This window comes from Electrophorus electricus, chromosome 8 (genome assembly GCF_013358815.1).
Source record: "Electrophorus electricus isolate fEleEle1 chromosome 8, fEleEle1.pri, whole genome shotgun sequence".
Taxonomy (NCBI): domain Eukaryota; kingdom Metazoa; phylum Chordata; class Actinopteri; order Gymnotiformes; family Gymnotidae; genus Electrophorus; species Electrophorus electricus.
The window spans coordinates 21,813,441-21,882,876 of record NC_049542.1 but is presented as its reverse complement, the minus strand read 5'-3'; the positions used below and the strand labels follow the sequence as shown (position 1 = coordinate 21,882,876).

Below are 69,436 nucleotides of genomic sequence, written 5' to 3'. Positions count from 1 at the left end.
TGAGATTCCTGAAATCAATCAAACCAAAAAAAACAACACCCCCCCAACAAAACAAACAAGCAAACAAACAAACAAACAAACCCATCAAAAACCAAATGGTAATCTTTCAGCTTTGACAACCCCTTAATGTAATGAAAATTCTGAGCTGGACCAGCCTCCTTTCACTCTGAAGTTATTTTCTATAGCTGTAATGATTTGTCTGTGTTTTTATGCTAATTATAGGCTTTGTTTTAAATGCTTCCACTAGCTTTCTCACATCCTGGAAGAAGTGCAGGAGCACTGAGAACACTGAGAACTAGAAGTGCATCCAGAGCCATTTCCTCAGACCCTCTCCTACTCACACATCCAATCTCAATCACCTGATACCACCCATATTTACAAATTGTCTGGCTCTTCCACTGTATTTATTCAACACTGTAAGGGAACCGACATATTTCACTTGATTCCCGTTTAATTACACAGGTGCTAAATACATATTTACAGATGGTCTCTGTCTCTTTGAGAAAGTAGAATTCAGGGTGTGGAAGTGGAGAGCTGTTGCCTTTTCTGGGCTGACAATAGAACAAGGTTGAGTACGAAAGTATGGTGGAGCAATCTGATGTGGAGTCCGTTCTCCCTTGATGCCACTCCTCTGCAGAGGATGGACATGGACATCTGCACTACTTCCAGGATGGTGACCTGTTTTTTTCCACAAATAGTCCTCTGATGTTAAGATTATGTAAAGAGTGTGCAAAGGTTAGGAAGAAAATGCAAAGAATAGAATGAAAATTGTGTTCTGTAACTGCAATAAGTAATCAGTAGAGAGCAATCTAATATATAATCTATAATATAGAAAGAACCCTCTCTCACTACAATACAATACAACCAGAGAGAATTAAGAGCATGTTCCTCTCCAAAAAGTCAGTGATATGCCCTGGAGACAAGAATGTTTTTGTTGTTATTATTGTTGTTGTTGGGCTGTTTTTTTTTTGGGGGGGGGGGGGGGGGGTTGAGCAAATTTCCTCTGACTTGGCAATACAGTTTAGTTGTATGTGAAAAAAACCTCAAATATATTATCTTCTACAACTTCTACAACTCATCATTTAATATAGTGCATTTGTGTATACCAGAACAGTTTTATAAATCACTGACTTCCTTTCCCTTTGAGGAAAAAGCTAATGTGACTATAGAAAGACCCAGAAAATAAGACCCTAAGGCACTGAACATCCTAGATCATTAAAATCGGTGGTTGTCTCACTTATACTCAGTTACATCAGTTACGACCTCATTCAATCAGGCAGTGGTGTTGTTTTACAAATGAAGAGAGAAGCCAAACTCTTCTGCTGCCTTTATGGGTTGAGCTGGACACCAGTTCTCACAAGACCAATCACAAGTTTGTTCAGTTGAGGTGCTGACTCTTGATATGAGACATTCTCATTTATACATTTTATCTTCTGATTAATGTGACAAACTAGATTTTTTTTCCCCAGGTGCATCTTTTCAGGTCGTGGAGGATGATGTTATTCCTCTGACACTTTGAGGGTGAATAAGAAAGCACTGTGGTCTGAGGTACAACCTTTGTCTCAGGACATTAGATGCAAAGCTGCAGATATTAAATTCATTGTGTTTGTGGGTATGAATAGGCAGATGATGTGCTAACCTTGACAAGCCTTGCTTCTGGTCTTTCAGTGAAGCTGAATTGGTTAATATGCTTTGGGAGGGAACAAAGCATGGATATGTGTTTCAGTGTGATTCCGAAGCATCTGGCAAGCCTTCATGTGATTCTGGTGTGATGATAAAGGTGCATTTTAAATATCAGCAATAAACACTTCAGAAATGCTGGTGACAAACCATTTTCACATTTCATGCATGTTATCTACAGATTGTCATTCCAGTAGGGATTACTTTTATCATGCTGTACATATGTCATTTAGATAAGTGGTTTATTTGCTCTATGAAACAATATAATTTCCCAAGACAAAACTTTGACAGAATGAAATATGATTTTGTGGACTGAAATGGACTCATTTGAAAATGTAGGAGGTATTTAAAGTAAGCAGCAGCATGAACCAAGGTTGTGTTTCCATTCCTCTTACCTCCAGAGAGCCCCTGCCGATAACTCCTCCCCCTCTCCTCCCTGGTGCCCTGGGAGAGATGGATCACACGTCTGTCTCCTGGGCCCATGTCCAGGTGTGGAACAGCTGGGAAAGACCGTAGTGGGGGACAGCAGGGAGGACTGGAGGAGGGAGGCACTCTGCAGGAGCTATAAATTGTACCGGAGCTCTGGGTACTTAACACCGCCACATCTCCGCGCTGATATTAATCATACACGGGTGCTCAGGTGTGTCCTGCCACTCCTCTGGCCATCAGCTGCACTTATTCACCTCCTCCCTGCCCCTCTCCTTCTCTCTCTCTCTCTCTCTCTCCTACTCTCCTTCCATAATTCTGCTGTGGAGAGGAGCACAGGGCAGACCTGGCTGAATCCTGCTGATTTATGACCTCTCTCAGGTCATTTATTTGGTGGGATGAGAGCTACATCACTTGTCTCTCCACATGAAATTTCTCTCTTCGTGCACCCTCTTAGTAGAATCATGGGCTCCATGTCCTGGAATATGGAAGATCTAAAAGAGGCTTTTTTTACTGAATATCTGAATAGGATGAATATCCCCATTTTTTCATGTGGATAAAAAGTTACTGTTCAGGTCTTCATTGAAAAATCTAAACTGTATATAAATCTTAACGTGATTCTTTGCTTATGATCCATGCAGTTAAGCCTATTTTGATAGCAATGCATACTGCATAAAGCCTCAGAATGATGGAGAGTGTGCAGCCCCCCTCTGTGATTAATGCTAGATTGCTTTTGGTTCTGAGACTTGTGTGGTTTTAGATTTTAAACACACTGGGTCTCAAACAGGCCTGTGATGAGAGGAAATGTAATTGTTTTCTGCCTGTTTTAGAGGCACAAGGAACCACATAAACCATAGGATTGTCATGTCTCACAAGAAGGAGAGATCAAGTCAGGTTTCTGTTCAGTAAGAGTGACATCATTCTATCTCCATGGAGAAGGTATTCCGTTTACAGTCGACAAGCTTGAAGGTTCAGATGCAAGGCCAAAGGTTCTCTGCATGTTAAACCTTTACTGTACATTGCGCACACTCTCGTAAATACACACTCTCGTTGCATTTGAGTCAGCAAGAGCAGCGCCCGCTTGTGCGTGGCACGTGCTGTGCATCTGAGAAGGGGGCAATTCTCGCAAAGCATCAATCACGCCTTAAACACACAGTGGGTACCATGCGGCCTACTCCTCACTCAGCTCTCACCAGCCATCAATCAACCCAGGCATCCAGGCCCACGAACTGTGCACACATTGGCACAGTTCACATGAGCTTCTGGGAGAGCCCAAATGGGCCCAAACCAGATTGGAGGAGAGAGATGTGATTCCCCCACTGCTACTGAAACTCTGTAAGGACAAGCCCCTGATTGCAGGAAAGATATTTAGTTCATATAGGATTTTGCTTCAAAACTGCTTTCTCTTCTCAAAAAAGCTTTAGCTCAGCACTTAAGATCATACCTGAATGAGAAACAGATACATGAAGTCTTTCAGTCAGGGTTTAGGCCTAATCAGAGTACAGAGACAGCACTGATTAAAGTAGTTAATGACCTGTTGTTGGCTTCTGACCAGGGTTATGTCTCTGCTTATATTGCTTGATTTGAATGCAGTATTTGACACTATAGATCACAACATTTTACTAGATAGACTTGAAACTGTTGTTGGGATTAGAGGAATAACCCTTTATATAAACACTGTGCTAGTTTCCACTGCTACACTGATGATACTGAGTTATATGTCTCATACAAAGCAGAGGACATATATCATCTTAGTATTATTGAGGAATGCATAAAGCACATCAGACACTAAATGTTGAGAAACATTCTCTCACTTAATCTTGACAAAGCAGAGGTGCTTCTATTAGGCCCAGAGACAGCTAGATCCTCACTCTCTAATTACTCAGTGAGCCTCAAAGTTCACAGTTAAAGATCATGGAGTGATTATGGATCCCAGTCTCTTGTTTGAAACTCAAGTAAATAATATTTCTATGACCATTTTTCTCCAACTCAGGAACATTGCAAAGATTAGGAACATACTCTCCTCACATGATGCAGAAAAGCTAGTCTGTGCTTTTATCACTTAAAGATTGGACTACTGTAATGCCTTACTATCTGGCTGTACCACTAAGTGCCTAAACAAGATCCAGCTAGTTCAAAATGCAGCAGCCAGTGTTCTTACAAGAACTAGAAAATGTCATCACATTGGCTCTCAGTAAAATTTTATATTGATTATAAAATACTTATAATGACCGACAAAGCACTGAATGGTCTTGCCCCACAGTACCTTAGAGAACTCCTAGTGCATTGCGACCCACCATGTTTGCTTAAGGTACAGACTCATTACAAGTACCAAGAATATGAAAATCTACCTCAGGGGCCACAGTTTTTTCCTATAAAGTTCCCAAACTATGGAATTACTTTGCTGTAAATGGTTAAGACTCAGACACAGTGTCAATATTTAAGGCTAGGCTGAAAACCTGTACAGTCAGGTATTTTATTAACTACTTCCCATCTTAAGTAAAGGTATAGATCTGGGGGTCTATGGACATTTAGAGTTATGGTAAACTGGGATGTTATGATGCTGTCACTTCACTTCATTTTTACCTCTCAAGTTTGTTGACTGAGATTGGCAGAGTACTGATATTCCAGGGTGCCTGATATTCCTGTGGTTCCATCTGGCTCTATCCTTTTATCTATACTGTCATAGATGGACCTGCTAGAGTCCATCTTTGCACATTATAGTTCCCTAATTTACACACCCTCATACCTGGACATGCCTAATAATCTATTCTCTCTTTCTGCCGAAGTACACCTACACCTGATGTCATGATGTTACTGAACCTCAACCCGTCTCAGCTGCCATGCCTACTCCCACCACCCCCTGATGTCCCCTGCTGTGGCCCACCACACCTCCACCCCAGCAAACTACTTCTCCATTGCTCTTGATGGACATTCTCTTGCAGGATGGGTTTCGGACACTCGCACACTATCGGGACCAGACTAGGACTTTTAGAAAACCGGACTAGACATTAATAGCTTATTTTTTGCATTTTATTTTATTTATTTTTTCTCTTTCACTATGTATTCTGCTCCATATTGCTTACATTGTTACTATTGTAGTGTCCGTTGTCAACCAGAGGAGGATGGGCCCCCCCCTTTGAGTCTTGGTTCCTCTCAAGGTTTCTTTCTCATGCTCTAGTTTTTCCTTGCCACTGTTGCCCTTGGCTTGCTCACTGGGGGCTTGGAATTGGACATTTGTAAAGCTGCTTTGTGACAACGGCTGTTGTAAAAAGTGCTTTATAAATAAATTTGACTTTACTCTTCAGGAAATGTATTTGATAATAAAATAAGTAAATGAAGAAATGCTGTTGACTTAGAAAAAAAGGGCAATATTTTATAAACTGGAAGTTTGCAATAATGCACAGTTTTATAATGTATGCTCCAGGACTGCATGTAATGTATCCTATATTTTTAATTGCAGTTTTACATGAGGTTTAATTTCACTTATTTACATATCTGTGAAAGCAGCGCATCAGCTACTGCCAACAGCCTTAGTGGATTACATGTTTCTACAGTGCAACAATGCCCAGAGGACAGGAGTATGAGAAAGGAGTCATTCTTTTTCACAGTATAAATCTAGGCTTGAGTTCTGCTGGCCACTAGAGATAAAGAGCTGCTCTCTGTTTCTTTTTTCCTCCATGCCCTGTTCATCTGCAGGGCTGCATGAGACCATTAGCTGACATTTAAGCAAAGCTTTTGTCCTTGCCAAGCAGACACACTATCTCCCTTCTTTTTGTCCACCCCCCCTCCTCCTCCACTGTCTGTCTTGCTCTCTTGTGTGGCCTACATCCATTCTGAACAGCTCTGTCTGGGATGATGGAGCACTAGCCACGTGCATCATTCAGGTCCTGTGCAGAGGTACTGCCTCACTTCCTTAATAATGTCATTTTAGCTGAACGGTATTAACAGATTACCCAGGCCCAGGGCAGCGCAGCATGTGCTGGAGAAAGATAACCTTGTGTTCCGTAATTTAATAGGAAATGTTTTCTCCATAGCGCTGCTTTTCCCACCACCTCATTGGAGTAGTACAGGCGCAGACTCTGCCCCCCTTATCCCTCTGTGGCTGGGGGCAGTGGGGAGGGGGTGAGGGCACATTACACGATAGTGAGTTCCTCAAGATTTCCGAATGAGGTGTTACGAATCACTCCGCATCTTGTCCATGGACAGGGAAATATAAACAGGCTTAGCTTCCATAGATTTAATACCTCAAACATTGCTCCAGTGCACATCAAAGAGGCACTCTCACTTAACTCCCAGAGGGAGGATGGGTTTTTTTCCCTCTCCCATTTCTCTCCTCTGCCGAAGGTCTACAGTAATGTTCCTGGCCACATATCTGGTTCAGTGAAATTCCATGACATAGGTTGATTTAGTAGGGAGGTGGGGGATGTAAACCATTCAGAGGCAAAACCTTTATGGAGTTTAATCCTGCATTCCATCCCTAGAAGCTGAATTTATATCCTGCGTTAGCTATCATCACATTGGAGGATTGCTCTTCTCCCTCTGTGAGCCTTCCTATCACTCCCGCGCACTTGCACACGCAAGCCTTGCAGCTTTATCTCATCTCACACAGTGTGTGCTGGCCGTGCCCCAGTGCTCCAGGCTACTTTACTAATAACGCATTTCTTATCAGGCACTGCGCACCTCTGCCTGTGATCAAAGACCCAATTAATGGAGCGGGGAAAAGGTGAAGCATTCAAATAATGGAGACAGCTGTTTTTCTCTGTTTGAGAAAATCCATTTGTATTGTTATCGGGGGAGAGCAGTTCTCCAGACTGTGCTTATTTCAGACCTTGTCTATTTTGGTGGTTAAAAAAAAGGCTGAGAAAAAAAGAGGTCATAATGTGACTAGATGGTGAAAGGCAGAAATATCTCAGTGCTTGAACTCATTTCAAGCTTTATCAACTCCAAAGTGGTATTAGAGTAAGATAAGCAGTTGATGTGGTTTACAATAGGTTTCTTTTTTATGAACAGGCCTATCTAAAGGCTTTTTGTGATTCTTTCTGAAGGACTGTAAGGTTGAGCGATTTTGAAATATGAGGGTTGTAGCGGTGTCCAGACTGTATCGACATCTGACGTTCACAAAGCCCTGCACCAGGCCTTGCCTAATTGCCATGTTAAATGTGTTTTCCTCTCAGTGATGTTGCCTTTGAGAGGAAATAGGGCTGATGACCGGGCATATTAAAATTTCACACGTTACATAAAACATGAAGGGGAAATGGAATTAAATGACAATTTTAGATCTAGCCCTTCCTTTCTAATAGCCTGCTCTCAGGGAGGATACTTGCGGTTAATTACCCAAGGCCATTATGAGAGGCAGGCCAAAGGCTGCAGTGGCTGTTATGACCATCCACAGAGGATATACATTTGTTCATTATTGGTAGGTTAAAGTTTAAATGCAGTAATATTACAGTAAAGTATGGATTACAAATGGGAGGGGTATTTAATGTCACACCTGCCTTTAATGAGCATTTCCCAGCTTCCTTTCAGTTCAAAGTTTAATGTCCTAACCTCGTCTGAGGCCAGATTGTAAATACAATGCATTCATGGTGTCTACAACGTGGGTCAGCTTTTGCTGCCTTTGCCTTATTATCACCATGACAATGGAATGCCCACCTATATTGTGATTACTGTTTCCTAGCCGACTGGACTGCAGTAACACTGCAGTGTACCATTTATTAGGCATACAATATAAACAGCTCTGCATTGAATTTGGATTCTTGGTCTTCCATGAGGAAGTGAGACAAACAGAACTCTCTAGAGCAGATATTAACATATTTATTACACAGTAGAGAGTACAACAATACCAGAATCATACTGCAAAGATTCACAGACTGACAGACCATTGATTATAGCCCCCAAAATACAAAAGAAGAAAACACAAAAGAAACAGAATAAACAAGAAACCACAGTTTTGACATAGTAGACTCAAAAGCTCAAGAATATACTGACAAAGTGTGATGAAAGAGCACACCCCCAGTGACAGTCTACCATTAACCTGTGGTTCATGTTTCAATTAAGTATTGCACAATGACTTTCATTTCAGTTTTTTTCCACATTTTAAATTTCTTCACACCCTATGTCTGCCCCTCCGCCCTTCAATAAGCCAAACGTTTATTTGCTTTACAAAAAAATACGAAAATAAAAACAATAAAAATAAAGCATGTACATCTCCCTTACAAATTGGTGAAACAGGCATGCGAAAAATCACCACCCTTTTTTCACACCTCGTGTTTAGTATGACTTAATAACATGACCCTAGACGACACTGACAAGCGGCCTAGCATTTCTTACAACAAAGGAAAAAAACAGCAGGGGAGGGGAGAGAAGGTGGGGTGTAAGGAGGAAGGGAAATATCACATTTCTCACTCGACCACTTCTTGAATTACACTGTATATCAAATGGAGTCAAAACTCTGAAATCATTTTTTTTTTTTTCACTTTAGTTTCTTACCTACAAACCAAACTCAGTGTGATCTGTATGTGTGACAAGTGTAAAGGAACATAAAAAGTTTTTTTTTTTTTTTTTTCAGCATATTTATTCTATTCATTAGGTTTTCTCTTTTATGAGGTCTGCATTGTTACCAAGTAGTGATATGGTTTTGCAGCTGTATGAGCTTTTAACTTTGGGTTTTAGTCCTGTTCTCATGTGCCCATTTGGTTTGACTAGACCAGTGTCTGCTCAGCAACTGGTGCTTGTAACATGCTGTCAGAGGTAGAGTGAGACTTTTTGCCACAGAGGAAAAAGGTTGTAGCAAAACAGACATATCCGAGAGGGGGGAGGGGAGAGAGCTTTCTAGATGTTCCTTAACACTTCCAAAAGTACTTAGCATGTTTTTTCAAATACACAACTACTTGAAGGCAGCTCGGCTGCCACACAGCATCTGCTATGTAAATGGGTGTCACACACCGTTTTTTTTTTTCTAGATCATTTTACCTCAGCAAGTCTAGAAAACGACAGAGAACAAGGCAGAGAGAGGAAGAGAGAAAAAGGGGAGAGTGGAGGGAGCAAGAGGAAGTGCAGAGCCAGCTCAGAGCCAGCCCTCCTCCGAGACGTTTAGCACCATGGTGTCGGGGAGAGCGTTCCCAGCGGTGCGGGAGATAAGTGCTCATTCAGTCCCCTCTTCTTTCTAAGCCAACAACGAGGTTTTAGTTTGTTTCGTTTGTTTCATGTAGGTTTAGGCATATAGTTTCAAAATTAATCAATGGTCTATTTCTATATTACATGGCTTCACTGTTTATGCACTGATACACTTTAATGTTTGGATATGTAATTTATGCATGTGTGCTGCTTATGTTGGACTTTTCCAATACCTCTTTGCCATATTACCCTTCTGGGTTGATATTCCATCCAGTTAAAGCTGATGAAGCAAAACCTTCAATGTGCACTTCAGTGTGTCTGTATATTAATACACTGCAAACATTGTTGAAGGAAAAGCAAATTAAGGGGGTTTATCGGAAGTAACGTATATGAGCCACCATTTCTATTATTGCTAATTAGCCTGGACCATGCGAAGAAACTTTCACCTCTTCCAGTGCTGGATGCAGTGCCTCTGTTCAGGCAGAGCAGGGCTGGTCTTGGCTCTAGATGGGAGAGTGGTAAAGGTTTAGAAAATGGAAAGGTTACTAAAGGTTACTGGTTTCCCCTGATGAACACATGGATAAAACAAAGAATAAGATGTGGTGCATTTTAGTGAATCTCTCTTTTTCATGTTTAAAAATTGGATAAATCAGGTTTTGGTCCTTCATGTCTGTCTTTGGCTGTCTTCCATGTTAATTCTTTTGTAATACTGTGTAACCTGGTGCTCTGCATTGTTAAAGCTGTCTGTTTACACCTCTGCATTTGGAAAGTTAGTTTCTTAATGTATGTTTTTTACATTTTTTCTTTTTTTGTATAAAACAAACAAACAACGTTCAGTAATGTGCATGCACTGTTCTTAACTATTCAAAGCAAAGTTATGACTTTTTGCTATTATGTCAGGACAAAGTAACATTACTAACAAAAGCAGGTTGTGATACTATTTTCCCTTTTTTTTTTTTTTACAGAAAATAAAAATCACAGATACATAAAGAAACACTACAGAGAAAACCTGTGACATAGGGCTTTCTACTGAGAAACTCCAACCGAAGCATGCTGAGAGCAACTCTGTGACAGTGCAAATACATTTATGTAACGCCCCATGTACAAAACATTTATGTCAGCATTCCATGTAACATGCTAGTTCTCAGAAAAGATTGGAATCAGACTGAAGCAGCGGCTCTGAGAGCTTTTGTCTTCTTTTCAAAGACAATGGGAAAAGCGTAATTTTTCTTTCTTTTTTTTTTTTTTTTAAGAACTATCAGGGAGCTACCACAAACACTCACAAGTAGGAAAGCAGCTCAAGTTAGAATGTTATTTTGCACCAGCTATTGGGATGAGCCTAAAGTTATGTGGTTTTTAAGCATTATGCATCATCACAATTGTCCAACACATGTACAATAAATAACCATTGTAGACAGTACAAGACATAAATGGTCAACACAACGAAAGCATCAGAGGGGAAGAAAAAAAAAAAAGAACTGAAACAAGGACTGGCAGTCCAGCTAGAGCTGTGGGCAAGACAAGGTGGGTCCTGGACTGGCTCCAGGCGTGGAGGAACCCGTCTCTCAGGTACTGGTCATTTTTCAGCCCTTTGCTCCAAGCCACTGTCATGGTGAGGTTCTTACAGTTCTGCTTGTTTGCCCGATGACTTCACTGTTTTGGGGCCTAACAGCATGTGTTTGGGAGTGGAGGTCAAGGTTCATCTTTCGCTGTGGCGCTGTATGAAGTTCCCACTGTAAAGCAGCCTCGCACTGCTTTACATTCCTTTGTGAAACAGACTTATTTCTCAGACCAGTAACCTGGATAGTATCAAATGTCTTGCAGACGTTTCTGAAAAAAAACATCTGTGTTCCTTTACAATCTGCTGCGCATCCGCACACTGTGTAGAGGATCTTTAGAGTTCAATAAGCCAGCAATGTGTCCATCTTCCTCTCCAACATGCCCTGCATTTCATGGTAAGTCTATTGCCATCATTATTTTTGTCTTGCTTTCTTGGAACGCTGTCCTTTTTAATCACATATTTCTGTCTTTGTTTACAACAGCTATGAATTAATCCCTTGGTTTGTGATTTGGTAAAGTGTCTATCAATGAGGTCGACTAGTTTTATATCCCAGCTACTGGAGAAGTAACGGAGCACTGAAAACAAAACAAACAAATCAAGAACAACCAAAGAAAATCAAAGGGGAGGTCAAATGTGCTCATCCAGAGGTCTCAGCTGTCTACTCAGTTTCTTTTTCTTCTTATTTACACAAACATAAAAAAACAATGATGACAACAAATAACAATAACAACAATAATCAATAGTAGCTATAGTATCAATAAAGAATTTAAAACACTGAGAATTTAAAACAAAGAATATCTTTGCGTTTTCTATCATGGCAAGTCAATATGACCTGATATGGACCTCCAATGGGTAATCGTTCTTTTTTCTTTTGCTAGCACGATAGCTTTACCATCTTTAAGCAAGCAAGGCAGGCGAGACAGTCCTAGATGGGCTGTGAGGGCTTTGTGAGGTCACCTCCAGCTCTAGCGCGTCGTTGGCTCTATGGTGGAGGGGGTGCCAGGGGTGTCTGAGCGGGGTGTGGCGGTGGTGGGTGTGTCCGCAGGGCTACCTGCCCCGCTGCTGGGCGTGGCTGAGGAGCTGACCGTGGCCGGGGTCTCTGCCTGCTGCTGGGCCTGCAGCGTCTGGCCGCACACATGGTGGTGCTTCTCCCAGTCCTTGTGCTGGCAGAAGGAGCCACAGTAGCGCGCCGTGTTGCAGCCACTGCACGTCTCGCTCGCCTTGCGGCCGCAGTTCCAGCAACTCTGCACAGGAAGGGATATGGTTAGAGTCCCAGTGCACTTAAACAAGAGTCCTTCTATTCCAACAGCATTAGGCACACCACCGAAAACAGCAAGACAATAGGTTGATATTCAGAATGCCACTTAAACACCACCAGTTTCCTATTTCATAGAACTGTAGAGAATTCTGATTTATTTTTATTGAAGTATTAATACTTTTGAAGGTTTATGTGCAAAAAGAAGGTGGAAAAAGGGGACTCTTCCACATGGCAGGATGTAACTACAAAATGCTCCCAGAGCCCACCTATCCCCAGGCTCCTCTGTGCAATTCAACATTCTTCCCCACAGACTGATTAAATGAGTGCAACCCCAATTTGCTGAGAAATTGCACATCTATCCCAGAATCCTCCCTGACTGAATCTGTACCACCTTAAGTGTCCAAGCACCTTTTACAAGTAAGGAATGGGCAGGTCCTCCCTTGGGGGATGAACGATTATGCTGCCTCCTCTAACACCCACCTGCATGAGAAAAGATCTGGCACCCGCATTTGTCCTACTCTCTACCTTCCATCTATTTGATTTTATTTAATGCCTTTTCTAATAAACATGCTTAAAAATTATTTTAGAATAAGCCACTGAATATGTTCCTAAGGACATGATGAAAATAATGTACATCTTGTACCATGATGATGTTTATAAGAATATCTGCATTTACACCTGCTGTGAAAACATGTCCGTAAATTTAGTACCCAACTGAATGCTGAGGGGCAAGGCATAAACACTTTAAAGTATCATTAAAATATAATTTCAATCAGTTCTGCTGAATCACCGCCAGCAATAGTTAAGGATTAACTGTAGCCACAATTTAAAAACTGCTTTATAGAAAGTGCATCAAGAAGAAAAATCTAATCACAGGCTGTCTAACAGACATGCACTTAATTTAGATACAAGGTGTCAATGCACAAATTGATGACTCTCCTCATACAGCTGTTCATATGAGGGCCTCATATATTGTCCCTTCTAAATCAGGCATAAATGAACCTGGCAATGGTTTCTGCTGAGCTTAGACAACTGCTCCCTGGTGCTGGTGGAGTCTGGGTCCAGGCTAGCAATTGCTTGTATCTGGGAGAGTGAGCATGTTTACTTCGCTGGAGTCCTCCTGCTGGTTAATGACCAGGAGCGCGTCCTCCGCTGCCTGCCTTTTGGCCTCTGCCACCGTGCGCTCCATTTTGGCACGCTCTGTGCTGATCATCTCGTGGGCCTTGCGCTCTGCTTCAGCTACGGCTTTTTGCAGCTCGGACATAGCCTGCCTCTTCACCTCATTCACGGCCTCTTCTGAAACAGAGGTCACAAGGATGTGAGAGGCCGTGCTGCATGTCCTCTCTGCTAACACGGCCAAATTTAGACAGCAAGCTGGAGTAAGCCTTGCTTATCATTACAAACAAGAATATATAACACAAAATAAATAGGATTTATTCCATGCCAACCATTAAAAACAAATTCAAAATTTACATATCCTAACATTACTTATTTGTAAATGTAAATTATTTGCTTTTTGTTTGTTTTTTTACATATTGAGGATGGCAAAATAAATAAATAAAAAATAACATTAAGCATTATTATTGTGTTCTTGTATTTTTTTATTAAGTTTGTTAATGTCATTTTTGAAAATTAACTGCAGGATGTTTAATCACAGTACTGGTTTGATCCATTTTGTGATTAATTTGAAACATCCATTTTCATTTGAACATTACTGTTTGATCAAGACAAGTAAACAAGAAAAATAGGACAAGTTAATTTATTGTGCTTAGAAAAAATCACAACCTCCCAATAGTTCTGGACAAAAATGATTATATGATGTGAAGTAATATTTGATGGACAAAGCATGGAGAGGTTTTTCTTCACAGATGGACACTTTACAAATGCATTTTGTATTGTTAAACTGTTGGTAAATATTTTTGACACAGATCCATCTGAGAGGCAGAAACAAAGGATAGGTTTTTCCCTTTTCTATTGTGTTCAAGGCTGCAGCTAGTCTAATTGTATATGCAAATCAGGATATGGAAACTGGTAGGACACTGCATGGAAAGATGAATATTCATTGTCTACAGTAAAGAGCTATAGAGATTTGATCTACTCACTGATTAAACCAGACCTGGTACTTGCATAACACTCCACGATACATGATCCATCTCTATTAATCTAAAATGTGCCAAACTTTACTGGTTATAAAGTGTCTGATACAGAAGGAAAATGAACATGGGCACTGTTCATCTAAAGTGTTTGGCTGAATTTGAGTGTCATTTATGGACAAAATTGTCATGTATTAAGCTGTTATGTAGATGCCTCTTGTGTTATAGAAATAGATGGCTGTGCTCACACAGACCCTCCCCCTCAATCATAAATGTGACTGCAGTGTGACTGCAGTATGGGATTGTAAAATGGAGACCAATTTTCATCTGGATTGGACTGAATTGTTTAATGCACGGTGGTTTGGTGCATCGAGTCCTCTCTCTGATGGGCTGAGGTCATGGAAAATGAATGATGTTTCCTGATATATTTCACTGTGATTATATTCCACTGTTCAGATGGAATTTCTATCTGCAGTGGTACTATGGTGTTTTGATGGCAACGCCACGAGTTAAATTGATGTTAGAATCGTTTCCCTTTTTTAATTGAGAAAGATTAGTTAGATTGCTCTTATGAGGCCTTCAATTAGACTACACAGCAACTGCTTTAGCAGATGCCATTAAGTGATCAGAGGCCAGTGTAAACAATCTCCTATTACAATATCCATCATCCGTCATAGTTCACCCAGATCACCTACTGTTAAACAAAGTCTTTTAATCATGCTATCTATGCTTTAACGGATACTCTGCTCAAATGGGGCTGTGTTGAGAGGGGAGCCAGCCCTCAACTCCTGTGCTGCTAATAGCAGCAGTTAAGTGCACTAACACACACTGGCTGCTGGCTTTACGATCTGAGTTCTGCTCTGAGCTCTGTACGTTGCTTGTACGCCATTCCCGAGCTTGGAACACACGCTGGCACTCAAACCTGAGAACAGAACTCCAAGAGTGCAGCAGACATCTGGGAGTGCTCTAGAGTGCAGAATCGCACAAATTCAGACATCTCAGCATGGAATGGGTGTGACTGAGTGATTAACTGGCTGAAAAGGGCTCTTTATTACCAATAGGCCATGAAACAACCCCAGAAAATTCTTCAAATTTCCTCATGTTTCCATGTATGTGTGTGTGTGTGTGTGTGTGTGTGTGTGTGTGAGAGAGAGAGAGCGAGAGAGAGAGAGAGAGAAAGTGTGTGTGTGTGTGTGTGTGTGTGTGTCACCGGCTTACCTGCTTTCTTCCAGATCTCCTCGGGAACATAGCCAGATACTGGCCTGTGGAGCAGCTCCCGGTGGACCTCTGATTCAGAAAGGGGAACAGATTCTTTCATTATACACCCCACTTCAACAAACTACACAAAACATGCCTACACCTTCCCATCTCTCATGTATTTAAACAGCAGCAGGTGATCTTCTTCCTGAGCTGTGTCAGGGACCCGAGGTGTGGCGTGCATGGTATGTGTGCTGCTACCTGCGGGGGTGCTTTCCTGGCTGGCAGGGCTCTGTTGGCGGGACTGGCTGCTGCCACTGGTGCTGCTACTGGAGCTGGAGCTCTTCTTCAGGTCCTCAGCGTCACTGTAGCGACGGATCCAATAGTTGAGCTCCTCGCGGTCGGCCTCCTGGCAGCGCCTCAGCACAGTAAGCGAGCGCCGCGTTTTCTCCACCATGTCCATGATGCAGTTGAGCAGCTGTGGACAACACACACGCTGAGTATGCACACCATACAAGTCACTTATGGTAATGCTAACATATATATATATATATATTCACACACTCACATATACAGACATGTACAGTAACATGACATTTTCCATTTTCACTTTGACATGTCTGTCTCTCATTGGCTCACATTCTCTCACACCCATACACACACACACAGATACACACAGGTGCTTTGAATAGTAATAAAAAATGTTATTACTTTTCTTACATGGTCAAGGTGCTTCCACTCCTCTGCCCATTCTCTGTCTGTAAGCCTGTGATCAATGACCTCCTCCTGACGAGCACCTCCATGCATCCCTGAGAGAGAGAGAGAGAGAGAGAGAGAGAGAGAGAAAGAAGAGGGAGAGAAATAAGGGGACAGAGAGAGAGATTAGAGGAAGAAAGGACCAGGCTCATTACTATTTGTGCTGTGGCTCCCCGTTTCTTCCGCTGCCTCCGTCTGTTTCAGGGATATCAATCAGGCCCTTCATGACACTCTCCATCTCTCACACATTCAGACACACATTTCATCGCTCATCCCCCCCACCCCCAACATACACACACACACACACACACACACACACACACACACACATTCATTCCTCACTATCCTCTTGCAGCGCTGCCTGTGGGCACTGTCTCGCTCTTGGTGGAATTAGGCCTGCCAGGCTCAGATATATCTCATCCATACATCACCGCAGAGCAGCACCATCACATAGATTTGTATTTTTAGCACCCCTATTTGGGTGTAATTTGTCAAGCTGGTGGATATATATCCACATCTACTATTATATTACCCCTCCAATCAGCATAAAAAAGGAGCTGATGCCTGATTTAACCTCTAATAGCTGTGCTGTGCCTTCAGCGAAAGCAGCACACCAAGTGTGTGCAGGGAGCCAAGGGCTCTAGCATCTTGCCGCATCCACGGGCAGCATACCGATGGGCCGCGGGCGTTCACGATGCTCGCGGGGGTTGGGATGCCGGTATGTGTCCCTGTAGTGGTGGGCGATGGCCATGTCATCCAGGCGGTAGTGCTGCGGGGGTGGGGTTGGGTGTGGCAGGCCATTGGGCTGGTATGGCAGGCCGTTGGACGGGCTGAATCGCTGTCCCGGGCTAATGGTGCATGCTCGCTTGCTCGGGTGCTCCGTGTGCGAAGGCTCCCTCTCAAAGCCATTCTCTTTGGTCCTGCAGGAAGAGGCAGGCCAGACAGGGAGGGGGAGAAGGAAAGAGAATGCGCAGCTTTGAGCAAAACACTTTTGGAGAAGAGAGAAAACACTGGCAATGAAGATATGGTGTGCCTGTCTACATGTGCTTGTGTCAGTGTGAGTGTGTGTGTGTGTGTGTGTGTGTGTCTGTGTGTGTGTGTGTGCATGTGTGCGTGCGCGTGCACTGGTTCGAGTTGTGTTGGGAGCCCATGTGAAACAGCTTCTGCTGTAATCCAGCTTTCTGTGATTTCCTGCACTGGGAATCCTGGTGCTCTGCATGCAGAGAGCTCTTTGCTGCCGCTGTAAACGAGGGTTTGATAGCATACATCTGAAGACCTTTGAGCATATTCACTAATATGAGTCAAAGCATGGCAGATATTTGACCGTATGCTGTCTCACTGAGTCACACGTACCACAATGTCATTCATTCCTCTTATGTATTGGTGCGTGACCATGGATAAAGCATGCACACCTTCTGCCACATGTGTGTGTGTGCGGGCACGTGTGTGTGTGTGTGTGTATGTGTGTGAGTGCACGCACTTGAGCACAGGTTATGCTTGTGTGAAGGATGTGTCTGTGTTCTGAGCTCACCTATCAGTTGCCCCTATCACTGTGGTGAGGTAGTGCTCCCTCTGTTAGCACTCCAACACACTGAAGTTCCTAATGACTCGCTTTTATGGACTCCTAATGCTCATCCATATGGTCCCCAGAAGACCCATCCCCTATCACACATTCCCCCACACATACAAGATGTGCCTGCCTTCAGCCACTATCATACACTACTCTAATTAAAGACCCAAGATTCAAGATTTCTCTTGTGCAGCATGTAAAACAGTGTCCTGTTGGACCTTATTCAGATAAGAATATTCTAAAAAGAATATTCTTAAAGAATATTCTACAAGTTGTTCTACATTTCATAAAGCACTTTTTCTGCCACCTATATTTATTGTTGTTTTTTTCTATAAACATAACAGTCAACCGGGCTATGCAGAAATTCTCTTAAAAGCAAGAAAATCACATAATAATTTCCACATACATGGAAGACTCATACTTTTTTCTCTACACCTCAGACATTTCTGTTGCATCACCAGGGATTCACCGAATCTAAGCCATGCTCATTTAAATTCAAGCTTTTTTTTCTTTACTTTTCACTAATAAAGAGGCCATGCAACACAATGGAATTTTTTATTCTAATAGATGTTCTCTAACATTTCTCTTCTAAATGAAGAGAAAAGCTGCATTCTGCAAAGCTCCCTCGCCTCTGCAGACCCTTTGATATTAATCAGTATGAAGTGGCCCAATATTGTGCCTTGCAGTTTAGAACGCTGTGCGTCCCATTCAAGTTCCAATACCCCACCCCCCACCCAGCGAGGTGAGACATGCCGAGCTAAGCAGGAAGAGAAGCGCTTAGCCAGCTGGATGGCCAAGTGCACCTCATCTGTATGTGTTATCAGCCGGTCCCCCCAGACCCACCCCTCCTGCCACTAGTACACCCGCAAATATTCAGGTATTATAGGAAAAAAAACATCAAAAGAGAGGATCACGTGCTTGCTGGCCCTAGCCACAAGGACTTAAGGTGATCATCAATATCAGACACTAAACAACAATTATTTAGTTTTGTTACTAGAATCATGAAAAATTGTAAGCTTTTGGGGCAGGTATTGAGGTTGGATGCATTATTCTTTTTCACCACACTTTCCTCCCCTTCTCCAGGACACACACAGATTTGGGCTTTGGTTTCATTTATAGTGCTAAAACTGCACTGCTTACAGGCCCTCCAGCACACTGAGTAATGGCAAGTCACTCTACACCCAAATGACCTCAGACACCCCCATACAGTCACACACAAAAAACATGTGCATGCATGCACCCACACACACATACGCATGCATATACACACATACACGCGCACCCCCCCCCCCCCCCCCCCCCCACACACACACACATAGAAGCGCAGTATTTCTATATTCTCCAGGTGTCCCTATCGTGGATTCTCCTCTTTTGGAAAGCCAGCTTCTGCCTCATTAAAGAGAACTGCAGAGAAACCCAATGGCGCATGAAACTGCAGTATGCAAGGAGCGGCTCACAGTACATCCCAGCAAAGACTAGCCCTGCTCATCCACACACAGCTCCTGCTGCTCTTACTATTACCATCTCAATGTGTGCCTTAAGTCCCAAAGGGGCTGTAGTCTCCTGGTCACTCAGGCATTGCACAAAACTGGCAGATTTTTTGAAACAGGAAGCCAACATCACTCACTTTATTACAGCTCTCTCCGCATTCACTCGCTGGGTGCAGGGGAGGAGGGGTGGATGAGTTGAGGGGTGGAGGAGTGCAGGGGTGGGGTGTAATGTGTTGGGGGGGGGGGGACAGTGGTTTGCGCTCACCTGTCTGGCGTCCTCCTCTTGCCATTCTCGTTGACGTCCAGCAGCAGCTCGGAGGAGTCTACGGGGGACGTGATGCTTGTGTCCAGCAGCAGTTGCTCATGCTGGGCCAGGTACTGTGCTGGGTTTTGCTTGGCCAGTCGCGCACAGTGCAGCAGTTCACGCTGCAGTAGCGGCAAGTTGGCCTGCAGGGGGAGATAGCGGTCAGCTCTCGTGCCAGGCTAAGTGAGACAAAAGGTTTTGTGGCATGACTTGCGCTTGGCTACATTCCAGTGTTTCTGCAAGCATTGTTTACCCATTACAGTGATTGTGGGGAAGCTCTTCAAGGGTAAAAAAATAAAATAAAATACTGTTGCACAACCCAAGGCCCTTTACTTTGGTACTTTCTGGCTAGGTTAGTCTCAGCTGTGACCCAAACCATGCATTAATGCTTTCAGCCTTCGCCCTGCCTGGCACAGGGGCATATAAAATCACAGTCTACATGGAAAGTGCCATCTTCAAAGCAGGTGGTTGAGGAGTGGCCAGCATTATCTCTCTCTCTCCTTCATTTCCTCCTTGTCTCTCTGGACCACTGATTGCTAGGGGGGTGTACTTTCTCCAGAAGCACATGGGTGGCTTTGCGACTTCAAAGCGTTGCAGAGGAGCATTCTTTACAGCAGATGAAAGGTTTTCATAAAACCCCAGCCAGAAACAGTGTGGGTATTATGGCAGCCAAATCAGCATGAGCTAACAGCACACGATCACCTCTATTCCTCTCCTTTCCTCGCTTTCCTTGTGATGTTTCTATTTTTTTCTTCCACTCTCCATAAGCAATCACCATTTCAGAGACATCGAGTCTTAACCCCAGAGCTGTGGACTGGACGACTCTTTGAAATGTGAGCATTGAAGGTGCTCTTAATTCCAAAGAACACTTTTCAGCTTACAGACTCTAACTGAAAATATTCTATGTAGCTTCTATTTGAAAATGTATACACTTCAGAGGCTACAGTGATGCACATTATGACAGGTGCCCCTGGTCACTGGTTGCCTGAGGTAATGCAGCGTTAACAGCTTTCCATAGTAATTACCAGTGGACAGAGATTGCCTTGACTGCAAAGACCTCAGTTGTTATTACTTGGAGGTTTATCACAATTAGTGGCAGGCCATCTTCAGTGGCTGTGCATGTAGCAAACTATGTATTCCATAATTTCACAAAAGTAACAAGACATAGGACTGGTTGTTTTTGAGTTCACCTCTCAGGGTCATTGTTCTCATTATGACACTGTAATCGATGACATATATTTAAGCTTTGCTTGAAGACAGAGCAAACACGCTACTTCAAAATGCTGCCTAATGCCTCTCTGTAGCTTTGTCCTGGTGTGATCCATTAGCACACAGCTAGTTGGAAACTCCTGAATTAACGGCAGGCCACAAAGCAGCAAGCCACATGTTTACGCAATCTTTACTTCCCTGCAGTAGTAGTGTGTGGTGGTGCACTGTATCCGTCCTGCTTCATTGTGCTAGTGTGTGGTGGTGTGCTCTCTAAGTCCTGCAGCACAGCTGGTACCACACTGGCAGGCCACTCGCGAGGGGCGCCTGCTCTCTGGCTTCTTCCCGCCTCATTCACCATGAGAACCCCCTCCCCATATGTTCCATATTCTAGCTCAGCCTAGTATCTAAGAAACAGCTATTTTGAGAAATCATACAGTAACACCATCCACACGAAGGCAGTGAGCTGGTATTGACTCCAGATTACATCATTAACACAGTGCACATTGCCCTTCCAGTAAGCACTTCTTGGCAAACCCAACGCTGAAGGGAGGGTCGTTAGATGACATTAGCCTAATGAAAAAATGCCTCTAATGCACACTGTTGCAGCTGCGCTTCTGTGCACTTATAAAAGCCCCTGTTCCCACAGCCATATGGTATTTGTCATTAAAGCCTCCTTTGAGGGAAAGCACTAAAATTAGATGAGAGAGAGAGAGAGAGAGAGAGAGAGAGAGAGAGAGAGAGAATGGCAGAGATGAGAAAAAAGAAAGAGAAAGTGTGTGAGAGACAGAGGGAGAGTGAGAACACAAGTTGCATGCTGGATAGCACCCCTCCTGACTGTGTGATACAGTAAGCATATGGCATGGAGCAGCAAGATGGTGGTGGGTAGTGTCCCACTATGTCTCTCTGCATCCATCAGCGACCAGCACAGCCCCTTACGAAACCAATGCTCCTGACTTCCAGTGGACATGATGAAATGCCTGAGACCACATCCTACTCTTCCTGTACTGAAGGGACATGGTGCCATGCCGATCTGCTGCAGCACAGCCTGTATTTCATCCACTTCCAGCAAATGTTCACTGCACTGTTAAATGTGAGAGCACGTGGCACATGTGACTGTGTGTGTGTTTGTGTGTGTAGTATAGAAATAGTGTGAAAGAGAGTGGGGGAGAGGGAGGGCTTATGGAGTGGGGAGGATGTAAAGGGTATAGTGGAGGGAGGAGCACTGGTGTGCTGTATAACAGCTGTCATGTCTAAGCAGATGAGAATGAATGAGCCCAGCTTAAGAGTGGTAAATATCACAGGACCCACACACCAGCTCATCTGCATCTTTTCACAGTCAATCTCCAGGACTGCACCAGGATATGGTGCCCCAAATGTAAACAGTGCACCTTTTAAATGTGTTATGCCCATTTTTTTAAAGTGACATCACTAATGTGCTTTAAAATCAAGCCTTGTTGCAATTCTAACTCCTTTTTGAAAGCATGATCCATTTATTTCTTTGAGCATTTCACTTTAAGTGGCCCAACATAAACAGACACCAGGCTCTCTGAGCTGTAATGAGATAAGTAGCCCAGTGACAAATGGAGTGAGACCAGGGTACAGGCTGGTGTTCTTCCAGAGGCCAGCAGCAGCTCATGTTGCTCATCTAATGGTTTCAAATGTTCATTGCCACCCCCCCCCCATAACCCCACCCCCCATCCCCCGCTCAAACATCCACCATGTGAGAAAATCGATGACTAAGCAGGGGAGTCCATCAGGCACTAGAAACAAAAAGACAAATTCCGCTGGGAGTCAAACTGTGCTGCACTGATACAATGGGCGCTCATGTGAGTTCACGTCCCTTATTTTGATATAAAATATTATCAAAAAAGAGAAATAAAATTAAGGTCTCAGTGAAGAGGAAATTCGAGGTCCTCCCGGACTCAGAGTTAGAGAAAGGGAGAGGAACTGAAAAGCGGGCTAGGAGAAGTATGTACATCTGTGCATCAGCTGCGGAGCTGTGTAAATGTTTTCCAGATCACTGGCTTGCGCAATACCTTCAGAAACGGGATGACAAAAGGTCGGAGTGGGAAGTTCGTTGCTTCTTGCAGTTTGGAGTGGAATTCCTCTATGGTCAAAGTGGAGTTCTGTAGAGATGGAGACAAGTGAGAGGCGGAGAAAAGAACAAGCATGAATACAGATGGAACGCATTATATGATAATGTTACTCATAGGAGGCAAAACTGGATCCTGCTGCAGGCTTAGCAATTTGGGCTTTCAGTGGGTTGCTGGGAAGGCTGTGGAAGATGGCAACATATAGGAACTTTTGCCTTAGTAGCTCCTTAAATGTGCAAATATTGACTGTGCATGCACACATACATACACGGCAATCCCAATGTCAGTGTTAAACCTTACACAGTAAGTTAACTGTCCCTCTAACTTCCTGCCTGTAAGATACGAGATAAGGTGCCTATCATAACATGCATGTCGCAGGCGAGTGGCTGCTTTACACGCAACGGATGGGCTGTGGTTTGATCTGTTTAATAAGGATATTGGTTCCCGCTGGTCTCTGATCTCAGCTGTGCCACCGTATATCACGCCCTCCAGCTGCTCTGCGCCTGTCTAGCGCAATGGGTGGAATAAAGGAGAGAAGCAACTAATTTCTATCTCCCACTCTTGCTGCTCTATCTCATTTTAACAGACTGGCAGAACGGTGACACTATTTTCAATTTTCAATATGTTATTTCCAAGAAGTGAGAAAAAAAAAAAAATGAAGAAGAGGGAAGAGAGAGCGAGAGGGTGCATGCTGGAGAAAACACACAGCTTTTCCCTCATTTCCCAGACCTGAATTTTGTTACATTAGGCTTACATCTGTTCGCCCAGATTGCAGCGGCCTGTTTTGACAGCCAGAAAGCCTCCTGAGCTTTTCTCCGGCTTCGCTGGCGCTAATTAAGTGTGTCACTCTTTTCAATAAGGCAGAGAGGGGAGCATATTAACGGGAGTTATGGAAGCCAAGGGGACAGGAGAAAGCCTCGGCGTGTAGACACTGTGAAAAATAAACAAACACGTGCCAAAAAAAAGGGAGCCTTCCTTCAGAGAGGCTAATTAAAGTGGCCTTGGTAAAGGCAGCAGTATTTCACTTAGTATTCCATGATGCACAGAAACACTTTCTCAGCCATGGCTGCATGTTCTTATGGCTGGATTTTAGGCAGGGTGCGGCATGTTACTGGGCCCAGCAGTAAACATCTACAACCTGTTGGATGAGGCATTGTTTTTTTTTTTCAGTGGGCTTTGGTGTATATGAGACAGGTTAAAAACAACATAAATTCCTTTCAGGTGACTGTGTTGACCGTGTTTTTTCAGTTGATTGTGTTGCCTGTGTTGCATTCTGTAAAGTTTTTACATGATTAAAGCTATAAAGCTTTGCATGATTAACACATTTAGAACAAAATGATTAAAACATTTAGAGCAGAAAGCAAAAATCTTCCATTATGATTCTGAAGGCAAAAAATTTGTACTTGATTTTGCACATATTTATAATTGATTATGATACATGATCAAATTCCTTCTCATAATCCAGCCTATTCTGTGAAAACTGTAATTTCCTTGACATATGTAGCCAAATCTGTTGTCAATGACTAATGCGAGCCCACTAACCGAGGAGCTTGATGAAATTAGCATGGTGTGTATGGACTCACCACGAGGCCGAGTACCAGTGTACGGACGCGCTCGCCTATCTCGGGTGAGATGTCATTGCCGAACTGCTGCAGCGTGGTGAGGAAGCGTTTGAGCTTGCTGAGCTGCCGAGCACCGCAGGCTGGCGGCAGCTGCTGATTGGCCAGCGAGGAGGATGAAGAAGATGAAGGGCCATTACTGAAGCCATTGGGTGGAGAGGGGGCGCCATTCAGGGCCGTGGGGGAGTGACTGGTGCCATTTGTGACTGGGGGTAAAAAATCAAAAGCCAGAGAAACAGTTAACACAAACAGGAGGGTGAATGTTGCTGGGTCATTGTCTGTATTGGATTCCTACACCAAGGTTTGTTCTGAAGAAATTCAAGGGCCTGTTTCACAGATCCAAGTTAAGTCTAGTTTTGGACTGCAGTGCCAATTGTGAATTACCATGGGAAATTCTCTTTAGCCTAAGCTTGGTCTTGCCAGCCTATTTCAGGGCCTAAGTCTAAAGCATCCCTATTACCCACACTTACAATCCTGTGTCACTCTGTGTATGTGTTTGGGATCACGGTGCTAATGGCCAACTTCCCAAACGCTCTCGCGCAACAGCCACATTTGCTTCCAATCATCCACAGCCATGTGCTCCCACACCGCACATCAGACAGCAGAAATGTAGCAGGGGGGAGAATACATGTGGTCAAATGTGCCCACTGTCATGATGCAAACCATACGCGAGGAGCGATCCAGCATGGCGTCAACGTCGCTCTAATGAGATTAGGCTGTGCGATAGGCTTGCCTGTCTGGCCTCTTTCCAGTGGCACAGAAACGAGATCCTTCAGCTGCATCTGGTACCAATTACATGGTGGTGGTGGCTGTGGTGGTGGAGTGTGTGTATGTGTGTGTGTTTGTGTGTGTAGGGGGAATCAAAGAGCTTGCTTTGTTAAACCTTCAGCATGTGTAATTAAAGTTTGCCTTTAAAAGGCAGACAAGGAGCCAAGGAGCCGGCTTGTCGCGTGCTTTTTTTCATAAGTGCTAATTGCAGAGTCCAAGTGATCTGTTTTTTAGGGATCTGGCAAGGGAGAGGGAGCGAGGGGCATGTTAGGGATGCTGAAGGTACAGCACTACTCAATTACCCTGAGTCTGGGCAGGGAGGGAGCGGCCGAACTGAGCTTTGATATGGAGCCATCCTGGCAGTCCCCTGGGTTCCCACGCATAATGCACATGCTCTTTCTCTCTCTCTCACTCTCTCTCTCACACACACACACAAACACACTGGTCAGCGCTGCTGGAGACAGCAGAGAGTTCAGCAGACTGCTACTGCACTGCCCTGCACTGCCAGGAATGTGGTGTCCAGTTCTGCTTCTAATATGTATGCTATGTATATTCTGTATGTGTGTGTGTGTGTGTGTGTGTGTGTGTGTGCGTGTATGTGTGCATGTGTGTAGTACTCACGTGCGGTGGGAGTAAAGGAGCTGGTTCTGGGAGCTCCCTGTGTGCTGGGAGGAGGAGGCATGGTAGGTGGAGTTAACCTGGACTGTGTTTTCACATCGGCAGGTGAGTCGGGCATGGCGGAGGGCTTCTCAGTACGATCTGGAGTGAAACACACAGACACACGCAGGGCTCAAGATACGGCACCCAAATCTTCATCCTCGGTGATGATAAGATTTGAGTGATGAGCCAACAATGAAGAAAGTAAAGGAGCTGAACAGAGATTGAGAGATATAGACAGAGAGAAAAAGATAAAGCAAGTTAGAGATAGATGACAAAAAAAAACAAAAAACGGAGCAGTTCTGGTGAGTCCTCTATGATCTGCAAGAAGCTGCCTTTCTCACACATCTGAGCTCCTCTAACACACACACACACACACGCACACATACACACATTCCTCTATTCCTACAGGGAGCTCTGCTGTAGTAGCGCTGCTCAAATCCGAGCTCTTCTCCTGCACAAGTCCTACTCTCCCCAGAGGAGCACCACAGCAAGAGCTCACATGTGAACCTGCTTCAGGAATGGCAGACATGTGTTCACAAGCTAAAAGCTATTCACGCAGTTCATTATTGGCAGTGTCTAATCCAAATATAGGCTAGTTGTGGTACATGTGCCGAGTCAGTGTGATTGTGACCTGCAGACAATGGCAGCTATCAGCAGCACTGAATTGTATCCAAAAAGCAAACAGTGTTATCGAATGGTCTTGTGGAACATCGCACAGGAGAGCAAATGGGGAGTTGGGGTGGCCAGGGCAAAAGCAAACAAGGAGGCGTGGAGTGAGATGGGAGGACTCCATACTGCTATCTGAGGCAGGGGACACATGAGACAGCTGGAACTCGGACAGCTGGTGGTCAGGGTACAGGTTCCAGACACCAGACACGGGGTGGCCTGCCTGCCTGTCTGAAGCATCCTCGACCACAGGCGAGGCTGTGATCACGTGTGCGTGAGAACAGGCAGGGGAGGAGGGGCAATGGGTGGAGCGGGGCAGAGCGTGGGAGGAAGGCTGCAGGGAGAGAGCAGTGAGAGCCTAAGCCTGTTAGATAAGCTCACCTTTCAACATGAGAGCCCTGTGGCGAGTGCTTCAGTCATAGCGTGGTGGAGCCAGATGGCTCTAAGAAAATGGAGATGTCACACTCTGACTCGATCAGGCAGGAGTCCGTCAAAGTGACTGATTTGAAGCACTGTGCCTTATTAAAGCCATAATTCCATAATTCTATTGTCTGTTCAAACTGAAGCCTTTGTGCTAGAGGTAGAATGCTAAAGAGGAAATGAGAACACAGATGCTAAGTTTTAAGAAGACACATCTGGAATAAAGACCTCCAGACTAGATCAAATAGCGTATGACATCATAAAGTCCAGGAAATGGAAAACAATCAAGACATTCTAGTTGTACATTACAAAAATACTCCACTGATTCTTTAAAAAAAACTTGCTCTCAACACCTTATAAGTGACATTTCAGCAAAATTAATAATGTCTTTGAGCCCTTATACAGTACACAGTCATGAAGCAAACTACAAGCAGAACACTTTCAAGCTGAGGGCCCTTTAGGGGTTGGGGGTGGGGGGGTGCATGACTTAGCTTTTTCATTCCCAGAGAAAGGCTGCACCTTTTCCAACAACACACCCCTGCCAAAGTGGAGGAGATCAATTTGGTGGGAATTTCAGCCCCATGTGGCCACCATTTCCCAGGACCCGTGTGTGTGTGTGTGTGTGTGTGTGTGTGTGTGTGTGTGTGTGTGTGTGTGTGTGTGTGTGTGTGTGTGTGTGTGTGTGTGTGTGTGTGTGTGTGTGTGTGTGTGTGTGTGTGTGTGTGTGTATGTCTACGCTAAGCATGGTTAATCTGGCCCATACCTGGTCCTCACACAACCCCTGCTCTGCAGATAACAGACTCAAACAGATGGCCAGTCTGAGTAGTGAAAACAGACTCCCTCTACTTGTCCATTCACTCACTTATTCTGTCTCCTGTCTCCATACAATAATGAGATACCATCACTGATAAACAGGCAGCACAGTAAAAATAAACCTTTAGTACTTAACTCACTTTGTTATTGACAGAGCAATCTTTATTATCATAATGAACTGTCAAGGCAGCTGATTATCTTGGATACCATGATGTGGATTTATCCCTATGAAAGGGACTACAAGACAACAGTTTCTAATCTGAACTCTGTGCTTGTGTATCCTACACATGAATCCGGATCCAATGATCTAATTTTAGCTACATGAAAACTAGAACACAGAGCTTCTGAATGTAATTGGGGTGTGGGGGAATGTTAGATGAAGGTCGACAGGATACAGCACAGAACTTTGATTTAACATTACAATCCCAGCATGTCACCAGTCATTTACACTGAAATGTTAAAAACATGACTAGTGCTGACATTGATGAGTCACTTGAGATGCCACTATAAAAGTTTCAAATGAATACAATAAATTTATCCAGAAATACTGGAAATATTAGGAATACCAGCAGCCTGTGTGATTAATTAAAGTAAAAAGAAAGTCTCACACACTCATAAATCTTTTCATCACTGTGTAGATGTCAGAAATTATCACTGTTAAAGATGGTTCTACTATACATATCTAATTAGAGATTAACACCTAGTTTAGTAAGACAGAACTGTGGAGAATACTCTAAAAGAATTGAAACTCATCCCTGCCTTCTGTCTGACAGGAATGAAGAAGTACTTTAGTCTTTAATCCACATACATCCAACACAACATCCAAAACACATACACACACACCCACACACACACACACACACACACACACACACACACACACACACACACACACACACACACACACACACACACACATGCAATCTGAACACTGAATAAGGTCCTTATGGGAAACACAGGGCTGAAGGAGAAATAAGAAAACATGGCATGAATTTAAAATTCAATATTTATATAGGCTGGAGAGGCAGGAGCATGTGGATCTATGTAACAGGCAAAAAAAAGCCATCGTCCCATGATTCAGTCAGAGTAATTCCTTTAAAACATTCACCGTTACCACCTCATCTCAGATAGCTAGAATGTAATGCAGTTGTTATAAGTGTACACATTCTTTCTGTTTCAATAGTCATCCCTGTTCCTTTCTCTTTTTGGCAGATATATCAGAATGCATCAGTACAAAATAAAATCCATGGATGTTGAAGTACTGAACAGAGGAATGTGGCGGAGGTAACTGTGCAGCATGATCTCACATCACTTCAACCAAAGACAGTGCAAAGTGCAGGCAGACAATGCAGCAGTAATGACATGACTCATCCTTAGTAGAATCTCACTGAAAACTCTGCGCCTAGCACAGGAGATGAGTTTACATACACCATCGCATCTACGGTTGGTCACACACTCCAAAAGGCCTACTGAATAACATCATTAAGAGCCTCCCACAGGCTGCTGAGGTATGCTGTACAAGAGACACAGTGCAGGTGCATGTCAATGAGAGATTTTACACAGGCTGAAAAACAAACCAGGGTGCAGTTCTACCCTCGCTCATTTCACAGGACTGACTGACACACAATGAGTTTGTTCGGCAGTTACTTCGCATTTACGAATGGGAAACCAGTGCATGAGGCACACAAATGCATACAGGGCGACCCGAGATGGATACTGTTGCAGTGAGAGGTTTAATGTACGTAAGGCCTGTGAAGGGCCTTCCATTTCCTTGTTGGCCAAGGTTCTTTCTTACTTTTCAGCATAGTGCTGGAGTTCCACAGACAGCCATTAAATGCCACTGCGAATGGAGACTCGGAAAAGTGTGCTTCTCGCATATATCATTTTCCAAGAATGGTGAGTGCCAGTCAATACTACACTCATGTAACACTGGATCCAGGGCTCTCTATTTTTTCTAGAAAGGTAAAAAAATAGTATTTCAGAACCTCACACAATGCTCTTGTGAAACTTAGCACCTCATCAAAACACTTGTATCACTGCTTAGTTAGTTTACAGTAGAGTAAATATGCTGTAATACATTCTATACTGTGTATCTGCCTTAAGGGAAATCACAAATATTCATTTCAAATTAACATTCATATTTCATAAGGGTTGCCCAATATTGAAAGTTGTAATACTGGAAATATCCAGTACCAAATACATTAAGCAGTCTCACCCAGCAGTAGCTGCTCAGATGTGCAAGAATGTTTCAGTCCATCTGCTGCCTCTGCTATCTGTCCCTGGCAGTCGTGCATGGGTGGCAGTCAGAGAGCAGCTGTGGAGGCTGCCACTGAATGCTTCTTCTAACAGGATTTCATCTGCTGGACGGGCTCTCTGCTAATCTCCCCACTGCAAAATGGAACCACCAAATGACTGCAAATCTCCACTTCAAAAATCATAAAATCACCCAAGTAAAGGAGCAACTTGAGCAAATTCTATGGCTTCGAACCATGAGCCATTAAAAGAGACACTAGGGCTGAACACGCATGGTCCATCGCACAGCAGAAATCTCACGCCTGTGCTTACATCAGGCTGATCTAAGCACAGGGCTTTAGGCAGGCACTTTCTACAGCTTGGGCAGCTGATGCCCTGCTTCAGCTCCACTTTTCTTCTGCTCTCATATTGCAGGCTTTGCCATGGTTGCATATCTGTTACATCACTCACTGCACTCACTGAATTCCAGGATAGCTAAAATAACTGTGGATACAGAAACAGAGCAAGAAAGAGGTCATAAAATACTTCATGCAATGCATATTAAAATGCACAAATCCTGCAGGAATGCAAATCTGAAATGCATTTAATATATCCGACAGGGCATTTCTATGAATTGCATTGTCATTTTTTGTTGAGAGAGGCTGGAACTAGATTTATCCTCCTACACAGCAGCTCCAGCAAGATTCACTCACCCTCCCTAAGTTAGTGGACCAGAAGCTTCATAAAATCTAATATGCTCCAACAATAGTGACTTATATTAGGCTAGTCAGAAAGCAACTCACACTTATCAACTCTCTGCAAAATGAACAGGGATTTCACACTTTCTCTAATAACCTGACCATGCTAAATCAGCACAGTTCAGTGAGTGCACAGGTCACTGAGAGTGCTTCCTCAGAGGAGGTGTGCTTCAGCTGAGCATGGCCCCCTCGCCAGTGCCAAAACTCATGACGCGTGAGAAGCAGCGGGTAGCCAGTCAACTGCGCAGCCATGCTGGAGAGATGGCAGTGGATCAGCCAGGGCCCTGCAGGTGAAGGGTACGTCCTGCCACCCATCACAGAGAGGGCAGGTGGTGAGGGAGGACAAGATGGAGGCCACCTCTCGCAGGAAACACATCACAGAACAAGTTGAGTGAATAAAGAGAAATGGCGTGGCAGCGGTGTTGCTTGGGCCATCGGCATACCGGTTGAGGAGATATGGGTCCAGGCTGCCGGGAGAGACACAGATGCAGGTGATGGAAAGACGGGCTAGGGGCATGCCTGGAACATGGGAATCATCAGATAATTGGAATTCAGGCACTGTTTTGAGTAGCAGAAGCTCTGGGTGAAGTCAGGGGGAACTGGAGGCTTGCATTGGTATGCAAGCGTGCTCTCCCCCTCCAGAATACATTATGAACTTGCAGCACGGCTGTGCACCATGCAATCATCTCTGCCAGATGGAACAGTGCGCTGAGCATGGCCCATCAAACCCCTTCTGGTTGTCAGAGAAGATGTATGAATGCCCCCACTGTCCTGAAGCTCATTCCCCTCACTTATTCCCCTCACTCTCCCCACAGCAAGTTCTGTTCCCTTGCACCTCTGTCTTACTCCTTCGCCTCCCACCCCCACCCTGCTCTTTCTCTCATGTGCCCCCACTCTCCGGGCCCCTTCCACACCGTTCCCCAAGCACACGTGTTTCCTGATCGCTGTTTGGGCAACGCCAGGTGGTGTGCCAACTTTCTATTCCAGCCCATCAAATGACGTCAGGGCTGAGGGGACCTTCATCAGCCCACATTCGGTCAAGAATTACCGCCCCACCCACCAGCACAGCTCTAGGCCAACCTGGCCACTTTCATATTTAAAGAGCCCACATTCCTAACCTGCCTGGTTTTAGCTCGTTACCATAAGTGTGCTGTGATAGTGTTAGAAATGAGCCTGTCTTAAGCATACAAAAAATATTGGAATCTACCAACACGGACTGCTAAGGGATATGCTTAAGGCAGGAATACACACAGCAAATGTGACAATTAAGCTCTTTGTGGGAGTCTCTCTTGCGACATTGTATTAAAAAATTAATGGCAGCTGCCATTTGAGCGTGTTAAGCAGAATGCAGTAACAAACAGCAGCAGGAACTGCTCTGAGCTTCACTCTTGCTTACTGTCACAGCACATCCATGTGTTCTGATCGAGTACTCCAGCAGTACACCACTGTTGCTTTGTGTCAACATAAGTCTATTTTTACAAGACTCTGGCACTAGGAGATCACACTGGGTGGGAGCAAAAGCAGCACTGTGTATTTCCAAGCCTTAGCAGAATGTTATGCCGGCCTGCGCTGATGCCAGTGTTGGTGTGGCAGGTGTGGGCACCGCTGAGAGGGCACAGGTGGCACCCAGTGCAGGAGTGCAGGGCAGGGATAGCGGCGAGCCCTGTCTCCGCCATAAACACATACGCCCCAGAACCATCTGCTGAGATGCTTCAAAATAAAGACCTGCTTCTGAAAATAAAAAGAAAATGACCAATAAAACAGATGCAGTGTTTAAGAGCGGAAGTCTCTCGTTTTTTTACTTCTTCTTCTTCGTCTTCGAAATGGATTTATAGTAACGTCTGTTTTAACCATCTGTTGAAATAAGACCCGACTGGCTTAAAGCATAGAGGAAGAAAACAAGCATTGAGGAACAATAAAAGTGATTCACAGTCTCCGTTATGCATCTGTTGAAATCTCTGAGATTTGCGCTGTATCTTGTTGCCAGGCAAAAAGGGAAAAAAAAAATCTTTGCAAGTGTAAGACCTCACGGGGGAGCTTGGATAAATGAAAATAAGACTACATTTACTGTAATCTCCCTCCGCTATGCCTCATCTACAAACAGATAAATCATTGAAACGGGAACAAGATTTTGCAATTATACTACAAACAGCGCTGCAAATGCCAACATGTTTTGAACAAACAAAAATAATTATTTACTAACTTCTTATCTGAAGAGGCAGAATTAGAGCATTTGTCAATAAACGAGCTTTTATACCAAGATTAGTGCTTTCAAACGCTAATCTGAAACTCATCCAACTCTCAAGTCAATGACTCACTCAGCTTCCTGGCACCAGCAGATGCCAGCTGAAGACTGAGAGAGAGAGAGAGAGAGAGAGAGAGAGAGAGAGAGAGAGAGAGAGAGAGCGAGCGAGCGCGCACATGCAATGTGGTTTTGGACCCCAAGGACATCCATTAACAGAGTGAAGTCATATGTTTCTGGCAGAGGTGAGTACACTTGAGGAGTAACTTATTGTGATTAACCAAAACTTCACAAGGTCTTATAGTTCAGAAGAATCAAATGCAATTCAGAAGCAAATCAGATGCAAATCCTTTGACTCTGCTATAAGGACTTTAAGCAGTGGCTACATCCCTACTCTCCAAACCTGTTCTCAATTTCCAGGTGCTTCTCATGGTGTCACCAATATTAGATAGTATTGAAGAACAAAAAATACGCCAAATCAGTAGACAGATATTATGGGGTATATGTGTATGCAGGCAAACAAATTTCACATTGCTCTGCAGACCCAGGGAACCGTTATTTTGCTTTTTATCTCGCTCTCAGACAGCCCTGCAGCACTGTCCTGTCTCAAACCCCCCCGCCCCTCTCTCACTCTCTCTCTTTCTCTCTCTCTCTCTGTCTCTCTCTCGCTGCTGACTGATCTTCCACGGCTGTGGTGATAGTGCGTGGGCCTCACCAATCTCCTGGCAACAACTGCACTGCTCACGCGGCCTCTGATGTTAAGAGGAGTCAAGTCCACAGCTATAAATGCCAAATCAATTTTCGACAGACAATAAAGAGGCTCATGTTTTAAATCAGGGAAATGCTATTTTATTACACCCAAAAATCTGAGCTAATAATATATGGCTATGTTAACTGGAAACACATCTATGTGATAAAGGAAAAAGGGGGATAAAACGAGAGTGGAGAAGCACAACATGGGAGGCCAATGGGATGGCCTGGATGGCGAGACAGACAGAGAGAGACAGAGAGAGAAGGAGAGAGAGAGAGAGAGAGAGAGAGAGAGAGAGGAGAGAGAGAGAGAGAGAGACGAGAGAGAGAGAGAGGACCTGGCGGCAGGATGACGGTAGGTTTCTGCTGGGACCGCTGTCTGCAAGTGTTTTGAAAGTATCACATGACAGAGGCCATGTGTTAAAAATTAGACTGAGCTAAGTCCTGCTGCTCAGAAAAATATGTAGACAATTTATGAAACCACAGTCCAGGATGGAGATTTACTAAGTAGAACCAGATTAAAAAAAACAACTAACTCTACCCTCAATCACTGTGCACACATGAAAACCATCTCTCTCTCTCTCTCTCTCTCTCTCTCTCTCTCTCTCTCTCTCTCTCTCTCCTCTCTCTCTCTCTCTCTCACACACACTCTTTCACACTCTCATCTCCAGCCCTGGCACCATGAGATCCTAAAAAGTATCTGAGCCACATCTGGCAGGCCATGGTGGCAGGAGATGCTGATGCGTGACCTAATGTCAGAGCACTTCCACTGTGAGTGCTTTTGTGTATGGTGAGGAGGAGGTCAGTGACTAGTTGTTTGTTAATTGCTGTGAGTACAAGGGGCTGAGCACAGCTCTGGGGATATTATCACAGCCCTTTAATATCTGAATGCACTAAGGGACTGCTCAAGCTTGGGGAGGAAATGGCTTTATTTTCATGCGCTCTGCATCAGTAAAATCCAGCTCGGAGCTGGTCTGCTGCAATGGCAAGAACTTGGAAACTGCCCTTCATGGTGCAGTAGTAGGTAACTTACGGCTTCAGGAGGCCTGTGGACGGCAGCAGCATGGATAGGCCAATGTGGGAGGATGAGTCCAGACTGGACAAAGCTTCATAAAAGGGGGGGGGAGGGCTAAAGCATGAAGTTTTAGTGTGGCCCAAACTGACACACATAAATACACACACATTTATAATACGCGCACAAACACACATGCACAAATAATTCATACACAAACACACACATGTGGCACGCACACACAGAATGCCATGGAGCTTCCTATCTATCCTAATGTGATTCATTAAAACTCAACATATGCACAAACGTCTCTCGCTCAGCAAGCCGCAGCCCGCCAGCGGGAATATGCTCACAGTGGCTGCATGGGCGAACGCAGGAGGAGGATGGACTACGGGCGGTGCAGAGTGCGAAGGGAGCCTCTGAGAAAGCTCCAGTCCCTGCTACAGATGGACGGCATGGAGGCTTGGCATGGTGCCAGCGAGCGACACAGATTGCCCGTCGTGAGGCCTGGAGGAACAGTAGCTCCAGTGCAGCATGGCGTCCGAAATAGCCCCCATGTCAGCTCCCTCGAGTGGCTCTGACCTGGCACACGCTCCCACGCACAGCCTGCTTCCTCCAGACCCTTCCAGCACACATACACACACCACACACATGCACAACACACACGCTAGGACATACACAATACACAAGCACCCACTTGAGCTTCAGCTGAATACAAAAGCCATTCATACATATGTTATATAAATAAATGGCTTATTTAGAGTGCCTGCCGTCTAAAATAAGCACACATTCAGTCTATAATGCAACACCCAAAAGGATAAACAGACATGCATTTTTACACCACATATAAAGTCTTGAAACAGTACAGCCATTCACTGCATTGAACACACTTGTCACATGCAATGACAGTAGTCCCTGGAACCTTCTGAGATATATTAAGGGAAAATTAAAGACACAACTTATAAAATAGACAATTTTTTCTCTGGAATTATAAGAGAAAGAGAGAGAGGGAGAAGGAGAGAGGGAAGCAGAGAGGCTGAGGGAGGGAGAGAGAGAGAGAAAGAGAGAGAGAGAGAGGGTGAGTAGTCTGGCAGAGCCCCAGTGCCCATGGCACACAGGAGAGCAGCGCGGTGGGCAGTGCCAGGCAAGTCTGTCTCACAACACCATCTGTGAAGAGCAGAGAGCATGCAGCACTCAGCACTGCCTACAAGCCTCATACACACGCAACCTGCCAGCTGCCCTCTCTCTCTCTCTCTCTCTCTCTCGCTCTCTCTCTCTCTCTCTCTCTCTCTCTCTCTCTCACACACACTCTCTCTTATCCTCCTCCTTCTGTCTCTTCTGTTGGCTTTCTTGCTATTCCATTTTGCTCCTTCCAAATGCCTGTATTTTCTTCCTTCTCAGCTCACTGTCTTCCACTGTGGATGCTATCATTTTTCTCCAGTAGACACTCTGCCATAGCACATGGCTGAAGATGGACTTGGCCAGGAAGGTTAGGATAAGCCCTTAGAATAAAGATCCACAGATCCAGTTCATCTTCCAGTGCCCACTTCCACCAAACCTCTATCATCGTACAAACGCTATCAGCATGTTAGCTGTGCTGAAACAGTAGGCAAAGACAGGAATGAATGACTTCTGAAAGTCCTCCTCAGCACGTGAGAGGTCCTGGAGCTTCAGGAGTGGAGTACCGGTGAAAAGCACTCACCATTTCCCGCAAGCCCAGTATGGCCCACTCTGAGCCATCCCACCTCACCTGGCTCGCTTGCGTCTAAGGGCTCGGCCCAGGTATCCATGGTGATCTCTCTCCCTTTCTCTGTCTCTCCCTTGCTCTGCCAGACACACACAGGAGCAGAAGAGGAGGCGACTTGCTGCTCTGTGCTGAACAAGGGCACACTTGGCCACGGGGTCCTCGCACACATGCATGCAAGATGAGTCCTAAGGCTGAAACAATGACAGCTGGCGTGCGAGCATGCACTGACACGTATACACACACACACACACACACACACACACACATTCCCTGCCCCCTCTACCATCTCCTCCTGGTTGACTTGGGGCAGCCACACACTACTGAGCATGCCCAATAGATAAAAGGAGAAAAGAAAAAAAGAAGGAAAAAGAGGAAGAGATGAAGATGGAGGAGGAGAGAGAGAGAGAGAGAGAGAGAGAAAAGCAGTGCAAAATTGCGAAAAAGTGAGGAGCATTTAAGAAAGAAAAGGGACTGAAAAAGCTGACATGGGCAAATACAGAAATGGAAGGGTGTTTCTGAACAGAGGGAGAAAGAAATGGAGACGTGGCAGGATGGAGGAATGCTGAAGATATGTTGTGGATGTCAGGTGCTGATGCAAATGTATCAGATGGGACGGGGGCCTGCCAATCTCACCCACTCCGCATATTAGGTACAGTAGCACAAGATTCTGCTGCGACTTTACAAGAATCTGCTCCTGTTTATGCGCACTCAGCTCAAATGTCCACGACCACACCAAGATCAAACATCTGAGGCTTTGTACCTTTAAGGGCTAATCAAGTCAAAGATTAAAAATGACCTTTTGTATCAGATTTAAGATTTATTTATTTTAGAATGAGTATTGCAGTCAGTTAGTAACACAGTATATATGTCCAATATTGGCCAGTAAAAAAACATGACATGCTTGCTATCACCATTTGTAAGACCTAAGCTGTATCCTTCCTCTAAAAACTACAGCCCCATCCTCTGCAAGGCCCACCCCCTGTTTCCTCTCCCTCCTCGTTCTGTCAGACACAGATACAGCTGTGGCAGCAGGAGTCTCATTAAACAAAGAAAAAATCAATTTGGAGAGTCCTACAAAGGCATTCGTCTGCTGCCGCTGCTGGGTTTGAAGTCTCCAGAGTAGCACTTCCCTCCCCTTCGCTATCTCTCTCACACTCTCTCTCTCCTCTGTTCACCAGTCTCTCGCTCTCTCCCTCTCTCTCTCCCTCCTTCTCTCCCTCTTGCCCCCTCTCAGACTGTCATCACTACATGTGATTAACATATGTCTGAGCTTTCAGGCCCTGTCAGCTTGAAGGCATTTCACCCAGCCGCTTTAAACAGCAGATGAGGCTCCATGTTGAGAAAACACTAGACAGAGAAAGACAGGGTGTGAGAGAGAGAGAGAGAGAGAGAGAGAGAGAGAGAGAGAGAGAAAGAAAGAGAGAGATAGAGAGAGAGAGAGAGAGAGAGAGAGAGAGAGAGAGAGAGAGATAGAGAGAGAGAGAGAGAGAGAGAGAGCAAAAGAGAGGAAGTGAAGATGGTGGCTGGACAGATTTTTCCTCTCCATCTATTTAACAACATCTGCGCTATCTGTCTCCCTCTTCCTCTGTATGTCTGTCTGTCTGTCTGTCTGTCTGTCTGTCTCTCTTTTCCTTCAGCTTTTCATCCCAGCATCACTCCTGTTTCTCTCTCTCCCCTCCCCACCTTCCTTTTACTCTCCCTCTTTTTTATGCTGGTGAGTGAAGTACATTTGAGAATTACATAGTGCCAGTTGGAAAAAAAAGCACCAGCAGTGGTGATTTGTTAGACTGAATCATGCAACAATTTAATACATTAGAACAGCAGTGAGTGAACAGAAGGCAATTTCATGACCCTGATTACAGTTGATTTGTCCTTATAATACATGCTACAGTAAGACACTAAACCAATATCTGGGATAACTGAACTTTCAGACTAATCGCTGACAACATAACATCTGAAGTTCTCTAAATTAGTCATAAAAACATTACTGAACCATTTAACTCTGCTGAAAATATTCTCAGTTGCCTCACTTGCACTCTCACCTTGTGCCTTCAAACTTTAAAACAAAAATAGAAAGAAAGACAGTAAAACAAAAATCCAGAACCGAACTGTTTGAGTTAAAACCACACCATCTCAATTTACACTACACTTGGAAAAAATGAACAGTGCAGTACTGAAAATTTTTGCTTGATTGCATTAGAATGTCAAATATGTTAAACACTGTAATAAATCTAACAAAATCCCACCAGTGATGCAAACCTTTGCTGAGAAGCAAACAGCAGCTGAATAAGGCCAGGGCCATCATTTACCATGACAAAAGGATGACCTGTGGCGTGTGTCTCCTGGCATGAGAGTGTTCGGATATGATATGTGCTGAGCGTGCATGAGAAATTGTTCTGTCCACGAATGTTTCAAGTTTCAAGTTTCAAGTTTGGTTTATTTGTCACATACATAGTCATACACAGTACAACACGCAGTGAAATGGTGGATGTGTGAGCAGAGCTTACGCTTACACTCCTCAGCGCAGCACAAAGCCTGAGCTTTGCATGGCTCCACACTGCAGGGCCTTTTCTGAGCACGTCAGCCTGGTCCGTGATCTGGGCCTTGCCACCTTCTCGACACCCCGGAGCAGCAGAGAGCAGGCCTGTTTTCGGATCGCCTTGATAAACGCCCGCTTTAAGAGCCAGCAGTGTTAACAGGCTGAAAGGGTGAGGAGACAATGAGAGACAGTGGGAAAGCAGTGGGTTGAGGAGATCCCACAGGATGGCGGTGGGCTGTTTTAACTGGAAGGGGTGGCCCTTAACAGGCTGAATGGGACCTGCACTCCACTTTTGTGTTGAAGGCCTGACAATCTGAATGCCTGTGGCACTTGAACTAAGGAGCCAATGAGCTCTAGGTGAATGTGGTGGACTGTCGCCACCTCTCTCCGTCCCGATTCCTTGGGGTAGTGGGGGTCCCCAAGGAGCGGCCCTGTCCGGACTTCCCCCTCCCCGTGGAACTTCCCCAAAGCCTGGCCACAAGAAGGCACATTCACCCAACATATCCAGCACTGCTTGACCCGTGTCGGAGGGAGACGTGAGAGGGCCGCTGTCCTTTGTGGTCCGCCAGTGCAGAACAAAGGGACCGAATTGGTCCAGCTTTTCCCCGGCTGCCTCCTCGCCTTCATGCGGCACAAAGACCTGATTTTCCACCCAGCTGGAAGCTATTACAACTCTGTGACGAGCAAACCGCAAGCACAGTGGCCAGGGAACACAGCAGAGTGACTGGGGTGGAGGATGCTGGTCCTCTGTCTAAGGGAACCCCTAAAGAACACAAGCTTCTCTTAGGAAAGCGAGAATCACAGGTTCAGTTATGGCCTTGAAACAATCAGAGCAAAAAGGTACAGCAGTCTAAACAAAGGAAAAAGAGACCACTCCTTCTCTGTATTTGTTAATCATTCAACTATTTACTTAGCATTTAGTGGTGGCCATCTGTCATCAGTGTGTAGCTTTACTAGCCCATCATCCTTTACTCTGTATACCTCCCCTCCATGCTATACTGGGTGTGTGACTGTAAAAGCAAGATGACGATAGAAACTATGTCTGTGTATGTGTGTGAGTGCGTATGTATGTGTGTAAGTGTGTCTGTGCGAGTTTGTGTGTCCAGCTACCCAGCCATCTGTCCACTCTGTTTTGCCCAGGTCCCTGAGCAGGCTGTGTCTGAGGTCTGTTCCTCCTCTCTCATGCTCTGCAGCTTGGCTGCCTGGCCCCACGTTCCTGAACCCCCACTCCCAACCTCCTGTCACGTCAACCACACTGGCTCTAAAGAGCTCCGTCCCATCCGCAGCGGCTCCAGCTGCAGGAGTAGGCGCGAGCAGGCATGCTGGAGATGAAGCGTCCCTCCACTTCTGCTGATTCACAAAAGCCAATTATCTCATCAGTCATGAACCAGCTCTCTTGTTTGAACAGGAGCCAAGTTGTGCTGGAGAGTCTGCCGTGCCTGTGCCCGAGGTGGGCTGAAGAGCTAGCATCGCTCTCTCCGACGCAGAACACTGCGCATTCATCAAAACCTCTATGATGCTTGATACCATTCAATATTTTGTGTAATTTCACAGCAAGACAGTCAGGTAGATTCAGGAATCATCCTGTAAAATTTGATCACTAGGTGGCGCTAGTAGTACACACTGCACTGGAGAACCCTAATATGAACAACACGCATATATTCAAACAAACATGCTCATACTAACATGCGCACATGCACACAAATACAGTGTTTGTCACTGTAATTGTGTTAGACTAGAATAGTATACTCATATGGTGCAGCATACACACACAGCTCCACTTATCGGCACATCTACCCAAAGATATAACATAGCAACCAGAAATAATATACATACATATATGAAAGTAAGAAATATAAGGGAACTATAAAATTTCCCTCAATAATTAATTTCTTTTTTCTCAATGATGATAAGTGCACTGTCACTGTCATACGCTGGCTGAACAAAAGGAAAGAAGGAGTCGATAAGGGTGCAGCATCTCATCAATCTGTTATTCTCTAATATTTTGTCATTGCTGATGACAAAATGAAAACAGGAGGACTCTGTCAGTAGAGCTGCCTGTGCTGACCGGGGGGTTGAGGGGAGAAAGAGTCCAACAGGAACCAGTCGTTCCTGGCCCTGCCCTGCTCCACACAATGGCCTGGAGAATAGAAGGAACCGTGCTGTGGGCAGAGATAGGCCGCTGTCAGGAACCAGCGCGCGCAGGGGCCCGCCTCGCTGGGGCAGGATGTCGCAGCCATGGGACCGCATGGCCCCCCGATATCCCCCGTTCACACACTCTCACCTCCGGACCAGCCGGGATGTTTTGATGCTCAGGTAATTAAAGTCGGAAGTCCCGGGAGCAGCAGAGCTGGCGGCCTGACCTCCGCTGTCTTGCCAGAGAGCCTGTCCCCTCTATCTACCTTCCGCAAGCCCTGCCTGGGGCATCGGTGAGCCGCCACCCAGACTCTGCGCTCTGGCACTCGTTTCTCCCTGATGAGGAAGGCCTGGTTCAGGCAAGACTCGTTGTGTGCTGACAAGGTCTCCTCCATGGTATTCTGCTCACCATACAGAGCACTGACACACTTCTGTCCCAAGCTGGAGCGCAGAGCACCAATACCCTCAGACCACGTGATGGAGTCTAGAGCACCCATATGCTCACATCATATGCTGAAGTCTACAACACCAATACCCTCCTGCCCCTCCTGCCCCTCCTGCCCCTCCTGCCCCTCCTGCTCCATGCTGGAGCCCTGCTTTGCCATGAGCCTTCAGGTTAACACTGCCTATGGGAAAAATGAGTAGCACCTGTAAGCCTACAACATTTGCAGAAGGGCTGGCATCAGCTCTCCTTTCGCTGAAGAGGGGGAGAGATGAGGGCTCAGGGCAGGCTGGTCCACTGACCCCAGTGTCCTGGGGCAGTGGCTGTCAATGCTGATGCACCTCATCACTTTGGCCGCCCTGACCATGTTTGCTGTTGCCGAGACAGCATGCACTGTGGCTATATAATGAGGTGAGCAACACCACAACTTCCTGCAGGAACGATAGTTTACAGCAGCACCCGACATGCATGTGCAATGTGCTAAATAAAGTTACTAACTCTACTGGAGACAAAGACAAAGTGACAGAGACAGAGACTGTGCAAGAGACAGAGAAATAGAGAGAGAGAGAGAGAGAGTTTAGAGATGCATGAAAAGAGGTGAAGACAGAGAAATGCGTCACCATTAATAAAATATGGCAGCAGGTGCAGGGATGGTAAAGTTATGTTCTGATTCACCTGAATCACAATCACCTCATATCTGACACGTGAAAATAAAACACTGTCTCCCAGCATATGCATGCCATTAGCATCCCTTGGCCACAGCTACAACAGTCTCATAGCCCCTAAATCAAAGCCAAAGACAACACAGTGGCTGATGGAGGCAAGCTGGAGTTGGGTGGGGTGGGGTTGGGGGGGGATGGAAATCAAAGGGGGGGTAAGTCACTATTTGGATTTTAGGATTTCAATATCTTCACAATATCTTCATAGTTTCAGCTCTACATGGGCAAAGGAACCTGGGCCTGCAAGACCCCTCACCCAGACCCAAGATAAAAAGCAAAGAAATTTGGAATTTCAGTATATTACACTTGCGCATGCGCACACACACACACACACACACACACAGAGGCTCTTCCTACCACAGCCACGCTGGGTAGGGAGTGTCTCACTGAGAGGCTATGCATCTCCTGTCTGTGATTCCACATTAAGGCGATGTTAATTCTGCATGAGGGGAAAGAGGGCCACACCCTGCTCAGGGTTACGCAGCACATATGCAGCTCACATGGGTTCCTATTCTTCAGACTGCAGAGACCCAAAATAAAAACAAACACACATGCACTCTACGAACTCCATCTGCTTTCGTTCTGATTTACTGAACACACTGACAAAGAAAGGAGAAAGCCTGGTGCAAACCAATGCTTTTCTATGACTGAAATATGAAATTTGACATTCACAGATCCTAAAAAAAATGACAAAAGCCTAAAATAAATGCTGCTGTTTAACCACCAACCTGTACCACCTAGATATGAGTGGATTCTGTAATACTTGTAGTTACAACTAACACTATATGACTGACTTCGGAAACTCCAGTACACCAAATACTCATAGATAGAAAACAGAAGATATGTACCCATTGACAATATTTCATTACACACAACATAATGTGGACCTACAACAATGTCCTTGAAAGTTGAAATTACAGGAAGGAGTCTTTCCAGGAAGGAGTCTTAAAAATACATTAGAGTACTGAATACGGGTACACAACCACAATCTCATCCACTCAGTGGAATTAGCCCACACATCTAAACATGAGAAGAAACCCACACACAGCTAAACCATGATCTCCTGGGAGCCCTGTGACCTGGCCCCTACTGCTCCTGCTCACTCTGCTGCTTCTTGCTTCTGTATTGCTGTGTCTCCTGGCAGACGGGCTCTGTGTCTGTTCAATAGCTCTTTTGGTGTCTGTAGCAGAGACTTTCTCTCTCTCTCTCACTCTCTCTCTCTCTCTCTCTCTCTCTCTCTCTCTCTCTCTCTCTAACTCTCCCTGTCACTGAACTACTCTCCTGCTCTCTCCTCCAGTTGGCACCTCTTCCTGTGCTTTCCTGTGCCATATCCAGACCAGTCCTGGTGGGTGCTGATACAGCCCTCGCCATCAATCTCCAGCCCAGGACAGGGGCAGATACATGAAGGCCCTGGCCACCTACATGATCCCTTCCATCCTTTCTATCCCCACACCTCCTCCCTGCCTCTCACACTTTACACATGCTTTATGGAATCTTTCTGATCATTAAACTCCTCCCCTATGACACTTTTTACCAAATTCTGTCTCAGACTCGGCAGTGACCAGTCAGCTCCACATACACATGCCCCCCACCACTCATCCACATTTCACATGCCGTCATGTGACTCCATAGAGATTGATGCCCAGCTCCGTCAGCGCTGATGGAGGCCTGTCCAGTAATCACCCTAACCCGTGTGTGTCTCACACGGGGGCTGTCATCTGCTCACCTGCTCTGCTCCTCATCCACCCTAATCCACTCTGCAGCTTCACTCTATTTCCATCTCATCATGTGTGAGGGTATATTCCCTGAGGTCCTCCAGCTCTGTCACATAAGAACCCCTTCCTTATTCATGGCAGAGAGGCACTCTCCTCCGCCCACCACCCCACCCCCAAACCACCCATCACCCAGAATGCCGATAAATAATTGAAAACAAGTGCATGGATTTGCCAGACTGTAAGCTCCCTTTCATATGTTAATTACACACAAACAGTTGTTTTGAATAAAGGCATTCTTGTGTCTCCCCTCCTCTCCTGGTCCCCAAATCCTACAGGGAAAGGAATATGGTGCCAACTACAGATAAACCAAACTCTACAGTAATAGCTCTAATCCATCAAACACACACACACACACACAGAGAGAGAGAGAGAGAGAGATAGAGAGAGAGAGAGAGAGAGAGAGAGAGAGAGAGAGAGAGAGAGAGAGAGAGAGATAGACTGGTGAATACCTAAAGCTCTCAGCTGAGGCAAGAGACCTTTTTAGGGCCTTTTTCATGTTTGGTACTGTGTAGCAGACAAGACCATGCAGGAGTCAGAGGGATCGTAATAAGCGTGCCTCCAGGACTTCTCTTCAGTCTCTAACCAGCCACTGACTTTTCCGCCCATGCCATCATTAAGAGTAAAAGCCTGAGGCAGCGTGGGCCAAGTATATTCGTCACTTTAGTGACGGGCACCCCAGGAGGCCCCGGCAGGAAGGGAAGTGGGCGTTACCGACACGTGCCGTCTCCCTCCTCCAGGTGACACACAAGGCTGGCGCTTTGTTTGCCCCACGCGTCATGTGCCTTGAGTCGTCCTCTCCGAACACTGATGTGTGGCTGTGGCAGAGTTAATGACTAATGAGCACTTCCAAAACTGGATCTTGCATTGCTCGCAAGTGCTGTATGGCAAATTTGGAAGGTGATGCCTAATAAAATATCAGGCAGAGTTGGCACTGGCACATAGACACAGCCTAACATGTGGGGACAAGGAGCAGGCTGGTGGCACAGGGAGGAGGAGTGAAAGAAAGCGAAACAAAATGAAACGGTTCAATTTCCACATACAAAATTGCAGCTGCATCATTATATTCTACCCCTGTGCAGATGCAAATTATTATGTGGACAATTTAATACTGCCAAAGAGGAAAGATCAGATTAAGATCATATCTATGCAATGCTGCCAAAGTGTGTGCATGTTCCTCAGCCTTGGAGAAGGGAGCAGGTCAAAACAGACGCATTCTCTCATTTGCCAAATGAGGGTGGCTTGGACTTAAGCAGATGCCCCCCCCCCCCCCGGCCCCTTCACTCTGCTGCACCCCCCTCGTTCTGTTGCCCCCTTTACTCTTCTCTCCCCCCTTCACTTTGCTGCCCCACTCTCCTTTACTCTTCTGCCCCCCTTCACTCTGCTATCTCTCCTTCACTCTGCCTCTCTCTTTCTCTCTCTCTGTTTAAAAGTAGAGTAGTTTTTAGTGGATAAGCTGTTGTTACACTTGTATACCCCTGAATACCCTGAGAACCAGTAATTTCTCTGGTCTCTATTAAGACCAGACCAAAAAAAAATAAAAATAAAAATCTTTACAAGTATGGAAAAAAATTAAGTAAAAGAGAAGAAAAACACAAGCACAGACACAAACTCACTCTCTTCCCAAAAGGTTATTATATTTGGTGAATGGAGTATGGAGTAATAGCAAGCATATGTGGAGATCAGTGCTCAGAGCGGTAGTCAAGGCTAAGCTAATAGCAATAGCAGAGCTTGTCCTATAAAGAATACTTGTTACTGAAGTATAGCTCACAAAACCAGATGTTGATAAAGACACATAAAGACAGATGGCAAAGCAATTACTGGCAAGCAGAAAACGCCCTGAAACAACTTAAAACATTTCTGACCTTATAAGGCAGAATGGATTTATACGCTCTGCCATTTGATTGCTTCACAAGATCCCGTCCACATTGGAAGTATGGTCTTAATCTCAACTCCGCCGCACTGCTCACCACAATCTGTACTTATTTAAACACTGGCACTGGAGTGTATTTTCAGAGGAATAAATCAGAGAGGGAGCACAAGGGCATGAAATAACATTCGGTGCAAATCCATGCAGCAGGCGTCCGGAGTTCATCCATACCTTCCTCATCTCTTCGCATGGAAATGTGCTGGTCAGCAATTTTTTCTATGAGCACACTGCTTTGCAGAATGTGTGGAAACTCTGCTGAAACAAAACTATAGTGAAACAGCTCATTACAAGCAGTTATACTATCTTTTACAATTTTTTTATTGCCCTTATTCCAGACAACTTCTAAATGTGTACTTGGGAGTACAATGGCAGTACAACTAAAAGGTGTCTCTTTACTAAGACACAACACCTTTCCTATCGCACACAGCCCTTAGAGAGATGCACTTGGCCTGTGGGGTAGGTCTATGTTTTGGTATTTGGGATGGTCTGTGAGTCTCTCTGCAGCCAGACCCTCAGACCTTTAGTGGCCATGTCACACACATAAAAGGTCACTGATACACTAACCCCGTGTTGATCGATATGGGTATGGATCACTGTTCTCTGCACACTCCTCTCGAAGCCCTAATGATCCTCTACTCTACCTGAAAGCCACCACTCAGACTTTCCTAGTGCTGTACCTTTACAGTGATCTTATGATGGGAGCTCTACAGCGTCTTTCCTCAATAGCACTGCACTTAATAGCACTGAAAGCGTCAAAGGTGGAGGAGGCCAAGGAGAACCTTTGCCCACTGGCTTCAAGGAAATTAAAAAAAAAAAAAAAAAGCTGACAAAAACTGGCTGTTTGCTCCCATTGGCAGGGGCTCATATGTTGCTCTTACCGGAAGCCTCGACCACTCGAGAATGATTCCAAGCAGGGGAATTCCTTCCCAGCAAACATAAAAAAAGACACATGCACAACCATAAACAGGATTCAAGTCGTGCTTTCTATGAAGTTTCCAGGCAGGTGTCTGAGGGCAAGCACTCAAGATCTCTCTTCATTTACTTAAGCATCTTTACCAAACCACCTTGGACGCACTGCTTCTGGTTTTGTCCACCAGCATGGTGCTCCCAAGAACAAAGCAAGACTGAGATAGAATTTCGCAGGTAACAGCGCATCACCACCAGCAGCTCTTCTCAACGGCTGCTGTGTTAAAGCAATATCTACAGTCATGGAGTGCTGGTGATAACACAGGGAGATAATTCCAAATAATTCCCCACAATTCTCTATTTATTTCATACACTTCTAATGCACCAGGGGTCCCGCTCCATTCAACATCAAGCTGCAACAACCGTTTAACAAAATTAACCCACAGTGAAAAGGAGAGATTCATCACCACCCAGCCTATCCCCACCCTACCTGCCCCTCCCTCTTCTGCCTCCCCCTCACATCTTCCTGGCCTCTGCCACTTCAGCCCTGCTTTCAGGATCAGCTCTGCGGAAAAATAATTGACAGTGGGCACTCATCTCCCAGGCACCTGCTGATCGTTTGGCAACAACACAATCTTCCTGCGAGCTTCCATAGTCCTATTGTCCCACCACAGTGTCTGTGACGCTACCCGCCAACTCCAGGAAGATGGTGCAGCACCCCCAGTCTATTACAGAGGGAAATGTGCTATTTGAAATAACCGCTATACACAGTTTATTGGGATGCTATTCAATAGCAGGTTTAATTCTGTAGTAGAGTAAGAACTCTCAGTGGGGTATTTAATACATGGTATAATGCATACAGAACATAAATCTCAATGTGCTGGGCACCACGCTGTTTGCCTTTTATCTGGAGCCAGAAAGTGATGAGGACAATTCTATCCATTCATCTTCTCTCTCTGGCTCTCTCTCCTCTTTCCTCCCTTTCTCCCTCCCTTTTCTCAGGAGCTGTAATTGACTGAATATGTCAATATGTGAAGTGAAATCGTGGGGGCCTACTGTCTCTGCTTATCGATCCTCAGTTCCTGAAGGAGTCGAGCCTCGGGCCTCTAAACAAATCTTAATTACAGTCCTCTTTACTGGACCACAGAGGCCGCCCTTTTCATAAAATACATATCAAAATCCATACATCAAATTTAACACGCAAGAACAGCCCATATATCAGAGATTAGGAGCTGCACAATTCAGCCAAACACACCATGTGAAACACACTGGCATGGACTTACTGAAAAAATATTCATTATATCTATGTACTATATAGTGTAATTACATGCTAGTATAGTTTTGAAGGCAATTAATGCACCTAGTAGCCAGTAAGTGCATACAAGTGAGATGTACTATTTCTGTCACCTCCTCTGCAGTTTGACTGCAGTTCTCACTGCCCCTCGCACAAGAATAAAAAGAAAAATAATTTTTTATGAAGGAGTTTTATGGACATCCAGCAAGAGGTTTAGTCCATCCCTCAGGAATCATCACCTCATAAAGAAAAGGAGAAGAAAAACCCTAATCAAGCCATTACACCAGCTGCATTCTCCATCCATCAACCTTTACGAAGATATGCCAAAGCATAATTCCCATCATCTGCCATTCTCACCTTGTCTCTGACTCCAAGCTGCCCTGGATGCACAGACAAAACCCAATTACAGATAACAATGTGCTAATCTCTGTTCCCAGGGAGAGAGGAGATGAACCTGGAGTGAGCTGGAACAGTCATGTGGCTGCCACGCGCTCCAGACACAGCTCTGAGACATCCCTTTCTAACCCACTCCACCATCCTCATTCTCAAATGCAGCTCCCCCCCCCCCCCCCCCCCGGCCTGCATGGCCATGCACAACCGCACACATGTGCCCTGCCATCCTAACACCTTCACCACCCTGCATCTTTTACCCTTTTACAGCTAATCTTTAAATGTAAATCCTGTGACAGGAAAATAGAGGAGGCACGAGATAGCAGGTTACATCTTCACTCCTGCACTGCTATCACGTTCTGCATCACTGAAAAGCACCTATTCAATAAGATTAGCTTCTGGCAGAGTGCACGGCGACACACCATGGCTTTGTATTCATTAAACACACATCCCAAGCTTATCTAGAATAAAAAAGGGGACTTGTCAGGATGGCACATTGTGTGTGTGTCTGAGGGGAAGGCAATGTGCATTAGGGCGATTACAATATCAGCCTGGTCCAGATGGAGGCAGGAAAATAAACAGGGAAAGAGAGAGAGAAAGAGAGAGAGAGGGAAAGAGAGAGCAGAGGGGGGAGGAGGGAGGTGGTTTTAGTATGTGTGTGACTGTGTGAGAGCAAATGTGTATATTATGTATGGATGTGAGTGAAAATGTGTGTGTGTGTGTGTGTGTGTGTGTGTGTGTGTGTGTGTGTGTGTTGTGTGTGCGTGTGTGTGTGTGTGTGTGTGTGCGTGCGCGCGTGCGCGTGTGCTGGGTTAAGAAAGATGGAGGGAAAGAGACATTAATTGGTAAATGAGCATTGGATTAACAGGAGAGGAAGATAAAGTGTGTGTGTGTGTGTGTGTGTGTGTGTGTGTGTGTGTGTGAGAGAGAGAGAGAGAGAGAGAGAGAGAGAGAGAGAGAGAGAGAGAGAGAGAGAGAGAGAGAGAGAGAGAAAGAGAGACACAGACATAGAGACAGAGAGCAAGAGCAGGCAGCCCAGCCACCTGTCAGCTGGAGCAGTGGGCTGTTTGGTTAACCCTGGACCAAACTGCTCCTCACTGCCTCACAGCCTGCAGCCCCTCAGCTCCATAGAAGTTTGAAGTTCTCACACACAGAGCTAGGAACTGTATTTGCTCTGAAATTTACACCTATTATTTCTCAACAAATTCTTAGATTCACTAAACACAGCTTTTTATACAAAAAATTACATTATATTGTACAGTTATTGCAATGTGTTATATTACCTCAGTTCTTTTAAAATTCTGTTTTCACACTATGTCATTCACTCCTCTCACCTGATACATCACCCTTGATAAAATTATATAACCAGAGCACAAAATTCTTCTTAGTGATAAATTTGTATCCCATCAATGTCTCTCATCGATCTGAAACATAGGTTCTAGGAGATGGCGTCCACATCAATAATTCATCGTCTGCCCTCTGCAGTAACCAATGTTGAAGCCCTCACAAAAAGAGGGCTTTATCCCCATTCACAAAAACCTCTCCCCGGCTTCTCTTCCAGCCGTGGGTCGAGTGTGTCAGCAAGTCTGAGAGCAGTGCTCAATGAATATAAAGAGCTTCATACATGACAAAGCGCTAAAGAAGAGGGGTGGGGGGGGGGGGGGGGGGGGGTGAAAATAGTGGTGTGGGGTTCTTTTACTGCATACTGTTTCTGACCTGGGTTCTCTAAGAATATGCAGGGTGAACATGGTTATTATTTAAAACAATGGATGGAGACGTTTTTCCTTTTCAATTGAAATTGCGGCGTAATCTCGCTATTCGTAGTCTGAACGTACAGACTGCTTTCACGGTCATGGGCCTTTAAAACATTTCTCAGGGCCACAACTGCAGTAAATGTAAAATTTAGCAATGAGCAGTACAGCTGCATATTTTCACAGTCAGAGTGGACAAAGAAAAACAGGCAAGCAGAATCAACTTGCTAAGTGCTGATGTAACATGATGGAAATATCAGATAGTTTATATTAGGGGTTAACGATTATGTGACATCACTAATGAAGTGAATGCCATACTGCATTGATAAGATATCTGGCTTTTGGCCACAGTGTCTGCAGTTCCTCATTTAAAATGCACTGTAATTACTCAACAACAAATGTTTTCTGGAATGCATATCAGGTGAATGAAAACCATCTTTTTTCATTTGTATAACAGTTATTATTTTCTCTCATGTAAATGCACCACAAAAAACAAACAGACAAAAAAACATATCACTGCAGGTCATCAGAATGTTTTCTACATGACACCAAAAAGCATTTCATGAAGTGCCCCAATCTTATCACTGAGTCAATAACAACTAATGAGAAAATAAAGAGCTACTTTACTAGACACAGCTGTGCAGTAGTAAAATGGGTAGTCCTACTGCCACATTAGCATTGCCGGGCCATTATTAGGAGGTGCGGGCAGGGAGCATGGCTAGGTCAACACTGATGTGTTACACTCACATGGAGCTGGAAGAAATGGAGGAGAGGGTAACAGGTGTGGGACAGGCAGGCTAGTGGCTGTACAGATGGCCACAGCCAGAGAATGATGCTGTCCTACTCCAGCCTGGCCTGGTGCTGTTTAAACAGCCTCATGGCCACATGGAAAACACACGCACGCACGCACGCACACACAAACACACACACACACAGTACACTTACAATTTACTGAATATGCACCAACAGCCACCCTGCCTTATGTTTGACTTTAATTAAAGCTGATCTTCACCTCTGCTCACAAAGAGAGCTGCACAGTGAAAGGTGGACAACAGACTACAGTGATGCAAGGACCTGTTCAGTGTGAACCGATTGATGAAAATGATGGATGGACAAAGTGTGTCACCATGTCTAGCAGTGTCAGATCTATATGGCACAATATACACTTCTGGAGGCATACCAATAACTCTCTATGACAAATTATATGTATTCTAAAGTAGGCTATTTATGTCACACACTTATCAATGTAGATCCAGTTGTATTGCTGACCCAAGAAAATTAGTTAAAAACAAAACGACATTTACAGTTTGCATTTAAAGACTCGTGGATTTTCCATGGAAATTCCTCCATGATCCAAACCGTGAGAACGAATATAAAGAGGAGCCATAAGCAGCTTGCACCGAATGCCAGAGATATTTTTGTCGGATTAAAAGATACGCTGATTGCCACAGAGACCAAGTTCCCACGAAAAATAAAAATCGATCCTTTAATTTCAAGCAGCCAAACCATGTCATACTTAAATTTCCATCATTTCCATCTTCACTTAATCGTCCCTTTAGAGTCACGTGAGGATTTGGCGCTGACAAAGTAGCAGAGGGAACAAACAAACAAACAAACAAATAAACAAACATCATGATGGACTGTGAAGATGCGTTTGTCAGTGGTGACGGGTAAGAGCTTCTTCAAATGCAAAGTCCCGAAACGCTATCCTTTCCACCCAACTCTGGAGAGTCCAAGAGCAGGGCGCGCATGGTTTGCTGTATTAAGTGCGCAAGCATGCCTTTCTCCTAACGTTTACCTCCACTGGGTAAAAGGGATAAAATCATATGTGACAGATCGTCCATGTAAAAAAAAAAGGAGCTAGCACACTAACCAGCAATATTCTGCATGCTTATTAGGGTCTCTTAAGGTCATGCTTCTTCTCCGCTATTGGGAGAATAAGTTAATATTTCTGGCATTCACGCTCAACAACTGATAGGTATTGTTAATTTAAAAGGCACCTGACTTTTATTATTATGAACTCCGATTGCAACTTAAACAGGATAATTGTATGTCAAGTTAACATACCCTTACAGGAGGAGCAGAATGCACTTTTAGGGGGACTTCCTTACAGTTTAAAAAGCTACAGTCACACCTGCGTTAGATTAGCCAGACTCAGTGATTTCGCCTTGGTTAACTAATATTTATATTGAACTACGGAGAATTACGGAGATTATGATTAGATTTCACTGGACAAAAGCCCTAAATGTGGCATTTGCCATTTCTATTGCACTGATGTTCACACCACTTTGCATGTAACACTTTTGAGTTCATTTTAGTATTTAATATTAGTACTACACATATATAATATACTAGTATACTGTATCCTACTATACATAAAAACTTTTTAAAAATTCTATGTTCTTCTACGATTTGCAGATAAATAAATTTAAACCAATAGATTTTATAAAATTTGGTGCACATAATTTACATGAGAAGACGAGCAACAGCGTAGACTTTTTAAATAATTGCCGTTTTATGTAACTGCCCTGCCTTCTAATTCAAACATAATTGCAGACGAATACGTTTCAGAAATTCTGTGATGAGTTAATGTACTATTGCGCATACAAGTGAGTAACACTGCATTTCTGTAGCGTTTGACGTTAACGTATGACGTTTTCTAACTAGCACTGAAAATTCAAGAACATTAATTTAAATAGGAAAACAGAGCGGACTCTACAGCTATACAGTGGGAAACACTTAGTTAAGGATATGATGCACCCTCCGTTAGGAAATCAGGCTACTAGCCGATCCAGTAAATTAGGTAACGTGCTTCTATGATTTAATAACATTACCTGTACTTTATTCAGAAATCTATAATTAAAAACAACTAAAATGAATAAACGTTAACTCAATATTAAAGCAGATGGTTATACATCAAAATAGTAAAGCAAACGGTTATAAATCAAAATGCTACTTACACTGAAAAGAAGCAGAAATTCCCACCATGCGTTACGGTATTACGAGGGCAAAATTAATTCCCGGTCTTCGACTCAAGTCGAAACGTTAGGTTTAAGAAATGTTTCTCAGTCCTCTCAGTTTATCTCCAAGACGACCGAACTGTCCATCAAACTCCAGTGCACTAGGGCAGCGACGCACCGCTCCAGAAATTCTTCACTCAGTTAAGGGCAGTGTGGTTGCAAAGGAAGTCCAGCGCGGACACTGACAAGAGGATGCTCGTGTGCCAGTCCTTCAATTTAACCTTCTTTATATTGTCCTTGCGAGTTCTCACTAAAGGTATAGAATATTTGTCCTGGATGTAACAGTGGTAAGATTTACAGATCGTCAGAAATAGTAATCAAATTGTGAATATCACATTCGAGTCTCTCTGTCCGTCGCCGTTGGTTTGAGGAGCGCTGGTATTTTGACTCTAGTCGGCAAGCTTCGGGAAACCCAGGTGCAGAGTGGGTGGGACCGATTCAGTGGGAGGTGACTGAGATAACAGGCATGTCTGTCTTGGCAGGGGCCAATACAGTGAATACTAACAGCGAGTAGAATCACGTTTTTTGGTGGTGAACGAGGTTGCCTACTATAACGAGTTTAGGCGAGTGCTTGTTGAGCGTGATGAACGCTGGTCTGTGGTCGTTTGTCAGGGAGTGCATGTGAATACTCTTATTCTCTCTCGCTCTCGCTCCCTCGATCGCTCGCTCGCACGCACGCACGCACGCACACACGCACACACACTAGCCTGCAATAACTCAAGGCACTTTCCCTTACCATCTGGATCTCATCTCGGCCTGCCTAGCCAGGGAAAGCAGAAGCTTCGTTTACAGCCTGATGATAACAGCCTCTTTCACACAGACGCTTGAAGTTAATGCATCGCAGACTCACTCTCAATCTCTCTCTTAACCCTAACTTAACCCATAAATTGTATGTTCCAAATTAGAACACACTATTTCCTTATTTCCACGGCAGTTTCTGTCTTCCCTCCAAATGTGGTATCTATGTACTTTGTCTTTTTTCCTTTCATTACAATGTTAAGTGATTTACACCCAGTATAGCCTATGGTACAGTAGTATACAGTACAGCATAGTAGTATAGCTTAATGTATAGTTTTGATATGTATTTTGTGAAACATAATTGCTACCAAAATAGGCCACTGTGCTACAATCTTTTTTTTCCCTTCAGTCGAGTCTGCTTGTATCTCCTTCAATCTGTCTGTAGCTTGCTATATTGTATCTTGGCAGAGCAGTAGAGAGGCCATACCTGAAACCCTGGCATTACTTTTTTCGATGTGCCACTCATATTCTTTGTTCCTTTCAGACAAAGACATCTCAGTGAGCCTCCTTGCCTAGGAGTACTGCAGACGGGGACACAGAGGGAGAGAGGGAGATTGAGGAGAGAGAGAGAGAGCGAGTGGAGCTGGGGTCAGAGCAGTCAAAGTCGCGCAAACACACCCTTTGCAGCGTTATCACAAACACTCACTCGACTCCCTTTTGTGCCCAGTGTGTGTTAGAAAAAAGCTCCTCATGACAATCAAACAGCAACATCTTGACACCGGAGGCACAGGGACGATGGTTTAGGAAACCTGCAGGGGAAAAGGCAGGGGTCTGAGAGGCAGCCGTACGTTCTGATAACAGCGCCAGAGACCAGGAAACACGCCTGGCTGTTTTCGCTGAGGTTCCTGGAAGTGGGACGCCCAGGGCGATGGGCCATGCACACACAGGATACCTCGCCTCCATGTGGGGACACACACAGACACAGACACACACACGCACGCACAGTCATGCAGGCTTCCTGCATTTCCCTACATACCGGAGGGCCAGCTGTGACACACACACAATCGCTGCCACTATCTTGGAACACGGCAATAATAACAACAGAATGACACGAATGGGTGTGTTGGCAAAACGAATCTTAATCTAAGTTAAAAGAGACTGCCATTTGAGCATGCACAATAGCAGTGAGCTTAGACCCACACTGCCATAGGCATTATCCTCTTATTGTTATAAGCACAGTGACAACCCCCCACACTACACATTCACACATATTTTTAAAAGAGAAATGCTGTGGGTCATTTTGGATATGAATACAGATACAAATACCGTATGGCAACACCAGCTGAAGGGGAAAAGCTAAGCAGCAGGAAATGGACAGCTGTTTCCACCTCTGTGATAATATAATTAGTGAACCCACTCCAGAGCTGGGTCTTAATCTAAATCCAGCTGACATGGATCAAAAATCAAGTTATTTACAGCAAATACATTTACCTCTCATTTCAGAGTGGTAGGGTTAATAAATAAAAACAGAAAAATCTCTTGGATGTCACTCATCAGAACTCTCTTTGGTCAAAGGAAAACCAGGACAAAAATTTATTGGAATAGTATTTCCCTGCTGAAACTCATGTGAGGTAGATCAGCCTATAGCAGCAGATATACTCTAGCAGCAGAGCAGTTCAGGGGGCTGAAGACAGCTGAGGGGTACTGCATGGTCCTCCGGGGTCTGGGTTCTCTGCAGCCCATTTGAAGTGTGCACATGTGAAAAGCATCTCACCTCTTCCCTCCACCCCTAGTCTTTATGGTGATAAAAGTTGACAGACAAGACACATGAAATGTAACATTGTCTTGCTTGTCAGTCTTGTGCACGTGCACACACACACACACACACACACACACACACACACACACACACACACACACACACACACACACACACAGTCAGACTGCCACACAAACAGAGGTTACACAAATATGCTTTATACCAGTCAGAGTTTTCTGTTGAAAAATAAATATTTGCTTTCATCCTTGATGCATTTGTAAACATAATAGAAGCCTCTAATAAAAATAAAGATAATCTCTGTCAAAACAAATAAGACAAAAAATAATTTATTTATAATATATAATATATATGAATATTATAAATTTACATATAAGATTAACCTTGGTTTGGTGTCTTAAATATATACATAAATATACAAGTTCAAATTGTAATGAGAACTTAAAATATTAATACAAAGCAAAACAAAAAGAGAGCATTATGTACCATTGATGACTACAATGTAATGAAATCAGTTACTCCATTGTGCTAAAAACATTACATTTGATAGTGACAGTGCCAAGGATTGTTCCTGCATTGTGATGGTTGTTTTACACAGTAGCCATTGGGGAGAAGAGAGTCCAGCAGGCAGCTCATGTGCTGGACCACATCTGACTTTTATAGTGTGTGCTGTTGCTCCCCCTCCCCCCACCACCAACATGCTCCTACCAAATTCCCTGCATTCAGTAGGAGTGGACTAGGGTTTCTGAAAAGAAATGCGAGGAGAGAGCTCAGAGAGAGAGAGAGAGAGAGAGAGAGAGAGAGAGAGAGAGAGAGAGAGAAAGAGAGAGAGAGAACGAGGGGATTCACTGCAGGCACAGGCTGCAGAGAAATGGGTGTTGGGGACAAGGAGAGAGAAAGAGAGACAGATAGAGAGAAAGGGATAGGGAGAGAGAGAACAGAGACGAAACCACCAACGATTGGGCTGATTGGCAGTGTCGCTTCTCACCATTCATCAAGCACAAGCTCCAGACTTCCCAAATCTTTCAGCAGATGGAGCGGCCACTCAGTTTAAACACCTGATATGAAGCCATCCGTCATGCTGTAACACGGCAGTCGGGGCCACAGCTGGGCCCTTGGCGCGGCGCTGTGTGGCTCGGGCTGGCTGGGCGCACAGCCTGACTGCACCCGTGATGGACTGGAGCTAGGCAGGCTGCACCGTGCTGCGCTCTCCCATGATAGCATTCACAGTCCTCCACTGGACCATGGAACAGGTGGAGGGATAGAGAGAGGGAGGGATAGAGAGAGGAAGAGGGAGAAATGGAGAGTGGAAGAGAAAATAAATGCATAGCACAGAAGGTGGGTGTGAGGTAGAGTGGAAGATAGAAAAACACACGCAGTTTTCTCTCTTGAATACCAATGATACTGAACCCTCAGGAGCTGTATCACTGCAACAAAATATTGTATCTCCACTTCAAGCAAAATATCCATAGAAGTACATTCTATTCCTACAAGAGGAAAGAATAAAATGAAAACTGTAATTCCACTATAGTAAAATGTGTCATCAGTGTTATATGACGTTTTTTTTGTTTGTTTGGTTTTTTTTGCATGTCTGTCACTCTCCCCTTCACTTTCCTGAGCAGTGATAGTATATAATATAAACTACATCTGTGGACACACACACACACACACACACACACACACACACACACACACACACACACACACACACACACACACACACACACACATAAAATGAAAAGTAAAAGCTGTCATTTGCTAGAACTCTGCTCCAGGCATTGTGGAAGCCTTGAGTCTGAGACCTAATTTGTCAGAAAAAAACAATTAGTGGGGAATGATCCGTTACATCGGTTTTAATGAGTACAGTCAGGTCACTCCACTAAAAGTGAAACACAGAAAGGTCATGGTGATGCTACTCCCAAACACCCCTTCCCTCTCTCTCATCAGGGGGTGCAGAAGGAGTTAGACATAAACCAGCACTGCTCATTAGATGATTGAAATATAGACATGTGTGGATTTAAACAATTAAAAAAATACTATTTCAGATATGAATTGCACTATAAATAAATAATGAAAGGATCCACAATGCATTGGTGAGTAATCATGGACATTCTTCATGAGAGGTTTGTCTGTCAGTGACCTTGGCAGGGCCTTATTGCATCTATTATAGAGAGAGTGGTTGCAGTAACTATGGTAACCATGAGTAACATTTGGCTGCAGATTTCAAACTTTTGTTAGTGTTGAACAGGATTTTCTACTTTCAGTTAGTGTTCTGTGTTGCATCTCAGTTAAAATGATCTTGCATGTCACACATTAAATAGGTGACTTACATAGTGAAAAGAAGCAAGACAGAATTAGGGGAAAAGTACCCCAAGGTCTCACATTAACACATCTTCTTACGCTGCTCTGTACTGCCTTAGCATCTTAAACTCATGATTTAGGAGGCATGAATAAAAATTAAACTCAGACCTTCAGAGCAACATTTAAATTCAATCAATTTCACACAAGGCTTATTCTACCCAAGACAATAAACATACAGACAAACAAAACAAACCAAGCTCATTCTGTCTGGTTTAACTGACTGTGGAGACGTTTTGGCCTTCTTTGTCTCCTGCCACCCCTACTGGCATTATAAAATAATTCTGCTTGCAGAGATGGGGACAGCTCCCCAAGCTGCTCATCTCTGTCTGTCCCTGCCTCCCATTAACTGATGACAGACTTTAACTACATGGAAAAGTACTCTTTATGTCACGGATCACTGACTAACCTTTATGAACAGACTTTCTGAGGCAAGGCTCATAATCACTCTGTCCAAGTCTTTTATCTTCCTCAGTCCTGCCTGCTGACTGAGGGGGCAAATAATACTTACTCTCTCTACCTTCTCCCACCCTATGAAATGTGCTCTTTGGCTATTGTCCTCCATGAAAGAAAAATATCCTTAGAAATCTAGATTTATGAGAAACTGCATAAGAATGTCAGAAATCTGTACATAAACAAACTATTAATATGGAAATCATTTTATTTTATGAAATAAGACATAAACAGTATTTTATATATATATATATAGGATTAGGTGAACAAAACACATGACATGTCATATCTGAACTGTCATAAAATACATAATTGAAAATGACAATACACTAATCTTTTCATTGAAGAAACAGAATTTCACAGTTAATCAGCTTTGAAAATCATAGGGTAAGGTCAATACCTATAGGGATGTGGCCATCAGCACTTTCAGAATAATCAATAACTACAAACAAAAGCTCACAGAAACCTTTTAGCTTTGCCTGCAGTTGCCATGAGACTTGATACACCTGACTTAACACACACAATCCCCCATGGTCACTACTGCATTGCAAGGAGGCGTCATTTTAAAAAGAGAAAACAGTGATGATTTACTTAAAAAAGACCTGTCGATGTCTGACTGCTGGAGAAGAGCACAAGAAGGCATGACTACATGAATGTGCATTAACGTTGCAACGCAGCAATGACTGATTTATGATGTGAACAGAGTGACTCGAGCGATCAAACATGAGCTCTGGCATTTTTAGACAAGCAGCCGCCTATGAAAGGAAATGTCATGGAAATGCATGAGCAGCCATTACGTGAGAAAGAGGTGGAAAGTGCTTGACGGTAATAACGCACTCAGTAATTAAATGAACATGACTGCCAAGTGCCCATGCCACTTTGAGAACAGCCATTTTTGCCCAAAGAGATCATGCAATTATTGTCAAATCAACATGGGGGAGAGCCAGAAAGTGTGAAAAATGAGCTTCACACGTCACTAGGCATGTCTTACCAACTGCAGCCATTTTGTAGGTTGCCATCCAAGGTAAGGGTAACCCTGAACATCACAGCTCAACACAGCACATACAACACACACGTCTAGTGCTGTAGTCATGTATGTGTGCATGTGAAGATTCATGATGACAAAGGCAGCATTGGCCTATTCAGACTGACTTGTGAAGGAAGCCTTCTTGTTGACAGTCTCTGTCCTTTACCTGCTGGATATGACTATTTTGCAGTGAGAGGTGATAAGGAGGGGTTTCCCTGAAGAACAGTATTTATGAACTTTTCACCACTGTGACACATATTCAACAGTTTGTCACCTCTTTCTTCTGCTGCTGTTACTGTTATCTATCTCACTGTGTCACCTCATTGTGTTGCTGCTGTTAGTTATCTGCGTCACTGTGTTACCTTAATGGGCTGCTGTTACTTGTTATCTACCTCATTGTGCCACCTCATTGTGTTGCTGCTGTTACTGTTATCTACCTCATTGTGTTACATTATTGTGCTGCTGCTGTTACTGTTATCTACCTCATTGCGTGACCTCATTGTGCTGCTGCTGTTACTGTTATCTACCTCATTGTGTTACCTCATTGCGCTGCTGCTGTTGCTGTTATCTACCTCATTGTGTTACCTCATTGCGCTGCTGCTGTTGCTGTTATCTACCTCATTGTGTTACCTCATTGTGCTGCTACTTTTAGTTATCTACTTCACTGTGTTACCTCAGTGGGCTTCTGTTACTATTATCTACCTCATTGTGTTACTTCATTGTGCTGCTTCTGTTATTGTTATCTACCTCATTGTGTCACCTCATTGTGTTGCTGCTGTTACTGTTATCTACCTCATTGTGTTACCTGATTGCGCATGCTGCTGTTACTGTTATCTACATCACTGTGTTACCTTAATGGGCTGCTGTTACTTGTTATCTACCTCATTGTGTCACCTCATTGTGTCACCTCATTGTGTTGCTGCTGTTATTGTTATCTACCTCATTGTGTCACCTCATTGTGCTGCTGCTGTTACTGTTATCTACCTCATTGTCTAACCTCATTGTGCTGCTGTTACTGTTATCTACATCACTGTGTTACCTTAATGGGCTGCTGTTACTTATTATCTACCTTATTGTGTCACCTCATTGTGTTGCTGCTGTTACTGTTATCTACCTCATTGTGTTACATCATAATGCTGCTTCTGTTATTGTTATCTACCTCATTGTGTCACCTCATTGTGTTGCTGCTGTTACTGTTATCTACCTCATTGTGTTACCTGATTGCGCATGCTGCTGTTACTGTTAACTACATCACTGTGTTACCTTAATGGGCTGCTGTTACTTGTTATCTACCTTATTGTGTCACCTCATTGTGTTGCTGCTGTTATTGTTATCTACCTCATTGTGTCACCTCATTGTGCTGCTGCTGTTACTGTTATCTACCTCATTGTCTAACCTCATTGTGCTGCTGTTACTGTTATCTACCTCAGTGTGCAACCTTATTGTGCTGCTGTTGTTACTGTTATCTACATCACTGTGTTACCTTAATGGGCTGCTGTTACTTATTATCTACCTTATTGTGTCACCTCATTGTGTTGCTGCTGTTATTGTTATCTACCTCATTGTGTTACTTCATTGTGCTGCTTCTGTTAGTTATCTACCTCATTGTGTCACCTCATTGTGTTGCTGCTGTTACTGTTATCTACCTCATTGTGTTACCTCATTGCGCTGCTGCTGTTATTGTTATCTACATCACTGTGTTACCTTAATGGGCTGCTGTTACTTGTTATCTACCTTATTGTGTCACCTCATTGTGTTGCTGCTGTTATTGTTATCTACCTCATTGTGTCACCTCATTGTGCTGCTGCTGTTACTGTTATCTACCTCATTGTGTTACCTCATTGCGCTGCTGCTGTTACTGTTATCTACATCACTGTGTTACCTTAATGGGCTGCTGTTACTTGTTATCTACCTTATTGTGTCACCTCATTGTGTTGCTGCTGTTATTGTTATCTACCTCATTGTGTCACCTCATTGTGCTGCTGCTGTTACTGTTATCTACCTCAGTGTGCAACCTTATTGTGCTGCTGCTGTTACTGTTATCTAGATCACTGTGTTACCTTAATGGGCTGCTGTTACTTATTATCTACCTTATTGTGTCACCTCATTGTGTTGCTGCTGTTATTGTTATCTACCTCATTGTGTCACCTCATTGTGTTGCTGCTGTTACTGTTATCTACCTCATTGTGTTACATCATAATGCTGCTTCTGTTATTGTTATCTACCTCATTGTCTAACCTCATTGTGCTGCTGCTGTTACTGTTATCTACCTCATTGTGTTACATCATAATGCTGCTTCTGTTATTGTTATCTACCTCATTGTCTAACCTCATTGTGCTGCTGCTGTTACTGTTATCTACCTCATTGTGTTACCTCATTGTGCTGCTACTGTTTGTTATCTACTTTACTGTGTTACCTCAATGGGCTTCTGTTACTATTATCTACCTCATTGTGTTAACTCATTGTGCTGCTGCTGTTACTGTTATCTACCTCATTGCATGACCTCATTGCACTGCTGCTGCTACTGTTATCTACCTCATTGTGTTACTTCATTGTGCTGCTACTGTTGCTGTTATCTACCTCATTGTGTTACCTCATTGTGCTGCTACTGTTAGTTATCTACTTCACTGTGTTACCTCAATGGGCTTCTTTTACTATTATCTACCTCATTGTGTTAACTCATTGTGCTGCTGCTGTTACTGTTCTCTACAAAAATGTTATGGGCAGGATAGAGAGAGAGAGAGAGAGAGAGAGAGAGAGAGAGAGAGAGAGAGAGAGAGAGAGAGAGAGAGAGAGAGAGTATGTGTTAATGAACAGCCCCCCCCCCCCCGAACAGCCCGCCCCCCCCCCCCCCCCCGCACCCAGTGAGATAATTCCCACTCAAAATCCCAATCAAAGCTCCAGAAACACTTCAACAATAACCATATCAACCATTAACTCAACGGCTCCCAGCAAAAACACCTTTTTTAAAATTGCTTTTGTTTCTGACACCCATCTCTTTTTGTAAGCTGTTATTTAAAATGGTCTATCAATATCTGAAACATGCATATTTTAACACTACTTCAAAGGATATATATATAATTGGAACAATATAGGCATTACAGAGCAGCTCATAGCCAACAGCACACTCTGCATCAATGGCTGTCTGCATTGCTAGTAGCATGGGCATAAAGGTAATCACATTTTCTTTAGTTTAATTTTTTTAGTCTACAGCATGTCTATTGATTTTGTGAACAATTTTCTGAAAACTTCAACCTGAACATGTATATGATTCACTTCCATGCTATAACAAAAGAGAAGAATACTGATATGTCTACTGTCAGGCAAGTAAGGGTTTAAAACCCCAGCACGGATTCATGCAGTTTGTCCTTTTGGTTTCATAAAACATCACAGGTTGAGTTTTAGGTGGAATGAGATAAACACAGCTCTCACTTAACGGATCTCTATCTTCTAAACGATGAGCAAACCTCTCTAAGGCTAGATCCTTCTGACCTGATGTATTTCATGTAGGTGAAGAAAGAGTACAAAGTGTAGACGAACCTATTGGGATAGAAAAGTCTATCAGTATAGAGCAGTATACTGAGGGAGATCAGCCTACTATATAGAGCAGTCTTGCAAAGTGAGATGCACAAGTTGATGGTTGAGGAGATGCCACCTAGTCTTGTTTAAGAGGCATAACTACTAAGCAGCTCCATGTAAAATGGATGTAAGCAGCTCCATGTAAAATGGATGATGTCAAATTCATGCATATTACGATTTTGTAAAATGTCAAAATATTCAGAATATTCCATTAATTAAAAAAGAGGCAACTCATCTCTTAAAGCAAATTCAAAAAGAGCCCACTGCCCACACACTCCCTCGGCTTGTCCCCCTCACACACTGCTCAGCATTGGCTATGGAGTGGTTAAATACACACAAAATGAAATTTAATAACAGTACAAACATGACTGTTGTTCACAAAATAATAAAGATAATAATAAAAATAATATTAACATTAGACAAATATAATATCTTGTAACATCACTGAGCCATAAATAAAATAGATATTAAACCTATAAATCTGTACCATCTGTACAGCTGTAATTACTATTGTGTCAACAATTATTTACCTTAAACATAGGTTTAAACAAATATGGTTAGTCAAAACAAGATAAAATAAAAAGAATGCAACAACATATTTATGTGTAAAAAACCAGCCACTGGGCTTCTGCCATTTCCAAAACGCTAATGAAAAGCAGAAGTCTGTGCTAAAACAAATAGTCACTACAACTCTTTCTTCTTTAAACTCATTGGTTTAATTAATTAATTAATTAAGTCACAGGTAACTACCAGGTTTACATTAATTAATTAATTAAGGTCAGCCTGGTCCTCACCTCTTGCCTTGACTGCTGTAAAAGTCATACAGCATACATTAAATAAGTATACCATAAGTATACCATAACTGAGAACTGTTGAAGAAGTGCACAAATGACAACCACCATTTTGCTTTTCACGGTGTTAAAGATTTCCTATGGCACTCTTTCACTACAGACATATGATATGTGAGCATAGCAGTACCTTTAAAGGTGACAGGAAGAGAAGCCGTCAAAGGCTCCCATTTGTAGCAAGTGCTCTATTTGTCATAATTATGTGGTTGTGGGGGAAGTCTGGGAAAGGTCTAATCAATCTGATTTAATTAAGTGCAGTCAGTCATATGAAATGAGCAGAATGGAATTAATAAGCATATTTAAATCTGCATTTTAATCTTGACTAATTATGCCAATTCAAGGCACTTATCTACTTACTATTCTAAGAATCTTTTTTATGAAAGTGAGTGAAAGATCTATGTTTGTTCTTTTTTTTGTCCTGGGAGAAAAAGTTAAAGTATCTCTGATATGGTTTTTAGTAATTTATTTTCAGGTAAAATGTCTCAAAATAGATCATGTTTACATGCACAGTATATTTTGCTGTGTTAAAACAACACACTGAATTATAGAACGTTACATTTGGTCAGTGTACTTCTCATAAGTTAAATGATGAAATAAAAATATATTTAGTCACTCACTTTAGCATATTAGTGCCTCCCTATAGTATGCTTCCTTACTTGGTTGGTATCCTTGGTTGGTATACGAGAGAGAGCGAGAGCTCAGTGGACCGGGAAAAATCGCCCAGCACCAGGTCCCAGCACAGGAGAGGGAGGGGAGAGAGGAACCACAAGCAGCATGAGCAACCCAAAGAGACAGGGCATCATTAGTGGGCCCTGGAGCCAGGTGCAGAAGATTGTAGAGAAAAGAAACGTCTCTCTGGCTTCTGAGGGGAGGAGAAGGTAACTGGGACAATTCTGCCCAGTGTGTATCCAGCCTTTGGCAAACACTCCACTTCGTCTGCCTCATTTGCAGAATGGGCTGGAGTGAGGCATGACGGATTTGTTTACAAGTCCTTTACAGATGAAATCGGATTTCTGCAGGACCCTGGATTATAAAAATGTCTCTCATACAAAAACACGAACAGCTGAAATTCAATTTATTATTCTTTAATCAAAATCCCAATAATATGAAAATGAAAATAATATATTAAATGGATTCATAACTAAATTTGAGTGCAATTTAAAAGTTGCATTGTTGCGCAATTGCACGGACTTTGTTTTGGATAAGCCTCCGTACTCAGCAGCAGGTTCCCTCTGGCAACCCACAGCATTACAGAAATGGAGGCACACCTGGTCTCATGGTCTCAAGCTTACCCAGAGCCTACATGTTAGAGTTTGATTCTGTCACTCATTGGTGCATGGAAAGAGGCCTTTAATGAAAGTAGTATGTTATTAAAGTCCCTTCTTTATCCTTTCTTTTTTCCCTTCATTCTGTGTGCAGTCATGTGTCGTCCTCTATGTACACATGCTGTTTGTGTGAATCCTCTGCATGTGCATTGGGAAAAATGAGAGAAAAACAGCAAGTATATTTGAAGTACTCCAAATATATCCACTGCTGAGGATGGTTCTGTAGAAGTACTCTGGGGCAAAGAGCAAGGTCATTGAGTCACCCCTGCTTCTGAGAAATTTGAGGTGTTTCTCAGTACAGTATATCATCCATCCAGGCCCCCTGGTGTATGTAAACCATCCTCCCTTCCCTGCGTACACTTAAACACTAAATTGAGTAAAAAATGAGTAAAGTCAGTGTTGCAAGATTCATGTCAACAATTCCAGGCTTGTCAAATAGCCACACATCAGGTTCTTCCAGTATGAATGGATACACCCTTACCTTCAGCAATCAGAGAATGCCAGAGTTTTCTATCATACCCAGCTGCCACTCACATGAAAATGTAGAATGAAATCTGATTAATCACATTTACATAACTGATCATAAATTTCCCCTTTAAACAGAAATAATAAAATATCCAGTAACCCAAATGCTTCACTGCTCCAGCACAGGAACCTCTCAGCAGGTTTCTATTCCCAGTCATGTGAGGCCTTCTCCCATCCCTAATCAGACTAAGATGGAAATGAGGTAATTATTCCTCAAGTCCTGAAGGGGATGCCCAACTCTGTGAGCTGCTTATTAAACATAAGTTCCATGAACCTCCCCACACTAAATCAAGGGATGTATTACTGGTCCTCAGAGATCCACCCAGTATGCAGTGGGACAGGAGACTCAGATGGGCTGTACTATAGCAAGTCCATCTTGGAGACACAGCACCTGACAGCTGCCTGAAACCTCCCTCTCTCTGTGTCTCTCTTTTACAGAAAGAAATAGAAAAAGAGAAAGAAAGTGAGAGAGACAACTCCTGCTAACGACAGACACCAGGCAGCCTGTCATCATAAGGTGCACACTCCATCACAAACATGGTCCAATCAATATTTGCAGGATGAGAGAACACTAGAAGGAATAATGAAGGCAGTGCAGGGACTGAGGCACACAAATGTAACAAAAACATGTCTCTCTCTGTCTCTTTCTCTCTCTTTTTATCTCTCTCTTTCTGTCACATAAACAGAAAAGGGAAATAAGGGGATAAATTGAAGGTCTATTAGTCTTCTCTTTATATTTGAAAAATCAAGAATATGTAAAGCCATTTTTGTTGCATAAAATGAATTGTTATTCACATGCTGAGGAATGGCACTGCAATATACATTTACCACATTTCGATATGTGCAAATGTGCATTTGGCTTTTGGGATTTTTTTTTTTTCAGGTATTTTTGCTCAAGTATTTTATCTCTCCTGAGCCATCTCCACCCATTTTTCTGGACTGATTATTACTGCAATAGCTGGCTGTCTCATAGCAGCAAAAGGATATGCATTAATATTTGAGTGCATTTAAAACCATAGACTGTTTGTGGTAGTCACAAGAGTATGATTTTAACTCTGCAGAATCATAAGAGGTTATCATCAACTGGTGTTTCTCATTCCTGAGATTCCTGGAAACAGATAAAAATGGCAATGAAAAACAGATTGTGGCTTTAAAAGGATACTGATCTTCTTTATTAAACCCCTCTCTGTGTTATTATAATTTCATACATCTATTATTAAAAAAGTGAACTTGCACCAGAGAAGCACTGTGTGTGTGTGTGAGAGAGAGAGTAAGAGAGAGAGAGAGAGACACACACACACAGACAGAGAGATTTCTTGGCCTTTAAACATGCACATCTGCAATCAAGGCTCCACATCTGTTTCTCACATTTTTCCCTGAACTGCTGAAAGAGAAGAAAAGAGAACTAAAGAGGGACTAAGAAGACGAAGAGTGAGAGGGAGTGAAATAGGGTGACTAGCACTGAAGGAGGGAGAAAACCATCCTATTGCAACAGAGCAGCATTCCTTTTGTTTTGCCCTGCTCCACCCCTGTCCCTCGCAGCACCGCCCCCTCTGCTCTGGATCTATGCTCTGCTTCGGCCACTTGTCAGTCTGGTAGCTTCTCTGCTGCCCAGATTTATCGGTCAAGGAGTCAAGCATCCTCGCGTGGGACGGTCGTTTGGCCAGGGCCATGTTCCAGCCGCATTCACCCTCCCCTTCCCACACAGCAGATGTTTTGAAGCTCAGCTGGTTTGATGTGGCCGCCCTACACCTCTCCCCACCAGGCCAATCTGACCCCGAGAACCTGGTAATTGGTGGAATGGTTTATGCAAACATTCCCTGAATGGCCAATTCAGTGGGGCTACCCTCCTGCTCTCTGGGAGTCATAAGCTGGTTCATGGATACAGTCCATGGGAGAGAGTGAAAGAGAAAGAGAGTGAAAGAGCAAGAGAGTGAAACGCAGACCCTCTGGTGATATGCATTCACTCTGACTAATGTAATAACAACAACGTCCATCAGCACACATGGTGGAATGTTCTACAAGCCTTCATTACAGGCATGGGAAAAAAGACGAGGTTGTTATGCAGCATTTAGTTCCAATTGTTTTTATGTCTTCACAAAGAATACATTAATCATTCAGAGGTGGGCCCACAGAATTGCTTATAGTGAACTTACAGCACATTTAACTTGACATTAACTCTTTCTCACACCTTCTGGGATACTAAGGTATCTGTGGACATGTCTATGATTATATAATGTTCACATCATCTGATCCATGGTGACAAGGGGTCCAATTCCTCCATTGACCCAGTGGGCTCTGTCAGTGACCAAGTGGACATTGTTAGTGATCTAGTGGGCATTGTTTAGTTGCCCAGCAGGCATTATTATTGACCTAGTGGACATTGTCAGTGACTTAGTGGGCCTTATTATTGGCCTAGTGAGCACTGTCAATGACCTAGTGGGCATCATAAGTGGCACTCAACCCTGTCCCTCTGCTCCTTATGGAATGAGCTGGAGTAGAGGGCTCTGTCAGCATGCCTGCTCTGGCCATTTCAGCCCCTCCATTTGTGCCAGGGCATGCAGTCAACATGCTGTTCACCGATCGGGCCTCTTGGACATGTGTTAGCATTTGAATTGATTGGATCCCATATCACTTTTGACAAATTTCTGCAAATGGGCGCAAGCGGCTTTGAGCTGTGCAGGCATGGCAGGGCTGAGAATGGCTTCCATATGGAGTGCAGACTCACACAGCCCAACTCAGGGGTGCTCTCTTCTCTCCCTCTCTACGCTAATTATGGCAGTCATACACAAAAAAAGCTCGCTGCTGGCAACCCGGCCACACTGGCAGAAACATGAAAATTATTAGCTTTTGGGTAAAAAATACAAAAAGAATTCCTTATATAATCCCTTTGGACCATATTAGATCAACATGAATTTAACATAATGCAAAAGTGTGTTGACTTCAAACCTGTACTGAATGAGAACAAAGAATAAATAGATATGATTCTGTTGGTGTTTTATATTGAAATGTGATACTTTACACATAATAGGTACTATAGGTATTATAGGTTTTACTGAGGACCTCTTCATGATTGAGCAAGTCATGTCAATTTAATACCAAGGAATGTGGGCCAATAGACTGTATAACATCATAAAAATATGGTTGAGCACATTAAGCATATTTTGTAGAACAGTAGTAAGACATTGAAGATAGTCATCCAGTGTACATTTTTTGTGAGTCATTATAATGGGAACATACATTATAATGGAATGTGTGACTCCGTGACTTCTTGAGTATTTCCTGGTGCATTCTGTGTAATTTTAGGCAATACTTTTCAGAGGTTCTTTATAATGATTATGCATTATGGACATTTTGTTTTATTCGTGTCTCCCAGAAGAATTCAAAAATGGGTGGATGCTCTTTCCATGGTTGTGACCTTTCTCCTTGATTACCCTTTTCTTCACACCGCTAAACAGTCCCAC

General features: G+C 43.8%; 1 protein-coding gene across 2 annotated transcripts; it reads right to left on the bottom strand.

Moving 5' to 3' along the window:
- Nucleotides 1-8,694: 8,694 nt before the first annotated feature.
- Nucleotides 8,695-53,729, bottom strand: runx1t1 (RUNX1 partner transcriptional co-repressor 1). 2 transcript variants are annotated; one of them, XM_035529396.1, is made up of 11 exons: nucleotides 53,283-53,729; nucleotides 25,765-25,902; nucleotides 24,340-24,581; nucleotides 22,700-22,789; nucleotides 19,416-19,597; nucleotides 16,763-17,010; nucleotides 16,046-16,143; nucleotides 15,596-15,812; nucleotides 15,356-15,424; nucleotides 13,150-13,340; nucleotides 8,695-12,030 (listed from the first exon to the last, which is right to left on the bottom strand). In XM_035529396.1, the coding sequence occupies exons 1-11, from the start codon at nucleotides 53,308-53,310 to the stop codon at nucleotides 11,752-11,754; spliced, it is 1,782 nt and encodes a 593-aa protein (XP_035385289.1). In that variant the 5' UTR covers nucleotides 53,311-53,729; the 3' UTR covers nucleotides 8,695-11,751. The 2 variants fall into 2 exon arrangements, with proteins under 2 accessions (XP_035385289.1, XP_035385290.1); XM_035529397.1 differs by having other exon boundaries at nucleotides 16,055-16,143.
- Nucleotides 53,730-69,436: the final 15,707 nt, after the last annotated feature.

What these genes read in the sequence shown, in the direction of transcription:
- runx1t1 (XM_035529396.1), bottom strand. Translation starts at nt 53,310, where the DNA reads ATGGTGGGAATTTCTGCTTCTTTTCAGT. An exon ending in AATTTCTGCTTCTTTTCAGT is followed by an intron (nt 25,903 to 53,282) that starts GTAAGTAGCATT and finishes GTTTCACTCCAG; the next exon opens with ATCGTACTGAGAAGCCCTCC. An exon ending in ACCTTGACCATGTAAGAAAA is followed by an intron (nt 15,813 to 16,045) that starts GTAATAACATTT and finishes TGTTGTCCACAG; the next exon opens with CTGCTCAACTGCATCATGGA.